We start from the raw sequence: 56,433 nt of genomic DNA, 5'->3' as shown, positions 1-56,433 counted from the left end.
ATTCATGTCCATTGAATCAGTGATGCCATCCAACCATTGCTTTTTCTGTCACCCCCTTCTCTTCCTCCCCTCAATCTTTCCCAGCATCAGGGTCTTTTCCAGTGAGTCGGCTCTTTGCATCAGGCGGTCAAAGTATTGGAGTTTCGGTTTCAGCATCAGTCCTTCTAGTGAATATTCAGGGTTGATTTCCTTTGGGATGGACTGGTTGGATCTCCTTGCAGTCCAAGGGACTCTCAAGAGTCTTCTCCAACACCACAGTTCAAAAGCATCAATTCCTTGGTGCTCAGCCTTCTTTACGGTCCAAATCTCCTATCTGTATGTGACTACTGGAAAAACCATGGCTTGACTGTATGTATCTTTGTTGGCAGAGTGGTGTCTCTGCTTTTGAATACACTGCCCAGGTTTGTCACAGTTTTCTTTCCAAGGAGCAAGCGTCTTTTAATTTCGTGATCCCATGGCACTGGGGTCAGACAAGGTGTGGTTCCCACTCGTGGTGAGATGAAGCGGTGGGCTCCTGACCCTTGAGCAATGCCCTTGCTGTGGAATTTGCCTCCATCTTGTGCTCCTGGGACGCAGCCCCTCCTATGACAACGCTCTGTGATAGAGCTTCCTATACGTGGGACCTGATGCTCCATCTCTGAAAACCAATTTGTGACTATTGTTCTGCACCTTCTCACGCAACACCTACACTTGCTCTTGGTTTCCTGTTTCCATCTCTCTTCCATCAGTTCCTCTGACCCTGCTGTCTTTGCTCCAGTCTCTTCCTTTCTTTCTTTTTGGCCTTGCGGCATGTGGAATTTTAGTTCCCTGACCAGGGATTGAACTTGCACCCCTTGTATTGAAAATATGGAATCTTAACCACTGGACCTCCAGGGAAGTCCCCTTTGCTCCCGTTTCTGGTTCCATAAATTCAGATTTGTTCTGATGCTCATATCCTCCAAAACAGGGACTGGCCTGTGAGTCAATCTCAGTTAATGGTTTAAAAATTTTTTAGTAGTTATATGTTTAAATGGTTATATAAGTAACATGTAACACCTATGTAACATCTTCAAGTTTGCCTCTTAGCCTATCAAAGTCTAAAATATTTCCTATTTGGCCTTCTGGGGAAGCATTTGTCAACCCATGCTCATGGTATTGCTTGCACAATTTCCCACCCAGCCATTCCATGTATCTGAGCTGTTCACCATCGCCACCACCCACCTCCTGCCATACACACAACCAGTTTCCCTGGCAGGCTGGCCTTGACTCCCTTGAAGGCGATCAGGGAAAAAGCACATTGGACGGGGCGTCAGGAGAAATTGCTTCCAGCCCCCAGCAATGGCCACTAACTCGCTTTGCGACTCTTGGTTAACTCAAGTAGCTCTTCTGCTCCTCCATTCCCTCGCTGTTGAGTGGGGAGTTCGGGAGTGAATGACTCTGGAGACTGCCCACAGCAGCGCTGGCTCTTTTCAAACCATCGACCACATCCTCCCAAGGAACACATGGAGAGAACAATGCACCAGGCAGGGCTGAGGAACCGCAGGATGGAGCCCATGATTCATCCTTTACGCTGGGACCGGGGACGAGGAGCCATGGAGGCTTGGGTGCACGCCCACACAGACACACACGCCACACACACATGATACCTGCACACACTTGCACATATGCTCAACATACACCTGCAGGCAGCATGCACATGTCACACACACACCAAACACACACGTGCACACATACAGACACACTCACACCACACCCAGACATCACAGACAGACACACAGACACACAGAGGCAGACACATCACACTCAGAGGCACACCCCGCACCACGAATGCACAGACCCACAGAGACACATGTGACTTTTCATGGGTCGTTAAACAGGGAGCTCCCCCCGCCCCCGCTGTTCTGGGGCATATCCCTGGGGAGCCCTCCTTGACTCCTGGCTTGATTAAGTCAGGTCTTCAAGAAACCAGAAAATTAAATTTGGGGCCATTTCTCTGTTCCGGATATTGTGCATAATTTGAGGATTACTCTGGGCAAGGAAAAGAGAATGAACTTTCTCTTTTTAAAAACTGGGCTTGAAAAGGAAAACCCTGTTGTGAGGGTTAACGAGTGTGCTGGCGGGTGAGGTCAGGAGGGGTGAGGCCAGAGAGCCATAGCCAAGCACCAACCAGATCTCCTGTTGGGGTCAGGTCAGTAATGCAGGGGCTATAAAGAGAGATTGCATTTAATTAAAGAAACATCTTCTTACAATCTTGGTTTTGCTGAAACGCATGTCCAACCGAGACCAAACACCCAGGGGGCCAAACACAAATTGTGTAGTTGGGGTTGCTAGAAAACCTCCCATGAGTTACCTTTTAACACGTGCCAGAACCTGAATTTATCCAGAAGTTGGGGGAAAGGAGGGAGGGAGCCCTTCATTTGATGGGTCCTGCATACCATAGGTGGAGAAGGCAATAATACCCCACTCCAGTACTCTTGCCTGGAAAATCCCATGGACGGAGGAGCCTGGAAGGCTGCAGTCCATGGGGTCCCTGAGGGTTGGACACGACTGAGCGACTTCACATTCACTCTTCACTTTCATGCATTGGAGAAGGAAATGGCAACCCACTCCAGTGTTCTTGTCTGGAGAATCCCAGGGACGGGGGAGCCTGGTGGGCAGCCGTCTATGGGGTCGTTCAGAGTCGGACACGACTGAAGTGACTTAGCAGCAGCAGCAGCAGCCAGGCTCCCCTGTCCCTGGCTTAAGAAGATGAGAATGAAATACTCGCAGCTTGTTGGGGACTTTTATGCACATTGCTTGGTTCTTCCAATAGACATCAAAGTTATGACTGTGTCTAACCCCCAGGCCATTGACCGGGTGTAGAAGTAAAAACAAGGCCTAAAGGATAATAGAGCAGAATTGGAGAATCTTGAGCAAGATCTCTCAGCCCAGAGGTGCTTGAATGACTGCCCAGAGCACTGTGATAAGAAGCACTCTGAGGGTGTAATTGAGCAAAGAGCTCAGAGTGCTCTTGGTGTGGTCTCTCACGGTGGCAGTGAGGGGTTGGGGAGTTGGGAGGTGTGGGGGGCCGTGGAGGGGGCAGCCATGCTGCATTCTTTCATTTAGCCTTAGTTTCTTTATCTGTAAAAGTGAAGAGCTTGCCTTCCATCTGAGCTCATAAACTCACACACCGATAGAACACACAGCGGAAGCCCAAGTGAGAGGCTAAAAAAGCATAAAAAATATCATGAAGGAAGCTTCTGGGGACCCTGTCCCGGTGTCATGTGGGTACCCAAGCTTTGGGTTCCTGAGTCTGACAGTTTCGAGATCGTTGGAGATTTCAGATTTTAACTTAAGAAATGGGTTAAACTAGACCATTGCCTTATATTATAGTATGAGTTGATGGTCTTTGATGGCCATCAATTTCTGCAGTTTCTTTGAACTACAGAAATAAGCATCTAGTGTGGATCATCTTGTCTTGACTTTGAAATATTGCAGAGACACAGCATTGTATCTCTCTCTCAGCCCTTACTTGAGCAAACACAAGTAAATACCAGGGAAGCCCCAAATACAGCTCCATAATCTTTCTAAAAATAAAGCAATTTATCAGGAGTCTGACTACTTTCCCAACCTTTTATTATTAACCTGTTTATGGACCTTATATTTTTCAGAGTTAAGATGTATTTTTGGTATGTGGCCACTGGTAAGAAGCTTAGTCATAAAAAGTGAAAAAAAAAGATTCCAGATCTTAAAGTTAAAAAAACAAACAAACTATTTTTAAGTGGCAATTAATTTGAATACTTAAAAAATACCTGTGCAAGCTCTGTGTGTGTGTGTGTGTATTTTGGCTGGATATGGCCCCAGGCCTTTGCTTTACCACCTTTGGTCTTAATGGCCCCAAAGATTCCTTTCAGCTCAAAACTTTTAGAAGTCTGTATGGGTTGCAGAGCCACAGACCGCGTGCATGTGATATGCTTCTTAGTGGACCCGCTGTTCTAAACCTTTCCCTCATCCCCTTGGCCTGATTCAATCTAAGCACCTACTCTGGGCCCACCAGCAGGCTTTTCCATATTTTATTGCACTCGAGCTTCACGATGACTCTCCCTTTTTTGTGGCAGAAGACAGGCTCAGAGAGGGTACAGACTCGCCCAAGGTTGCACTGCATGTAACAAAATTAAAATTCAGTCCTTGGTGATTTTTCAAGCTCTTGGCATTTTTAGGGTGGAAATTCCCTGACATAGCACTAGCAGAAAAACACTCTCTAACACGGATAACTACACAAAGCCACTGAGGGCACGGACCCAATGTCTCCTGTAGATCCACTGTGCGTTTCCAGTGCGCAGAGGATTGTAACTTGATCCTCTTCAGTGAGGATAACCCTGCAGGCGTTATCAGGGCTGAGCGGGTATCAGAGGCCCCTGGGTGAGCAGTCCCTTGGCTGACTTCCAGCCCATAAATTGTCCTAAATGGCCTCCTGGTTTTGGCTGTTGGTGGAGGGTGGGAGATGGAGAGGCCCTGAGAGGCAGTATCTTTCCCATCTGTTCCACATTATGACGCTGTTAAATATTTCATGCTCTCCATTGTCCCAACAAACACAAACAGAACTAATCTCTGTGCTTAAGCTTCCTTGACTGACATTGCCGGTGATTAAACAACGTACTTACTTTCCCATAACTGGGGAGGACTGGTTCTTCAGGAGGTTTGGAAGGGAAATAGGTTCTCACTCACACAGCGGAGTGAGAATCCTCCTCATGCTGACAGGGTAGAAAAAAGTGACATCTCTAAAGATGAGGGTGGGGATGAGAGAGGCTTTGCAACTGTTTCTGCCTTGGAGATGAGACCTAGAGGAGACAAAAGGTTTTCTGGATGTCCATTTATCCACCCATCCATCTATCCATCTGTTTATCCATTCATCCATCCATCCATCCATCTATTTATCCAGCCAGCCAGCCAGCCATGCATCATTTTATCCTTGTTGCTGCAAGGGAGCCACAAGCCAAGGGATGTACGTGGCCTCTAGAATCTAGAAAAGGCAAGGAATTGATTCTCCCCTAGAATCTCCAGAAGGAACACAGCCCTGCTGACACCTAGGTTTTAGCTCCATTTTCGGACTTTGTATTAGTTTTTGCAAGATTATTAAGATAACTTTTAAGATAATGAATCCATCTTATTTTAAGCCACTAAGTATGCAGTGGGGCTTCCCTGGTGGCTCAGGTGGTAAAGAATCTGCCTGCCATGTGGGAAACCTGGGTTTGTTCCCTGGGTTGGGAAGATCCCAGGGAGGAGGGAATGGCAGCCCACTCTAGTATTCTTGCCTGGAGAATCCCTATGGACAGAGGAACCTGGCGGGCTACAGTCCATGGGGTCTTGAAGAGTCAGACTGAGCAACTAAGCCCAGCACAAGTACGTGGTAGTTCGTTACGCAGCCACAGGAAAGTAAATCACAGCCTCACAGGAACATTAAGTGAGCTAATACATAAAAAGCACAGCGCTGTCACAGAGCAAGTACTCATAAAATAGTTTCTCTTGTTATTATTGTTACCACTGTTAGGACATACTGTCCTCTGAGGAGCCCTCAGCCTAGTGGAAGACAGGACCACGTGCCTAACTTGATAAACCCTGGATAAAGGGAAGATAAAGAGAAGCCCCAAAGGGTGAGTGAGGCTGCAGAATTGCTGTCTGAGACTGCCCATGGACGCTCCAGAGCTACAGAAGGACAAGGGGGTGCCTTACCCTTTCATCCTAATGTCATGGGCGGCATCTGAGCATCTTAGTCTGATCCAGAGCAGATCACAGGCCTGATGGAGATAAGAGCTCTGCGTGCTCTCCAGGGGTAGGGGCCACGGGCTTCATTCTGAGCAAATCATCTTTCCATACTCCCTGCAGTTTCCAATCTGCTCCCTCAGGCTCTGACATATTTAAATCACCTTTAATCCTCAAAATAATCCTCTTTTGTTTCCTCAGCACCATTTTTGTTTCCAAGTGGAAATAACAGTTGTTTTGTGTTTTTTTTTTTTTTCTGATTGAAAAATGTGATGTATGATCGTTGAAACAAATCTGATAGACAAAGGAGGTACAATTCTGTTATTTTCTAAAATGCTATTAATACTTGCTATAGATAGGTGGAGCATCCCGAATCGTCACTCTGCCTTTGTCCCCTCCCTCTGGTGTGTCATTTATCAGGACCCTCCCAATCCCACTCTGGGTGGGTTGCTGTCCTTGCCTTGCTGGATGATGTGTTTGACCACTGAGATGATAGCGGATGTGACAGAAAGCGGAAGCTTGGAAGTACTTGAACTCTTCCATGTCCGTGGGAACATGTCTAGGCTAGCCGGCTGGAGGATGGGAGTCTTGTGGCCAGGGTCCTGCATGGTTCCAGTTGACAGTCAGCTGACGTTGGACCTGTGAGTAAGCCCAGCCAGAACCAGAGCTGCCCAGCTGAGCCCAATCTAAGTCGCTGACCCCACATATTCACTGACTATATAAATACTTATTGTTTTGAGCAGTTGGATTTGGGGGGCGGTTTGTCATGTTCCTTTATTGTTGTAGTAGATAACCGAATCAGAATAACAGGGCTTCCCTGGTGGCTCAGATGGTAAGCAATCTGCCTGCAATGCAGGAGACCTGGGTCTGATCCCTGGGTCGGGATGATCCCCTGGAGAAGGGAATGGCTACCTGCCCAGTGTTCTTGCCTGGAGAATTCCACCGCAGAGTAGCCTAGTCCATGCGGTCACAAGGAGTCGGACATGACTGAGTGACTAACACTTTTACTTTCACAGAATAATAATTACAACAACTTCCAGTGACACGTACCAAGGATTTATTACATGCTGGGCTCAGCACTAAATCCTTTTTAAACATCAGTGTTTCTTACTGACACACCTGGGTGAGAATCCTCTCGCAGCTTTTAGAATGTCCCAGAGTCCCAACTTAGCTTTACTTAATAAGAGGGGGAAAAAAAAATACTGAAGGGGCCTGGGAACCTATATTTTAGCCATTTCTCCCTGATTCCTGTGCATCCTAACCTCTAGGAACCATTACCACTCATTGTCTCATTTCAGTTTCACAGACTCCCTCCACGCAGAGATCTTCTTGCCTACTTTACAGAGGGGGAAGTGAGGCTCAGAGAAATGAAGTTGCAAGTCTGAGGTGGAGCCAGAACTTGAACCCATGTGTTATGACAGTCAAAGACAGGCTTTCCATTAGCCAGCGCACACCACTCTGTGGTTAAAGCCTGAATCCCACCCTCTGCCTGACATTTGGGGCCCACATGGTGGCTCAGACGGTAAAGAAGCCACGTGCAAAGCAGGAGACCCAGGTTTGATCCCTGAGTCGTAAAGATCCCCTAGAGGAGGAAATGACAACCCACTCCAGTATTCTTGCGTGGAGAATCCCATGGAGAGGAGCCTGGCAGGCTACAGTCCATGGGGTTGCAAAGAGTCAGACACAACCTAGCGACTAACCCTTTCTTTTCTGGGGACCAGGGATAACTGTTGTTCTGGGTCCCCTTGAACCTGGACCAGCTCCAGACAGAAGTGAGAAGTGTCAAGGGATTGATGAAGTCAACTTTCTTTACTGAAATGGAAGTTGTTGCTAAATAAAAGCATAAATATTTAATTACGTATCATGACTCCTCCCTGCATAACAATTTGGAGTCTAGATTCAATACAAACCAGGCTTAACATAAGCTCAGCCCCTGGGTTCAGTCCGTGCCTCCCTGACTGAAGGCGGCTGTGCCCTTCCTTCAAGCCTGGCTTCCCACGTCTGCCCTGAAGAGAAGAAACCTTTTACTGCTTCATCCCTCAGCCACGGTGCTTCTAGGTAATGAGCAGCACCAGGCACCTGTCCGCGCCCTTCCGACACCACTAATGGATCTGATGCTAAAACTCTCACCTCTTTGCTATGAAAGACCCTTCGAGAAAACACCTCCCACTATCTGAGGTGAGAGGTGCTGGCGGCATGGTTTCCTCCTGCCATTGGCTGCTCCTCATGGCTCCCCAAACAGCAAGTTTTAGGGAATACTTTGAACCGTCCTCTCATCATGTAGAGCTCTCTGCCTAGATTTTCCCTCTTCTAAGTTCAGGGCAGAAAAGAGGCAGCCACGATCCCCATCTCTGCCCGGTGTGCAGTGGGTGGGGTTGGGGCGGGGAGGGCTACCTCTGGCCGGCCCAGGATGCTTTTCTGACCCGAGGATTCTTCTCTCTGAGGTGTTTTCTTGCCCATGAAATGGTTGTTGGTAGCAGATCAGTTCTCAGGAAAGTTCTCTGGCACTCCCTCCCTCCTTATTTTGAGCTTCCTGTCTCCTCCTTCTTAACACTTGAAAGACAGCAGAAGAACCGTGAAACAAATTCCATGGAAGTTTCTCCAGCTGGGTGGGACAGTGAAATGTTCTCAAATGTTGGTCTTTGAGAGGCTGGAGGTTGCCTTTGGGTGGCTGGCGTGTTGGGGGCGAGAGGGAGACAAGACGTAGAGATGGAAGGACAACGGCCAGGTCGTTAGGGAAGGCCAGGCCAGTAGGAAAGTGACAAACAGTGAAACAAACGAACAGAAAACAACAACAGTGACGGAACAGCTAATTCTTTGTGCTCACCATGCCAGGTATGTGTATTAACTCAGCCAATCCCCAAACACCTCTATGAAGCAGGCACTGTTACTATTCCCATTATACAGATCACAAAACTGAGGCTGTCTTGGTTCCTGCCCAAGTCTAAGCTCCGTCTTCTAGCCTTTTCTTATTTTTAAGGACTGTTCCTCTACCTCTGCTCTATCTCTCCTACACGTGGCCTCTGGGGGACGTTAGCCAGAACTGACTCCCGTCTGTGCCACCAAAGGTCCTAACCAGTGTGGGGCCACCTGAAGAGCTGCCACTTGTTCCCATGGTTGGATCTGTGTTTACTCTGTAGTGTCTGGGTCTGCCCCCGCCAGATTCCAAACCTGTTCAGTCTTCCGGTTCAACCAAGGACAGTACTCACTCCACCCCTATCCCCCACCCTGGGAACATTTGCAATACCTGTCTGGAGACACTTTTAGTTTTCATAACTGGGGACATTGTATCATGGAGTATTATGGGCATCTAGTGTGTGTAGGTCAGGGATGCTGCCAAACACCCTTCCGTGCCCAGGATGGCATCCTATGACAAAGCCTTGAGTGTTAACAGCGCCAGGGGTGAGGAGCTTTGCTCCTGCCTGCCTTATATCTGATCCCTAGTCTGAGGGTCTGACTTCTAAAGCCCCTCTTCTTTTTAGATCCCACTTGTGGCCACCTGCTCCCTGTCACCCTCGCCACATGCCGTGGACCATGTGGACATCCTCTCACCATCCCCAGTGGGTTCCCTCCGGGCCCACCTGCCCCCAGTTCCAAGCTTGCCACCTGGGTTTGATGGCTCCTAGGTCTTGGCCAAGACCAGCTGCAGTCACCAGAATCTGTTTGTTCAGTCACTTGGTCGTGTCCAATTCTTTGAGACCCCATGAACTGCAGCACACCAGGTTCACTGTCCTTTACCATTTGCCGGAGCGTGCTCAAGCTCATGTCCATGGAGTTGGTGATGCCATCCAACCATCTCCATTTGCCCAGACACAGAACAGACCCCCCCTGCCCCCGACCAAGACGGAGGCCTTCTCCCTCCAGGACGCGGTGTCCAGCTCAGATGGAACACCACCCACCCCTCCTGCTGCAGCCACTCGCTTCCCAGGCATCCAGAAGCCCAGTTCCCTGGAGCTCTGGTGTGGGGGCGAATCTGGCGGTAGAATGAAAAGGCTCGCTGACCCATGCCTAAAAATAAAAATATTATCCAATTGTCATGTCTTACAGACCGAGCGCCTGACGTAGAAGGCAAACCCATGGCAACCAGATAAACACGCTGAAAACCTTTTGTCTTGGGTGGATCAGCATGCATCTCAGCTGGGCCTTCTGGAGCTGAAGCCAGGATGGGCGTCTCTGCAGCTCTCTGGTTTCTGGGTTTGGGCGGTACTGCTATGTGTGCGTGGGAAGGAGAGGGCATTGGGTCCCCTCAGCTGATCCTATTTGTTGCCAATTCCACTGCTTGGAAGTGGATTTCCATTAGAACAGGGAGGACCTGGATTGCAAACATGGACACTCCATTTGCATTTCCAGTTAAAGAGACCCTCTTCATTTTTTATGAGCTTCAAAGGTGGAGCTAGTGGTAAAGAACCCGCCTGCCAATGCAGGAGACATAAAGAGAGGTGGGTTCAATCCCTGGGTCAGAAAGATCCACTGGAGAAGGGTACGGCAACCCCTTCCTGTATTCTTGTCTGGAGAATCCCTTGGACAGAGGAGCCTGGAGGGCTACAGTCCATAAGATCACAAAGAGTCAGATGCGACTGAAGTGACTTACCACGCACACACACTTCCCTTTTATACTCGTGGGATTATTTGGGCTCTGGACTAGCCAGACAGAACTCCCTCTTTGTTCCTCCAAACACTTCCCTGCCTTAAAGTCTTTCTTCTGTTCATTGCCTTGTCCAACACATTCTTCCCTGCTGTCTCTACACGGCTGACCCAAACTCCCCACCCAGTTAAAATGTCACTTCTTCCAGGAAGGATTTCAAGATTTTTTTCCCCCCTGTGCCAGCTCCACCCCAAACATTTGCAGGCAGCCAATCCTTTATCCTCCCAGGCTTCCCAGGGTGCTTTATCAGTCTTTATCCTGTGTTCCTTATCTCAGCAGGATGGAGCCAGGCCAACCAACTCAAATCCCAACTCTGCTCCTAAGTGGTGGTACGACCCAGAACACTGAACCTCTCCATGTCTTAACTTTGTTCCCTATAACATGGACCTGACCTACCTGGCAGGGCTGTTGTGGTTTTAAAACTGCAAAAGGTAAGGAATTGCCTGCACACAGCAGCACCCCAAAAATGCCAGTTGTCAGTAGCAGCACCTTCAGGCAGAAAGAGTATGTGTTCTGCAGTCAAACTTGGGTTTGGGGCTGGCTTCATTGCTCAGCGGCTTTTAGCAATTAAATTGTCCACCCCCTAAAATTATCTTGAGGTCCTAACCCCCAGTACCTCTGAATGTGACCTTTTTTTGGGAAATACGGTCATTGTAAATGCAATTAACTAAGATGTGATCACGAAAAGGGTAGGATAGGTGTTTTGTTTTGTTTTGTTTTGTTTTACTGCACCAGGCTGCATGTGGAATCTTGTTTCTTGACCACAAATCGAACCTGGGCCCCCTGCATTGGGAGTGCAGAATCTTAACCACTGGACTGCCAGGGAATTCTCAAGGGAGAGTTCTTAATCCATATGCCTGATGTCTATAAGAAGACGATGTGAGGACACATGAGAAGATGGCCCTGTGACGATGGAAGCAGAAGTTGGAGTCAGGCATTTACATGCTAAGGGATGCCAAGGGTGGCTGGAAACTCCCCAATGCTTGGAAGGAGGCAGGGAACGGATTCCCCCTCACAGCCCTGCCAACACCCCAGTTTTAGACCTCTGGGCTCCTCAACTCTAAGAGAATGTATTTCTGTTGTTTTAATCCACCACTGTGTGTTGTCCTTTGTGACAGCAGCTCCCGGACACTAAGATGATGATATTCACCTCTCAGCTTTGGTCCCTCCGCTGTAACCCAGCACTTAGATGTGAAAGCTCCGGGCATCTAGGAGATCCTGACTTAATATTCATGGAATCTGGACTCAACCACCTTCAGAAAAAGGGAAAACAGAGGTGAGGAGACATGTGTATTCCCAGCCCAGACTAAAGAGAGGTCGAGTGAGAAATCTAGTCAGAAGTGTCAGCTGTTGCGTTTCTGCATTTACACCCGGGAGACTTCCAGTAGTCATGAATGGATGTGAGAAGTGGGCCATAATGAAGGCTGAGCGCCTGAAACCATCACAACAGTGTTAATTGGCTATGCTGCTGCTAAGTCGCTTCAGTTGTGTCCAACTCTGTGCGACCCCATAGACGGCAGCCCACCAGGCTCCCCCGTCCCTGGGATTCTCCAGGCAAGAATACTGGAGTGGGTTGCCATTTCCTTCTCCAATGCAGGAAAGTGAAAAGTGAAAGTGAAGTCGCTCAAGTCGTGCCCAACTCTTAGCGACCCCATGGACTGCAGCCTACCAGGCTCCTCCGTCTATGGGGTTTTCCCAAATACAAAATAAAAAGTTCAAAAGAAAAAGAAAAGGAAATTGCGTGCCAAAGAATTGATATTTTCAAATTGTGGTTCTGGAGAAGACTCCTTTGGACTGCAGGGAGATCAAACCAGTCAAATCCTAAAGGAAATCAACCCTGAATATTGGACGGATTGTTACTGAAGCTGTAGCTCTAATACTTTGGCCACCTGATGTGAAGACTCATTGGGAAAGACCCTGAAGCTGGGAAAGATGGAAAGCAAAAAAGACTGAAGGGGGCAGAGGATAAGATGGTTCGATAGCATCACTGACTCAGTGGACATGAGTTTGAGCAAACTCTGGGACGTAGTGAAGGACAGGGAAACCTGGCCTGCTGCAGTCCGTGGGGTCACAAAGAGTCCAACACAGTTTAGGGACTGAATAACAACTTTTTGGAGGCGAGCGATGTGCCAGCACACTCACTGGACAAGAAGATAGAAAAAGAACCTGCCAGATAAAGTACAGATAGACCGGAAAGGTGAAGAAGGGGAATAAATACCACTGAAAACCCAGGAGTCCTGCCAACCTCCACCCCCAGACGAAGTGGCAAAGAGGTCATCTCCTGTTTCTATTCACCCAGCATCTCTTCCCACGATCCTATTCTTAAAATAATCGTCCTTCCATGAACAGCTCTGTCCTCCAGGCGCGTGAATCTAGCAGAGCTGTCAATCACCCCGCTGTGGGCACGTGACCCAGGCCTGCGCAATCAGCGCCTCCCACCTCTCTAGCCACAGTCAGGTCATGCTACGAGAAAGGCAGGTGACCCAGTTTGCCCAGCCCCCAGCTGGGATTCTCCATAGGGAGGCTGGAGGGAGAAGGCCTCCTTAACCTCGAGATAGCTGAGCCGAAATGACCCTCACCTGGAGCTTTCTGCAGTCACGATCCGTTCCCTCCACTGTGTGTGTGTACGTGCATGCACTTCCCTATGCCAGCCCCATTCACAGACTCTGTTACACAGGCCAGTACGTCTATCTCCATTACTTTTCTGTTTCTGGCTGCGCTGGGTCTTGGTTGCTCAGCGGGCTTTTCTCTAGATCTGGCAAGAGGGGGCTCCGCTCTAGTTGTTGCAATGGCTTCTCGAGTTGCGGAGCACAGACTTAGGGGTCAGTAGCTGGGGCCCCCGGGCTCTAGAGTGCAGGCTCAATAGTTGTGGCGCATGGCCTTAGTTGTTCCGCGGCACGTGGAACCTTCCCGGACCAGGAATTGAACCTGTGGCTCCTGCACAGGCAGGCAGACTCTTTACCACTGAGCCACCAGGGAGACAGTCTTCACGGTGACTTTAGCCAGTTTGAGCTGAGATTCTGCCACCCACCGTGAGAAAGTCCTGCTCCACCCAGGAGGGCTGGTGGACAGGCAGAGGATCCATCAGGGAGGTCTCCAGGCCCGCCCCGGGGAGATCTAAGGAAGAAAGGTTGCATCCCCCAGGGGAACTGTAGGGCATGGGTTTGTCTGGGGGTGTTTGGGGTAAATCTCAGGAGAGGGGCTTTTCTGAACTGCCCCTGGTCATCCAGGAGGCCTCCAGCCTATGCTCTGGAAGTCCCTCCCAGAATTGCTGCCTCCTGCTCTCATGCTGGGCTTTTGCCCACACTGCCAGCTTAGGCACCATGAAGAGGAAATGCTGGCTGATTGGCTATCTAAAGCCAGATCCAGAGTACAGAGGGAGGCATTTGGCCCCAGACTAGAGGAGGGACAAACCTAGATAGTGTATTAAAAAGCGAAGACATCACTTTGCCGACAAAGGTCCGTAAAGTCAAAGCTATACGTACGGATATGAGAGTTGGACCATAAAGAAGGCTGAGTGCCAAAGAATTGATGCTTTTAAACTGTAGAGCTGGAGAAGACTCCTGAGAATCCCTTGGACAGCAAGGAGATCAAACTAGTCCATCCTAAAGGAAATCAACCCTGAACACTCATTGAAGGGACTGATGCTGAAGCTCTACTACTTTGGCCACCTGATATGAAGCACTGACTCATTGGAAAAGACCCTGATGCTGGGAAAGAGTGAGGGCAGGAGGAGACGGGGACAACAGAGGATGAGATGGTTGGATGGCATCACTGATACAATGGACATGAACTTGGGCAAACTCCGGGAGATAGTAAGAGGCAGGGAGGCCTGGCGTGCTACAGTCCATAGGGTCGCAAAGAGTTGAACACGGCTTAGCAACTGAACAATAACAGAGGAGGGCAGCCTCTTCTGCCAAGAACAGGTGAATGGGGGGCGCAATTGGCCGCTGCTAGGTTAAATACAGGCTGAGGGGGTGCAGAGGCCCTGGGGCTGGATGGAGGGGGAGGGAATGGCAGCTTAGCAGATGTGAGGAGGGGCAGAAAGGCCGTGGTTTGGGCTCTGGGTCCGCAGCCCCCTAGACTCACACCCTCTCCTTGGCCAGCCTCTGCCCAACTGTCCCCTTGTCCCAGCAGACCCCCGAACTGCTGGATTTTTCTTGTTTGCTCTTGTCACCCCTGGCCTTCAGGTTCATCTGTGGCTACTGTATCTTCCCTCTAGACTGTAAGCCCTGGGAGGACGCGGACTTGGTTCTGCTCAGAACCTCGCCTAGCATCTGTCACGTGACAGGCCTCCGGTCATGGACTCAGACTGACCTGGTTTAGTCCTATCTTGATTGTGTTTGACCTTGAACAACCCCTTGGGGTCCCCATTCCTTCACCTGTGATCCCCCTGGGGTTGCTGTAAAGACAAACTGAAGCCCTGTGCCAGGTCCAGAGAAAGAAGTTATCATGTTAGTTTCCTCTTCCTGCCTTGGCCTGCTTTTTAAAAGCTGGGACTGTCTTGGTTCAGGACAATGCAGCCTGGTTCCTGGCCTTGGGAGGGAGCTGAATGATGTTGGCAAATTGAATTGACTAGGGACAGAAACCGCCCAGAGAACACAATTTGATAAATTAATCCTATTTTGAAGACTTCTGCTTGCCTAATTGTAAGGAAACCAAGATTCTGAACTTCGATGACAGTCTCGTCTTCCACAAGAGCTGTAAATCTTGCCAAGAACTTCTCAGGTAATAAATAAATAAAATAAATAAAACTTTCCTTGTGAAGTTTTAGCATTCCCTTGAACAATAAAGGTGACCTTTCGCGCTCACTTATCGCATTTCTCGATAGAGTCAGGCCTCACTGATGGGCCGGTTTGGAATCATAGAAACGTCTGTTCAAAAGCAGAAGATAATATCCACTCACAACAAGGGCTTCAAACGGGAGAGTTCCATGCAACATAAAATCCCGGTTTCACTTGCAGTGTTGATAAAACTTCCTTAGAAACTCAAATCTGATTTGGACCCCAAAGGAGAAAATTAAAACCAGAACTGAGACACGTATACCATATTTTGTTTGGTTTGGTTTGATTTTTGCATGTGCAACTTAAAAGAGAGAAATACAAGTATCCTCCTATTAGGATTCTACTTTCAATAAGGTTAAATTCATGAGTCATTATTCCCAATAGCAAAAATGTGAGTTAAGAGACTTGGAAGTATTTTATGCAGGTGCACAAAGTTTCAATTTTATGAACAGGATAAGAGGAACGAATTCCCCTGAGCAGCCCCTATCCTTGTTGTCTGTCTCTGTGTCCCCAGCACCTAACACAAGGCCTATCCACAGCAGAAGCCCACCCAGTATTTGCTTAATAAATGAAGTAAGCCACAGTCATAAATATCATAATCAGTTTGGCCACCATTTTAGAGCCACAGTGCGCTTTGCTCCCTATGTCAGTGGAAAGCCCTTAATAATTCAAGTCCAGTACATCCGGGCTTCAGAACAGACATTTGCCCAAAGGAACATACTTGGCGTTTACCATTTCCTATTAGAGCCCATCCAGTTCTGGCTCATCCAGTATCTAGGCTACACTTGACTTCCTATTGTGGGTTAGTTGTCTTCTCATTTCTCTCTCGAGGAACGTCACTCACACAGGGAAGCCTTCAGGTCTTTCTTCGTCAGTTACATGTAGGTATTTCACTTTCAGAAACAGTCTGTGAAATTCCTAGGGAAAGTCCAAAGTCAAGGGTCTATCCATTTCTAGCTGTGTATTAGAAAAAGTATAAAATTGGGATCCACACTGAGGAGAACCTTCTAAAAGGGGAATCAAAACAGAGTAATAGTGGAACAATCTGAGTGATGGAAAGAAAACGACATAAACGCTGGGGGAGGAACAGTCAGATTGAGACAGCTGGGCACCGCACTTTTACACAGTTCATGAAGACAACAGAAGAAAGAGCTCTGTAAAGTAAGAAGAGTTATCTGAACCAAAGGTCCTTGAAAAGGTTCATGGAAACCAAATTAACGTTAAAATGAGCAGCCAAAAATTATCTGGGAAAATTCTATACCAAGTCGGTTTAAAAAGAAAGAGAATAAGAACAAGATACCTGCAGGCTGTGAAGCAGGCAAGAAAGACACGCTCACAAAACAGGTCAAGACGGAAGCCTGCTATTATTTTTTTAAAGCTAAAAGTCTTTAATAATATGATACGAGACATAAAGATGTGTAAATTATATTTCAAAAACTAAAAAAATGAGATAGAACTCCAAAATTGGAAATGGAAGGAAAAACAATTTTAGAAATAAAAACAGAAATCAAAGAAACCTTAGCAAACAACATAGCAGAACATGCCTTAAGATAAAAAGCAGATAAATTTTTTAAAACAAGAAAGAGACCAAAAAGATTTGATAAGTAATGACAAATGCTGAAAATAGGCAAAGAAAATATGATATAAAGTAATGGGAGACCCTACCAAAGAAAACCAGAGCAAGAAAATAGAAGAAATAATAAAAACCATCATTCCAGTGCACTTTCCTGAAAGAAAAGATCGAAAGCTTCATACTGAAAGATCACGCTGTATCCGAAGAACATTGACCAAGACAGTTTATCAAAACCACAGATTTAATGAAAAAGTCTTTTGGGAGCTGAGATACAAAGAGCATGTGACTTATAAGGTAAAGAAAATTGGATTACGGTCAGTTTTTAAAATATCAGCAATGTATGCCAGAAAATGTAATAACTCAGTTAAGGTACTCAAGAGGAGAAAATGGGAGTCAACGACTTTAGAAGAAAACCGATTTTTAAATACAGAGGGTATAAAAATGACACAAACTGTCATCAACATGCAGGAATCAGAAAATAGATTTTCCCCATAATTCCTTCCTAAGAAATCTACTAAAGAATGAGCTCAGATGACCATAATGATAGAGAGACATCACAGATGGACTGTGGTGAGCATCACACGCATACTTATCTGGAGATGTATTGGTCATATGTTCGCCATGTGTATGGGGGAGATACAGCAAAAAAAAAAAAAAAAAGGAAAGAGGAAAGGGAGGCAGATGTAGAAACATCTTCAACTGTTTTCAATATTCATAGTTGGTGGTGGTTGTATGAATATTATTATCATGACAGTTGAGTGTATGACCTAATGCGAGTAATTATGGGATCTTTTTATTCTCACATCCCCTGTGTCCTTGATTAGTAGAGTGTTCAGTGTGGAAGAAAGAAGAGACGGATGCAATAGAAAAGTGAAGTCACATTAAAACAAAACAAACCCCTGTCGTCCTGATTTGACTTGGAAACATCATGGTGAACTGATGAGGAATTTTTTGCAATCCCAGCTCTATCTACTGAGAAGGTAGACAAGTAACACCCATCACCATAGTGAGTGAGGAAAGTCGCTCAGTTATGTCCGACTCTGCAACCCCACGGACTATAGCCCACCAGGCTCCTCTGTCCATGCAATTCTTCAGGCAAGAATACTGGAGTGGGTTGTCGCCTCCTTCTCCAGGGGATTTTCCCAACCTAGGGATGGAACCTAGGTTTCCTGCCTTGTAGGCAGATTCTTTACTGCCTGAGGCACCAGGGAAGCCTATTACCATATGCAAACATTAACTCAGATGTATCACCCCTAAGTGTAAGAGCTAAAACTATGAAACTCCTAAAACAAAAGAAGAAAAGCTTTCTGACTTTAGGGCAGGAAGATTTTTTAGAATATGATAATAGAAGTGCTAACCATCAAAGAAAAAAATGGATCAATCGGATTTACTAAGTTAAAATCTGCTTTTAAGAAGATACTCCTGGGGCAGAGGACATAAGGGAAATTTCTGTACCACACACTCAGTTTGGCTGTGAACCTAAAATTTCTCTAAAATATAAAGTCTATTTAAAAATCTTTTTCAGCCAAAGAGAAGGCCAAAGTCTTGCATAATTTTGCATAAAACTTTATTGTTACAATTTTCTATTAAAACAGTAGGGACGTTTTCAGGGCTGACACACAGTGCAGACCCAGTTGATGGGACTCATCAATTAATGAGATGCTTGTGGTCCCTCTACCGAGGTGCCACATCTTGCAATGCTTGTTTTCATTCAATGACTGTTTATTTACATTCAACCAAGGTAGGTTTTTTACAATATTCTGACTCACAAAAAGGATATAGTGTCTTTCCTAAAGTTGTCACCCTGCTTATTTAACTTATATGCAGACTACATCATGCAACATGCCGGGCTGGATGAATCACAAGCTGGAATCAAGATTGCTGGGAGAAATATCAACAACCTCAGATATGCAGATGACACCACCCATATGGCAGAAAACAAAGAAGGACTAAAGAGCCTCATGACGACGTTTCACTGTCGGGAGAGTTGGGGAGAGTTAAAGAGCTGGCTTAAAACTCAACATTCAAAAAACGAAGATCAGGGCATCCAGTCCCATCACTTCATGCCAAATAGATGGGGAAACAGTGGAAGCCGAGGCAGATTTTATTTTCCTGGGCTCCACAGTCACTGCAAATGGTGACTGCAACCATGATATTAAAAGGTGCTTGCTCCTTGGAAGAAAAGCTGTGACAAACCTAGACAGTGTATTAAAAAGCAGACACATCACTTTGCTGACAAGGGTCTGTATAGTCAAAGCTATGGCTTTTTCCAGTAGTCATGTATGGACTGAACAACAACAAAGTCGTCTAGCTAACATACTCTCTCCTACCACTCACATTGTCAGCTACTCCCCAATTTATTTTACTGTTTAAAAGTTCATAATAATATTTGTGCTTAAAATGAACAATTTCTACACTCAGTTATTATTGCACATTTATATAATAATACATGCACTTTGATACTTCAATTGTTTGATGGAATTTCAATATATATAGTATGTATTTCAAGATGGGTGTTTAGCCGGAATAAATCTGAATGCCTTGCCTTATTCATATTGCTGCTGTTATTAAAATGATTAGAGATGAGGCAATCATGTGACTGTTGGCCACACACAAGTTCAGGGATGCCAGAAATGATACTGAAGTTGGCATCAAGTAATTGGCCTTCCAAAGGCCAAGCCAAAGCTGAAGACAAATATCATATTTTGGCCACTACCAAAAGGCTGAAGTTGAACTTTGGTGTATCTTTAACGTCTTCTTGTCTACATTGTTTAAGAAGTGAATATTTCTTTTGTGATTATGAGCAAATATTTCTATTAAAATCACACATTAAAAAAAAACAAACTTGTTATCTTCTGCTAAGTAGCTTCAGTCGTGTCCGACTCTGTGCAACCCCATAGACGGCAGCCCACCAGGCTCCCCCGTCCCTAGGATTCTCCAGGCAAGAACACTGGAGTGGGTTGCCATTTCCTTCTCCTAATTATCTTCTAGTCCATGGGAAAAACTATGGATAAGAGCATTGGATTGAAACTCTAAATAGTTTTCATCCTTTTTTTGAATAGAGAAAGGAAAAACACACACATCACAAAACCAAGTGAATTTTCCTTTTTTAAAAAAAATTTATATATTTTTTACTGAAGGATAATTGCTTCACAGCCAAGAGAATTTTATGGTGTGTACATTATACCTCAATGAAACTGTTAAAGATTTAAAAACATACTCAGTATTCTATAATAATCTATATAGGTAAAGAATCTGAAAACGAATGAACGTATGTATATGTATAACTGAGTCACTTTGCTGTCTAGCAGAAACTTATACATTATAAATCAACTATACTCCAGTAAAATTTAATTTAAAAAATTCAAAACAAAAAGAAACAAAGAAAGTTAGAAGAAAATACAGCTTTTTTTCTTAATTGTAAAAGCAAGAAGAAAGACTCCATATGCGCTGTGTGCTTATTTGCTCAGTTGTGTCCGACTCCATGGACTGTAGCCCACCAGGCTCCTCTGTCCACGGGATTCTCCAGGCAAGAATACTAGAGTGGGTTTCCATGCCCTCCTCCAGGGGATCTTCCCAACCCAGGGATAAAACCCAGGTCTCCCACATTGCAGGCGGATTCTTTATTGGCTGAGCCACAAGGGAAGCCCAGAGACTCCATGAAGGAATTGAAAAGGGAAAGCACAGACTGGGAGATCATATTGGCAATCCATCTACTTGGTAATGGACATGTACCCCAAAAACACAGAGAACACTTACAACGTAAAGAAACAACCTAATTTTAAAAATGGGCAAAAGTCTGGAACAGCCTTTTACAAAAGAAGATATGAATGTACAACAGAGATGAGATACCACTAGATGTCCACCAGAGCAGTTAGAACTTTTAAACCTGAAAGTGCCAAGGGCTGGAGGTGGCAGGGAGCGATTGGAACACTCGTGGGTAGTTTAGAGTGTGCAATGGGGGCGATCCTTTGGGAAAACAGTTTGGGAATCACCTGTAAAGTTAAACGTAAACCCACCGCATTTCCCAGCAATTTTACTCCTAGGTATTTACCCAAGAGAAATAAGTATATAGGACTGCACAAAGTCTTCTACAATAGAGGATGAACTTGGTGATGAAAAGGAAAGGACACTTGTGAAAGAAGAGGGCGTTCTATATGCTTCCACAAATGTGAACCCGCAGTTCAGGCAAAACTACTCTAGAGAGATTGAAATCGGCTACAAGTTGCCTGACTGGGATGAGTGTGGATGTTTGACTGAGATAGTGCCTCAGGGGACTTCTAGAATGATGGCAATATTCTCTATCCTGATAGGGGTGTAATCTCTCAGGTACACAATCTGCTCAAATTCATCAAACAGTATACTGTATTGCCTGTAAGGGATATATCAGTAAAGTTGATTCAAAATAACAAAAGGGAGGGTAGGGTTGGGAGTTTGGGATTAGCAGATGCAAACTATTATACATACGATGGGCAAACAACAAACCCCGACCATATAGCACAGGGAACGATATTCAATATCTTGTGATAAACCGTAATGGAAAAGGATATGGAAAAGAATATATATATATATGTATGTCTAACTGAATCACTTTGCTATACAGCAGAAATTAACAGAACATTGTAAGTCAACTACACATCAATAAAAAAATTTTTTAATGAAGTAAAAAGATAATCTTCTTTATGATAATAATAATGGAGTTTGGGGAAATGCTAGTTAACCATGCGTCTTTGCTCTTTATGCTCAGAAATAATTGAGAAGCAGATTCAGGAGCCAGACGGAGTTTTTTAAATTTTTTTTTAAAAAATGGCCAGATTTAAAAAGGCAGCAAAGTTATGTGACCACAGCTGGGGTCCCTAATCCCCTGCCTAAGCTGGCAAAGCAGAAATGCTCAGAATCATGCCATCCATACATTAGACCCCAGCACTGGGCACAGAGAGGTGGAGTCTTCATGTGGATTCTCTGACGGCAAAGCCTGACACATGGACTTGGGTGAAGGCTGTTTACTTGGGAGGTGATACAGGGAAGTAGGAGTGAAAGGAGTGGTTTTGGAGGGGCTGGGGGAGGAGCCAAAGCAAGGGGGCCTGGTCCAGGTCGCTGCTATAGGCGTGCGGGGCTCAATCCCAGGGGACCCTCTGAGAGGCATCTGTACACAACACTTCACAGAACTCTGCCTGAAGGAAGCAAAGCTGGGACATTTAGCCACCATATCCCTTCCCACACCTGTGACTCTTGTGGCCATTGAATTGACATGCAGCTCTAGGCTTTTAGAAGGTGGAGTAGTTTGGGCTGGGCTGACCGATATGTGCAGAGCTAGGGGCAGGGGTGCAAAGCTGCTCTCATCATCTGACTGGGAACCCCTCCGAGTGCAGCGACCCTGAGTTACTCTCTTGGTGTCCCCTGGGATCTTGCTGGCCACAGGCAGGTACTCAGTGTCTCCTGCATAGTAAGCACTCAACAAATACTGGAAGGAGGGCGGGAGGGAGGGGATAGCTGTATCCCCAGGAGGGGCTGGTTCTGCGGCAACTTCACAGCCTCAGGGCAACACCAGGTGTCACGAAGGGCAGCCGAGTGATGGTGTTACCCACCAGGGCTCTCAGCCTCCTTCATCAACAGAAATTGACTAGAGGTCAGACAAGAAATTCAGGCAAGGCTTTACAGGGGCTCCTGCTGCAGCAGAGGGGAGCGTGAACAAGTAACAGGTTTCCTTGCTTGCTGGATCTCCAAAGGGGGTTGAGCCTATCCCTTGTATGGTGGGAGGGTAGATGCCAGGGGTCAGGCCAGAGTGACTTAGGCCATTTGCCTACCCGTTAGGTGGTGTTGGGTTTCCCTGGTGGCTCAACCAGCAAAAATCTGCCTGCAATGTAGGAAATCTGGGTTTGATCCCTGGGTTGGGAAGATCCCCTGGAGAAGGGAATACCAACCCACTCCAGTATTCTTGCCTGGAGAATCCCATGGTGGACAGAGGAGCCCAGTGGGCCACAGTCCATGGGGTCACAGTTGGACGAACACTTTCGCTCTTCTCTTGCGCTTCAGGTGGTGTTGAGTGCAGGCGATGTGCAGTACCCTGCTCTGTGCTCCCCATACCTGCTTTCGCTTCAAGATCTTCAAAAGTGCAGTTAGGTTTTTTGCTCTCTTTGTATCTTTTGTCCAGAATTTGGCCAACTGTGCTGGCCTGCAGTTATTTTTAGTCCTGTACCGTTTCTTTGTATTTTGTTGCTCAAGGAGAGGTGTGTCCAGGGACAAGCACTGCAGCAAAGGGTCCCAGGTCCCAACCTGTCTCAATGGGGTGGGGGGTTCCGGAAGTGGGGGAGTCCTCAGCATAAGAGGGGCTCCTGTCCAAGGGAGAGACCACAGGGCTGGGGGGCATCCTGGAGACACAAAGTGTTGACAGATCCCAGGGCCTAGTGTGGTTCCAGGGTGAAAAGTTTGGCTGAGGGAGCAGAAACAGGTAATAGTGAGGAGAAAGGGGCCTAGAGGGTGTGGACTTTGTTCTGAGCAGCATTTACAGAGGCCCTGGGGTCAGTGAGATCACGGGAGACGGAGGGAGGGGAGTGAATGAGCAGAAGCCATTGGTGCCCCATTCCTGCCCCGAGAAGACATTTCCTGCTCCCTGTGGGCTTCTGCGTCTCTGGCCTGGCCACCTTCTCCAGCAGCTGGAGTAAACATACAGGGGTCACCCTCCACAGACAAGGGATGGGAAGGCTGGAAAAACACCCCAGCTGCCTGGCCCTTGCAGGGATGGCTCCGAGGGGAGCTCCAAATAGCATTTCAGAAGGTCTCCAGCGGTACTGACCTCTTACTGCCGACAACAAAAATCGTATCAGTAACTCACCTTTTTTTCACTTTCCTCCCTTCCCTATCCCCTCACCTGCTACCTAGAACCACATCCCAATAAGCCACTTACACCCAAGTCTCAGAGACCACCTCCTCAGTTTAGTTCAGTTCAGTTCAGTCGCTCAGTCATGTCTGACTCTTTGCGACCCCATGAATTGCAGCACGCCAGGCCTCCCTGTCCATCACCATCTCCCAGAGTTCACTCAGACTCACATCCATCGACTCCATGAGGCCATCCAGCCATCTCATCCTCTGTTATCCCCTTCTCCTCCTGCCCCCCATCCCTCCCAGCATCAGAGTGTTTTCCAATGAGTCAACTCTTCTCATGAGGTGGCCAAAGTACTGGAGCTTCAGCTTTAGCATCATTCCTTCCAAAGAAATCCCAGGGTTGATCTCCTTCAGAATGGACTGGTTGGATCTCCTTGCAGCCCAAGGGACTCTCAAGAGTCTTCTCCAACACCACAGTTCAAAAGCATCAATTCTTCGGCACTCAGCCTTCTTCACAGTCCAACTCACATCCATACATGACCACAGGAAAAACCATAGCCTTGACTAGACGGACCTTAGTCGGCAAAGTAATGTCTCTGCTTTTGAATATACTATCTAGATTGGTCATAACTTTTCTTCCAAGGAGTAAGCATTTTTTAATTTCATGGCTGCAGTCACCATCTGCAGTGATTTTGGAGCCCCCCAAAATAAAGTCTGACACTGTTTCTACTGTTTCCCCATCTATTTGCCATGAAGTGATGGGACCAGATGCACCTCCTTAGGGAACCCACACACAAGTGAGTGAGTGATTAAATCAAAGGACAGCCAAGATGAGCTGCAAGTCCAGGGTGGACAGGTACAATTCACCACCCCGGGCACCGGGTGGGTCAGCGTACCCAACTTCACACTCAGCTAAGAGGCTGCCCCCTCACTTTGGTCAAGTATGAAAAATAGAATTTGACCTGGTGACTTCCTTCTTGGTGTTAACTGTATTAGTCTGCTGGGGCAGTTTAAACAACAGAAATTTGTCTTCCTCACAGTTCTGGAGGCTGGAGTTCCAAGACTAAGGTGTCGGCAGGGTTGGTTTCCCCTGAGGCCTCTCTCCTGGCCTTGCAGACGGCCGCCTTCTCCATGTTCACGTGGTCTCCTGTGTGCATCTGTGCCCTAATCTCCTCTCCTTATAAGGAAACCCGTCAGATTAATTAGGGCACATCCTCGAGACCTCATTTCTGTTCCATCACCTCTTTAAAGGCCCCATCTCCAAACACAGTGACATTGTGAGGTCCTAGGGGAGGGGACTTCAACATATGAATTAAGGGGACCGCAACCCAGTACCTAATATTAACCTGGAATCTTTTATGAAAAGTAGACTGGTTGCTCATTTGGTTGGGGGTTTGCCAGATGGAGAAAGGACCACACAGGCCCTCTCTCCCACAGCATTTCCTTCATTCCACCGCTCTAAGCTGAGAGTGGCCTGAACTCCCAGTGGAGTTTTAAAATGTAAATCCCCTTGCAGAATATTAATCTTGCCCACCTCTTTTTCCTGTTCTGGATCCCAGAGGGGTTGGCATTCGTTAAGACCTGGCCATTCAATCTCCTCCCAGGCGAGCTTGGGTTCCCAAAGTGCAGACAGTTTGGAGGGAATTTTATTTGTGTTTTAATGTCTTCAAACTCCAGAGCACCAGAGGGGCCTGAGTTCTTTCTGTTCTACCTGCACTTGTCCCCAGGCTATGGAGGGGCGGTCACCCTGCACCATCTCATCCCGCCACAGCCACAAAGGACCAACACAAGGTGGGGGTCAAAATGGGCAGGCCTGGCACTGCTAAGCCAAACACAGAGGAAGTGGGATGTGAGCCCAGCTAGGAAACCAGATTCCCCTGGAAACTGCTGCTTCCCAGCATGTCTGGAAGGCTAGCTCCCATAAAGCGGCTCCGGAAGCCCTGCAGGACCCTCACAGCCCTTGTCTTGATGGAGATGCCAATAAAAATCTCAGCACATCCAGCCTACAGGCCCCGAGGCTCTGCCCTGGGGCTGTAAACTTCCTGATATGAGCAGCTGGGGAGCCCAAGGGAAGAGTCCTGTGCTGAGAAGGCCACCAGCCAGAAGCCTGCAGTTGGGAAAGTTGGAAAGTCGAGGAGACACAGTTAGGTAAAGAGGCCAAGTTTGGAGAGCAGGAAGGGAAGCTGCCCACCCTGCCCAGGCCCTGTGCCAAGACCAGGCCAGAGCTGTGACATCCAGGAGGACTTCAGGGAGGAGTAAGGACTGCCCAGAAACTGCAGGTTCTTGGAGAAACTGGGGAGGAACCAGCCTCAGGAAGCAAATGTAAACAGATGCCATGGTTGTCAACTCAACTTTGAGGACATCCTGGGGACTCAGTTGCACTCACTGACAAAGGGGAATGAAGTGAGTGTGTGTGTGTGTGTGCGTGCACACGCAAAGGTGCACTCATACACACGTCTGAATCCACAGGTGCTGGACATACCAGTCCTCTGTGTTATTGTTGTTTAGTTGCTAAGTCATGTCCGACTCTTTGCAACCCCATGGACTATAGCCTGCCAGGCTCCTCTGTCTATGGAAATTTTCCAAGCAAGAATACTGGAGTGGTTTGCCATTTCCTGTCCAGGGGATCTTCCTGACCCTGGGATCGAACCTGCATCTCCTGCATTGGCAGGCAGGTTCTTTACCACTGAGCCACCAGGGAAGCTGGTCCTCTGTATACATGGGCACATATCTGTATATGTGGAGTAGGTATTTGTGCATGCAGAGTCACATGTCCAAATGTATCTATTTGTGTGTACATAGGGTTGCCAGATTTAGCAAATAAATATCCAGAATGCTCACTTACATCTGAAATTTAGATAAGAAGTGAGTACTTTTTTGTTGGTACACGTATTCCCAAGTGTTGCATGAGACATGCTCAGACTGAAATTATTCAGTGTTTATCTGAAATTCAAATGTAAGTAGGTGTCCTGTATTTCATCTGGTAACCTGATGTGTCTGTGAGTGTTCAAATTTAGAGCTGTACAAAGCATTTTAGACTACAGAAGGGGATTCTAGTAAGGAGGCCCCAATACTTACATTTCTATATTATTAGCATGATCGTCCTCAAAATCTCTCCTACCAGGTGAGCTACTCTCTTCTGAGAGGAAGGTTGTTTGCCTTATATGTGTGGTGCACCTATAACCGTGTTGTTGCTGGTGTTCAGTCACTCAGTCGTGTCTGACTCTGTGACCCCATGGACTGCAGCACACCAGGCTTCTCTGTCCTTCACCGCCTCCCAGAGTTTGCTCAAACTCCTGGCTGTTGAGTTGATGATGCCATCCAACCATCTTATCCTGTGTCACCCTCTTCTCCTGCCTTCAGTCTTTCCCAGCATCAGGGTCTTTTCCAGTGAGTCAACTCTTTGCATCAGGTGGCCAAAGTATTGGAGCTTCAGCTTCAGCATCAGTCCTTCCAATAAATATTCAGGGTTAATTTCTTTTAGGACTGACTAGTTTGATCTCCTTGCTGTCCAAGGGACTCTCAAGAGTCTTCTCCAGCACCACAGTTCAAAAGCATCCATTTTTAAGTGTTCAACCTTCTTTGTGATCCAACTCTCACATCCATACATGACTCCTGGAGAAACTATAGCTTTGACTATATGGACCTTTGTTGACTAAGTTATGTCTCTGTTTTTTGATACACTGTCTAGCTTTGTCGTAGCCATTCTTCCAAGAGCAGGCATCTTTTAATTTCGTGGCTGCAGTCACCAACTGCATTGATTTTGGAACTATAACCTAAATACATTTAACTTGCAAATGTATCTACAGAGCCTTGCGGAGAAAGAAGCAACACGTGTAAATGGTGCATTTGTGTTTCCCGCAGTTCCAACGAGTGAGCGTGCATGAGTGCCAGTTGAGAGACGCTTATCTGTGCTCCCTCCTCCATCTCAGCCCCGACACCCCTCCTGACAGGAGCACTGATCATCCTGGGGTCCTCTATGGCTTAAATATACCCATTTTGGGGCCTTCCCGTGTGGTTCAGCAGATGAGAATCCGCCTACCAGTGCAGGGCACATGAGGTCAATTCCTGGTCTTGGAAGAGTCCACCTACCTCGGAGCAACTAAGCCCGTACACCACAACCACTGAAGCCTGAGCGCCCTAGAGCCCGCACTCCATAAGGAGGGAAACTGCTGCCGTGAGAAGCCCGCGGACCGCAGCTAAAGAGTAGCCCCTGCTCTCCACCGCTAGAGAAAGCCCGTGCAGCAATGAAGACCCAGCGCAGCCCAAACAAAATTCATTAAAACAAACAAACACACCCGTCGCCCTGCCCTTTGATGCTGAAATACAAGCCAGCTCCTTCATTCTCAGCTTGCCATAGGTACAGACACTTCTTTGGAGCGAAACGGGAAAAACTGAGCTGCATCCCTATTCAGTCCCACAGAAACTTGTGGAAACCAGCCAGAATTATGCCCATTTTACTACATAAAGAAACTGAGGCTCCAAGGAGGAGGAAAGTGCCTCGGAGGAGCAAACACAGACAGCCTCATTCTTCGGCGATCTTGTCAGCAGAAAAGAAGAGGGGAAAGAGTGATTAGCATTATCTTGTAGAAGAAACCAGCAAATTCCTTCCATGCTGGCTGAAACAGGAGATAAAGCGGACTACTGATTTGTAGCTGTTAGAAATCCAAATACATCACTTGGAATAGAATTCTAGCAATTAATAGGGTCAAACAAGCAAAATAACCGAAGACACACACATGTAGTTTCTTAGGTGATGGTATCGATAAAACAGATACTAATCCAAATCACATCTGTTATTTTAGTTTTTAATTATCCTGATGAATAGTTCTGGGCGATAACTTCCCACACTGTTGATTAAGCTGACATGGCTCCAGTTTCAATGTGAATTGTGTTAGCTACAATTGTTTAGTTGCTAAGTCGTGTCAGACTCTTCTGCAGCCCCATGGACCATAGCCTGCTAAGCTCCTCTGTCCATGGAAATTTCTCAGAATACTGGAGTGGGTTTCCATTCCCTTCTCCAGAGGATCTTCCCAACCTAGGGATCCAACCCATGTCTCCTGCACTGGCAGGCAAATTATTTACCACTTAGCCACCAGGGAAGCCCTAGCTACAGTCTTTTGCATTTTATTTTTAATTACACTTAATTAGAGCTTCCCTGGTGGCTCAGACGGTCAAGTCGACTTGCAACGTGGGAGACCCAGGTTTAATCCATGGATTGGGAAGATCTCAAGAAGGAAATGGCAATCCACTTCAGTAGTCTTGCCTGGAAAATCCCATGGATGGCAGAGACTGGAGGGCTACAGTCCATGGGGTTGCAAAGAGTCGGACACGCCTGAGCACACACATGACTAACGTACACAATCGCACTTGCATTTTATTCTGTTATTAATAAAATGGTATTATTTATTGAGGATCACCTACTGTATATCAGCTGTATAGTCTTTGGTAAATCTTGCATCACCTGTATGAGATAGTTACTGTCATTATGCCCATTTTAGAGATGAGGAGACGGGAGTCAAAGGCATCCTTCAGCCAGAAACCAGAAAGTTGGGATCTGAGCCCAGCATTGCAAAGCCAGGGTTTCTTCCAGAACACAAGTGCCCAGAGCAGCACATGTGCTGAACTTAGCAGGAAATGTTAAAGGGGGTGTAGGAAAGAGTCTTCACCGCCTCCTCTATCCCAAGGGTGTGTACAGAGGTCAAGGGCAAGTCCAGGCACAGAAGGAGATCCCAGTGACGTGCTAAGTCCTGACCTGTGGTCTGGCTGGTGACTCTGACTCTGACCCTGACCCTCGGCTCACTGTCTGATCATTGTGATCACAGTGGTCAGGGTCGGGGGCAGGCCACCGGCCCCTCAGGGGGCTCTGATGAGAAAAACACAGGCAAACAGAGCTCCATCTGAAGCCTGACTTTACTACTCACCAGCTGTGTAGCCTTCAAGCTGGGACCACCTCTCCCTAAACCACAGAAGCCTCGTTATAAAGTGTGGGTCAGTAAGACCTTCCTGGCAGATAACACTGTGAGATGAAATACTAGTTCCCTTCCACGCCCCAGCCCTGAGGAGCAGGTAAGCACAAAGCTGCAGCCCTTCTCCCCGAGACAGGGGACTGACTGCATAGAGGTGGTCACAGGTGTGTAGTGACAAGGGATCAGGGCAGGCTCCTGCCCCGCGCTGCTGGATTACTGGCCATCTTCATCGCAGGAGCGAAGAGATTGCTCTTCCTCCCTTCTCAGGAGGAAGCTGAGCTGCCACTGAGGGACTGAGCACAGCACCTCCTCCTCTGACAGCTCCAAACCCCAGGCCTTCCTGGACACTTGGCATGAACTCGCCACTTCTGTGTGCCCCCCAGGCTGCTATTTACTAAATACTTTCCTTTAGGTCGATTTGGTATCTTTACTGAAACTCTCATTCAGAAGAACTTGTATTGCTGTGAATAGACTATAGCGCCAACAAAGCATTGGATTGATACCAACCAGGGTTCTCAGCCTTCCCCAATCAATAGGAATTGATGAGAAGCCAGACGAGAAATTCAGGTAGGGCTTTGCTGGGGCTCCTGTGGCTGCAGGAGGAAGAGAAAGCAGGTAAAGGGTTCCCTTACTCCTCCCCATGGGGGGTGAGCTAGTTCCTTACACGGGGTGAGGGTAGGGGTGTGTGTAGGGGTCAGGCCGGAGGGCTGGCTTAGGTGGTCTTGTGTGCAGGGGGCGTGTGCAGAACCCTGCTTTTATTCCCAACCTACTGTTTGTGCTCCAGCTCTTCAGAAGTGGCAGTTGGTCTTTCTGGTCTTTTTGAATCTTTTGTCCAGAATTTGCCCCAACTTCACATGCATGCAGTGGTTCCTTATAGTTTCTTAGTATTTTGCTGCAATCCAGGAGCAGTTTGTCCAGGTTCAAGCACTGCAGCAAAGGGTCCCAGGTCCCAGCCTGTCTCAGGATGACAGGAAGTCCAGGTTAATAAATTCCAGCCAGACAAGCCACCGCCTGCCCATGGCTCTGAACTTGGGCCTCCCCACTCCAGGTTTGAACCCAGAGGGAGATGAGTGAAGGTCAAAGGAGCGTTCAGGACAGAGCAGCACCAACAGACTTTCTCCTCGACTCAACCAGAGGTTTGGAAGCAAACGCAAAAGGGAACAATTACATCCTGGTGTGGTCCCATGTTATTTAAAGCGACGGTCCCAGAGTCACCAAAATCATGATTGGGCTTCCAGAACCAGCCCACTCTTTAGGAGCCACTGATGGACAGGACCCTCCTTAGGATCGGGATGTTGAGTGGCCTGCCCAGTGGCACACAGTAGGAAAACAGAGAACCAGCTTCTGCTGCTGGCCTCCGGTGCTAAGTCCAGCTAAGCCCTGCTGCCCACAGGGTCCGGAAACACTCAGTGAAGGACTCAGAAGGCTTCGCTTGGCCAGGAATTCTGTTTCTGGATGTGGCAAATACAAATTTTCTTCCACGGATCATCCCCAAAGTGGGGCAATCTGGAGCCCTGGTGGGTTAGAAGCAGCTGTCTCCTACACAGAGATGCTTCATCCCTCATGTCTGCTAATTTAAACCAGCATTTCTCAACCTCAGCATTTGAGGCCAGATAGTTCTTTGTTGTTGAGAGGCCTTCCTGTGCACAGGGGGATGTTAAACAGCAACCCTGTGGCCTCCATCCACTTGATGCCCATAGCACCCCTCCAACTGGGACAGTAATAAATGCCTCCTGGGGGGCACACACTCCCCACCCCATTTGAGAATACTGCTGTCTATCGAATGAATATGGTCTTTAGCTCCAGGGGGGAAATTCTCATATTAGTGAGGTTTTAAAAAACCTTTTAAGAAAAAGGATGAGAAATGTGTAAGTAATATTTATTATTCTTGCTACCTGAAAGTCATCTGCGTAAAGATTGATAAGCATGCAGGGTGCAGTCATGTATTACTTATGTCACTTGAGGCAAACTAAAAGCTAAAGAGAATGGACCAGAGGGTGGGGGAGGAAGGAAGGAAGGAAGGAAAGGAACAGACATTTAGGAGCATCCACTATGTGCCAGCTGCTTGACACACCTGCTCTCCTTTAACTCTTGTGAAAATCTTCAGGGAAAGGATGAGGAAGGGAGATTGGAAAGGTGGAATCTTCTGCTGCTGGGAAGCCCATGCTCCCTGCCCCAAAGGACAGAGAGGAAGATAGTGTTGGTCCCCATACTTGGAAGGACTTGGAACCTGGCTGGTCCAAGCTCCCCAAGCTCAGAACAGTGATGGGATGTCCCGGAGGCCATCAGCTGATGTGACTAGAACCCAGTCTGTCATCAAGAGAGCAGAGAGGTTCATTCGTGAACGTTCTCCACTCCCCTAAAGCCTCACACAACCCCATGAAGCAGACACTCTCCTTACTCAATTAAGGGAAGAGGAAGTCTTTGTCCACACAGCTCGTCACAGCGCTGGAGGAGGCAGAACATTACTACCTAGACGGTCCATCTCGTTGTCCTCTGCGCCAGACTCGGCTCAACCAGATAGCCCTTCCTACAATTATGCACAGATGGGGATGCACCTGGACGGAAGGCATGTGAAATCACTCGATCCCTCATCTTCTCTCTCCGTCTCCTTTCAACTTAGCAACTCACTGCTTGATGGCAGAAACTGATGTCTGATGGAGAAAACCTTTGCATCTGGAAAGCCAAAGCCCACACATGGGTCACTCCTTGGGTTAGGAGAGCCCTCCGCATTTTTAGCCAGGTTAGGAGATAAAGTCCGGCTGCCAGAGTGAGGACCGCATTTGCTCGTTAAACAGCAGGAGAGGAGTCAAAGCTACTTCCCACCTGGCCATCCTGACATCAGAGTGAGTGTGCTGGAAACCTCATCACTGCCCTCAGCTTCTATGGAAACACTCAGCGGACTAAAAGGGGCCATCATTTCTAGTGAAGTTCTACCCAGGGGACACTCGCCCTCCTCCAGGATTCTCTGAGTGCTAGGTGCCCAGCTTCACATTTGCTCCATGGCAAGCTATTAAATATTAGCTGAAAAGGACTTGGAGAAAGATGAACGCTATCTCCTTCCTGTGCTGGGAGACCTTCTCAGCAGAGGAACTTGCTCCGGGGCCCAGAGCCCTGCCCAATGCTCGTGGAGGCCACGAGCATGCTCTGCCTGCTACATGGAGCCCCACTCATTTGTGAAGATTTCTGCCTACTTTTGTTCTCGAGAGGAGAGATGCTGGCGTTAACTTAGAGAAATGGGAGAATGAACCGGGGTGAATCAAGGAAGGCAGTCCTTGGCAGGATGCGGCTCCTCCGGCCAACACAAAAGGATTCACCTGGGAAAGGGGCCAGCTCAGGAAGGGCTTTGTGAGCGGCTCCTTGGCCGGAAGCTTCTGCCAAGCCGGCCAGTGGAGTGCCAGCCAGGCCATAGGTCACTCTTGCAGGGGCATTGGCCGAGCAAGGTGGCCGGTCCCTTCTCCAACTCGGCCAGCTGTCCAGTAGGAGGTGCTGTGGCCTCCACACTGGCAGAGCTCAAACATCTGCCTCTGATGGACCCTGCACTCCCCAGGACTAGGGCCCAGTTGCCAGCCCTGCAGCTGGCAAAAGGAGCTGGTGCTTACAGGCTGCCCAGGCCAGGCCTCCCTGGCAGTCCTGCGTCCTTAGGGATGATACATTACATGATACATAGTCATCATTCTAGCGGCTGTTTACTGAGCACCTAATGTGTGCCAGGTGCTTTAACTCTGTTACTTCGCCAAAATTTCACATGAAGCTCCTGGATTAAGTATAATTATGCCCACTTTACAGATATGAAAGGCAAGGCTCAGAAGCCACATGATCAGTGAGCAACAGAGCTGGGTCTTTACAGACAGGTCCAGGCTCCTTCCACTACCCACAGAACCTCACATCTTGTCATTCCAGCTAGGTTGCCTCTCCTCTGGGATCCAGGATTTCCTCTACTGGCTAGCGCAGCCTTCAAGGGTACCACAAAAGGGATTCAAATAGATTCTGGGCCCCAGAGGGGAGAGATCAGGTTCTAAGTGGCCGCATGAGATTGGGCAAGTCATGTCCCATTTCTGATGGAACTTCAGATCTCTCATCTGTAAACATCATCTCCAAGGGCTATTGCAAGGCCAAGGGAGATGATGTCTGGAAGGGCTTTAACTTAGCCTGGAGAATCTTGAGGGGTTCTTGGAGGTGGTGATGCCTCATCTTGAACCTTAGGTCCCACTAGGGTCTGGCCTGGAGAAGCCACCTGGTGAATCCCTGCAGAACTTGTTTCTTGTGTGAATGCTTATTGAGTGTTGCAAGCTCTGGGAGTTGGTATGGACAGGGAAGCCTGGTGTGCTGCAGTCCATGGGGTCACAAAGAGTCAGACACGACTGAGCAACTGAACTGAACGGAACAGAACCTGAAGATGAGGTCCCTGTGGTCATGCTGCCTGCAGTCCCCAGCAGAGCCTTGGGCACAGGTAGGTGTTGCCTGCTCCTCATCTGCTCTATAGGCAGAAATGGAACATCACCTTACTCCAGGGAACACTTGGCAAGGTCTGGGCATATTTTTCTCATCGCAAACAGCAGAGGTAGAGGGTGCTACTGGCACCGAGTGGGCAGAGACCAAGGGATGCTGTTCAGTAACCTCTGATGCACAAGACAGTCCCCACCGCAAAGACTGACCCAACTTTGAACTTGAACTAAAGTGTCCATCTTGTTGATGGTGAGAAGCCCATTTGAGTCCAGGTTTACTGCCTTCTAGTATTTTACCGAGGGGGCAACTGAAGTCCAGAGGGGGCATCGGCTGACTGGGCTATGTTGAGGCCCACGTGTCACAGTTCTGAAGGTCCCTTTGTGAATCCTCATGACCAGATGCCCATGAGCTTGGCTCTGTGTACAGGTTGGGCATGTGTTATCTCACTGAATCCTCACAAGCAGCTTGTGAGGCTGGTACTATTATAAACCAAGCACAGAGAGGTTAGACAACCTTCCCAGAGTCACACAGCTGTAGCAAACAAAGCAGGGATTTGAACCTAGGAGTACTGGGATCCAAAGCCCATATTTTTTGCTTCACCTGGCCCACCTGTGGCAGAGTCCCCATCAGAAACACAGCAGCCTTGTTTTCCAAAATAAACAGAAGAATCCTAGAAAGGTTCTTAGGATCTTCATCCCCATTGCTCTCAGGGTCATTAATCACTGGACTCCTGCTGTTTGGGGACTTTCTGGTCCTTTTCAGGATCAGCCACCCTCATGTGGCCTTGGCCAAATGCTCTGGCCTCTCTGAGCCTCAATTTCCCCACCTGAAAACAGACTCCAGGGCCAGTGCCTACTGGGTGCTCTCTGGAATGAGATCACACATGCCTGGTCCAGCCCCCTGCAGAGGACAAGCCAGCTCTGTCCCTCTTCAAAGCCCCTCTCCTTCCTGGTAGCAGCAGTTCTGGTTCCGGCTTTGGAGTGACCTGGTGGGCTTTTCCATGGCCAGGATTAAGGAGTCTTTACATATTTGTGTGGGCGGCTGGGTAGCTGCCCTGCTTTGCTCCTGAACAAAGACGCCTCATAGCACTTTCTTCTGCTCCCGCCTCCAGGGTGCTGGGAGCTGGCTCAATGGAGTGCTTGTGCCCTTGTGAGCAGCATTGTGCATTGTCAGAGGCCAGACCCAGCTGCCTGGGGGTCCGCGATCAAGGTCACATGGGGCGGGGCGTGCTGTGCACAAATCACGTGGGCTGCCTCCCAGGCAGCCTCCCAGGGCTGTGGATTGGTCCCAGCCTCTGGGCCGCAGGGACTTCCACCAAGCACGCCTTCCCCAGCCCCTCTCTGAACCTAATTAAGGCACCCTTTGCTGGCTGACTGCAACCCTGCCCAGCTCAGGCGAAACCCCGCATTCCTTAACGTAGCCATGGACTGAAATGACCCAGGAAGCCAAGGGGGAATGAACCCCTAGCTGAAGCCAAATGTTTGTTTTTCACTGAACTGGAACAGCACTTGTGCGCTTTCTAAAGTCATTCACTCGGAACGGTCGTGCATTTGTTTATTCATGGAACACACACTTAACTGGCCACTGTCCTGTGGATCAGACCCGGTTGAAAAGCACAGGGGATATGCAAGCGGGGAGGAAGGCATGGCGTCTGCCTCAAGTTGTGGAAACAGATGAGGGGAAACATTTCGAGACATGGCAGGCGCGTCCACCCTTAATGCAAGGGTAGCAGCTGCTTCTTGGAGCTCAGTAGGGAAAGGCAGGTAGAGGAAGCTGGGAGAAAAGTGGGGAGCAGGTGCCCCTATAGAGTGTGACCAAGGGCTAGAGGAGCAGAAAGGGGAGGCGATCTCAACCTGAAGCAAACAGGAATTTCACCTCCCTGAAGGGCAGGAGGAGCTTCCCTGATGGCTCAGCGGGTAAAGAATCTGCCTGCATTGCAGGAGACACGAGAAATGTGGGATGTGACCCCATGGGCTGTATAGTCCATGGAATTCTCCAGGCCAGAATACTGGAGTGGGGAGCCTTTCCCTTCTCCAGGGGATCTTCCCAACCCTGGAGCCAAACCCAGATCTCCCACATTGAAGGAGGATTCTTTCCCAGCTGAGCCACCAGGGAAGCCCAAGAATACCAGAGTGGGAAGCCTATTCCTTCTCCAGCGGATCTTCCGAATTGGGGTCTCGTGCATTGCAGGCAGATTCTTTACCAACTGAGCTATCAGGGAAGCCCTGTGGATCCCTGCGTAGGAAAATCACCCAGAGGAGGAAATAGCAACCCACTCCAGTATTCTTGCCTGAAAAATCCCAGGGACAGAGGAGCTATAGCGCAAAGGGTTGCAAAGAGCGGACCAGGACTGAGCAACAGAGCACACACGCGGGAACTGCAGGAAACTGTGCAACACGAGCAGGATAAGGGATGCAGGTGAAACTTTAAAGGTCTGGAAGGTATCCTGAGCAGAATGCTGGGCTACTCACTCATTCATCCCCCATTCTTTCATTCAAGCAGCATTTATGGAGCACCCACCCTAAGCCAAAACCTGCCCAGTCTTAACCCCATGCCCTTCCAGTTTCCATAGCAATGCAAAAGCATCTTCTAGGCAAGCCATTCAGTCAGTGGGGCTCGCAGACCTGGGTTCAAATCTCACAACAAATTACTGGAATAAAAATTTTATTTTATTTATTTTTTATTTTTACTTTATTTTACTTTACAATACTGTATTGGTTTTGCCTTACATAAAAATTTTAATTTGAGGTTTTGTCCTCATTTGTAATTCAACCTGCCTGACGGCAATGTTGGGAGAGTAAAGTGTGAAAAAGAGCATAGATCTAGAATCTTGAAGTTTGACCTGATGCTGTTACCAAGCTTCATGATGATGCTGGGAGGCTCTGAGGATTGATACTAAAGTGATGAGTCACACCTGACATCTGAGAGAGACTTGGGACCAAATATCACGCATCCCACTCATTAACGGCATGTTAGTGGCTAAGGAATGTTCTAGGAGGACTGCCTGGTGAGACAGATTTTATTTTCCAAGGGTGATCACAGCAGTATCTCCTTGTCTGCATTCTCTGCTGTAATGTGACTTTTCCAATCTCCCATCATGACATGGAATCTAATTCCTCTCTCAGAATCTGGCCTGGCCTTACCGACGTGCTTGACTGTAGAAAGTGGCTAGGCTGTAGGGCTAGGTCATAAGAAACTCTGCAGCACCCAATGGGGTTTCCTGAATTGATCTGGGAGTGATCTCAGGACCCAGTCTCCATGCAGGAAGAAGTCCTCTCATGGACAGCCCATACTGGGATGTGCTTGCTGCTGTCCCACTTGACAACCAGCCTGCCATCATGCTGTATAAGCTCTCTCAGATATCTGCAAGGTAAAGTCTGCAGATAATTTCAGCCCCAGCCAAATTCTGATATGCAAACAGCATGAGAGCCTGTAAGCAAGAACCACCCAGTTGAGCTCAGTCAAATCACTGAATCACGAGAGATGCTTCATTATTTTAAACTAAAAAGTTGTGGGTTTTTTTTTTTTTTTTAACATACATGGTGATGGCTAACTGGAACACTTAGGGGTAACTTTCAGGACATTTTGATTAAAGAGAATTAAGGACAAGATGTTAATCAGGGCTTCTCCTCTAGGCTCCCAGAGATCACAATCAGAGTACCCCGAACCCAAATCATTTGTTTACTTGTCTTTCTCACTAGACTGTGGGATCCTGGAGGGCAGGGAAGATGTTAGGATTCTGGGGTTGCTAACAACAGAAATTTTTGGCTCCAAAAATTTGGGGCTCCAAAATCACTATAGATGGTGACTGCAGCCATGAAATTAAAAGATGCTTGCTCCTTGGAAGAAAAGTTATGACCAACCTAGATAGCTTATTAAAAATCAGAGACATTACTTTGCCAACAAAGGTTCATCTAGTCAAAGTTATGGTTTTTCCTGTAGTCATGTATGGATGTGAAAGTCGGACTATAAAGAGAGCTGAGTGCCAAAGAATTGATGCTTTTGAACTGTGATGTTGAAGACTCTTGAGTCCCTTGGACAGCAAGGAGATCCAACCAGTCCATCCTAAAGGAAATCAGTCCTGAATATTCTTTGGAAGGACTGATGCTGAAGCTGAAACTCCAATGCTTTGGCCGCCTGGTGCAAAAGACTGACTCATTTGAAAAGACTCTGATGCTGGGAAAGATTGAAGGCGGGAGGAGAAGGGGACAACAGAGGATGAGATGATTGGATGGCATCACCGACTCAATGGACATGAGTTTGAGTAAACTCCGGGAGTTGCTGATGGACAGGGCGGGCCTGGTGTGCTGCAGTCCATGGGGTCGCAAAGAGGTGGACACGACTGAGCAACTGAACTGAACGACAGAAACAAACAGTGGTTTATACATGTGAAAACAGAACTGATCAGGAGAATCTGGGAGAACTGGAAGAGTCTCAGTAAAAATCTAAAACTGGGTTCAGAAAGGAGTGGGGGAGCTCTAGGCAACAGAGGTATCAAGAGAGACCTTCAGGTGCCAGCACCATAAATGAATAGCCCTTTGTCATCCTCGTGTCGCTCTGTGTGCGTGTGTGCTAAGTCGCTTCAGTCATGTCTGACTCTTTGTGACCCTATGGGCTGTAGCCCTCCAGGCTCCTCTGTCCATGGGATTCTCCAGGCAAGAATACTGGAGTGGGTTGCTGTCCTGGAGGATCCTCCAGGGGATCTTCCCAACCCAGGAATCGAACCCGCGTCTCTTATGTTTCCTGCATTGGCAGGCAGCTTCTTTATCACTAGAGCCACCTGGGAAGCCCTCCTGTCTCTCTGCTCAATATGCAGATTCCAGGGGAAGACTCTTGGGTCACAGAAAAACAGGCCCAGCTGGACGACAGTCCCACCGAGGCTGTATCTGTTAGATGGAGCTGCTTCCTAGACAAAAGGCTGGGGAGTGGGTACTGAGCAGGCAAAGCTGAGTCCCCCATCATTTACCTTAGAGACCCTATTACTTGGCTTGATGTCTGGCACATAGTAGGTGCTCAAGAAATATTTGTTTAATGAGTGAACAATTGAATGAATAAATCTGCATGAATGAATGAATGGAAAAATAACTGAGTGAATGCGGGCGGGCAGTGTGCTGGCCTGTGAAGATACTGGCCAGATATTACAGCAGGCCTTGCTCCTCCACCCAGCCAGACTTTTCTCCTCTCAGGAGAGTTCCCAAGCCTGGCTTCTAGAACAAATAGAATTTTAATCCCCTTATCCTCTCTTAAGAACATTACACACTTGGAACAGTGTGATAATTCCCGATAACACTCCAGGAGCAGCAACTTCCTAGCCCTGCTTGATTTTAAGTTAAGTTTTCAGGGGAAGGGCAGTGATGGAGACAGATGTGAGGAAGAGTCGACTCTGAGGCTGGAAACTGGAATGTCTGATGTTTCTTTTGTGGAACCAAGCAGCTGTTAAGCAGACGGCAGGTGTATGATGCCTGGTCTGCTGGAGGCTACACTTCACCCAAGACAGGTGGGTCATCCACACATCTGCCCAAGATCTGCCCATAAAGGACGTCAGATGGTGCCTCAGCCTTTACACAGTCTCCTGAGAATAAATGGATGGATTTCATTAGCCCCTAAACAAGATCCTGCAACTTCTGTTTATTTTGTATGCTCTCAGACTCCTCCTAAGTGTATAACACAAAGTGGACACACAAGAAGTGTTTGCAATATGAAATGAGTCTTTGATGCCTTCACAATTCCTTACAGCATACACAATGGAAGAAAAATTAAAGAGCAATTTGGCTCAAATGCTGGGGGAAAAAAATTTGAAAGCAAAAGGAGAAGGGGGTGGAAGAGGATGAGCTAGTTTGATAGCATCACCGACTCAATGGACATCTGAGCAAACTCCAGGAGATAGTAAAGGACAGGGGAGCCTGGTGTGCTGTAGTCCATGGGGTTGCAAAGAATCCGGCAGGACTTTGTGACTGAATAACAGCAACAATGTATCAATATTTAGAAACATCCTAAATTAATATACCTAGAGGTAAGTTGATGGGCTTCCCAGGGGGCGCTAGTGCTAAACATGCCTGCCAATGCAGGATGGGTTGGATCCCTGGGTTGGGAATATGCCCTGGAGGAGGGCTTGGCCACCCACTGCAGTATCCTTGCCTGGAGAATCCCCATGGCCAAAAGACCCTGGATGGCTATAGTCCATAGGGTCGCAAAGAATCGGATATGACTGAAGCAACTTAGCACACACACACATGCACTGTAAGTTGACAGCTGTTCTCCAGACAGGAGGAAAAGAATAAAAGGAGGGAAAGTCAATCATGGCGGCACCTACCATGCCAGCAGCTGTGCAGGGCACTTTCACTGTCTTATGTCCTTTTATCCCTACAGTAATCTGGAGATTCCTGTTAACCCCATTCCATGAGTGGGGAAACTGTCCAGAGAGGTTAGGTACATTACTCAAGGTCATGAAGCTGCTAAGGGGCAGAGCCAGGATTTCGACTTGGATCCAGTCAGATTCTGTGGCCTGCTCCATTTCATTACATCACACTGCCTCCAAGAAGTAAACAAATGAGGCTTTTGAGCTGAAACTCTGGGACCTTATTCATGAGTGAGTCTGCCAGAGCCGTTTAGCCTTGCTTTTACACAACTCTCACGAGTGTGATCATCTGATCCCTTAGTTCACAGACTTTCTGAGACAGAAAATAAGAAACAGGAGAGAAGGCTACAGAAGAAGACACTCTGGTAAAGACAAATAGTGAAGCAGGGCTTACTTTACAGCAAATGAATTGGTTGAATGAGAGTAACTCTCCCGATTGTAACAACTAAAACCTCTGGACAGCGTATTTTAAAAAAATAAATAAATAAAAAACATTTGAAGGCACAAAAGAAAAAAATAGAATACAACTCTTGGAAAAAAAAGAAAACGCACAATTTTATTAATCTCAAAGATAAAGCTTTTGGTTTCATTCTTTGCTTTTCAATGTCATTGATTCCTAATTTTACTTTATTACTTCCTTTCTTCTTCTTTCTTTGACTTTAATTTGCTCTCCCTTTTCTTGTTTTCAATGTGAAAGTGTGGGTCATTGCTTTGAGAACTTTTCTCTTTCCTCCTGGCAATTAGTGCTATAAATTTTCCTCTAAGCCCCTCTTTAGCTGCGTCTTATGAATGTTTTCATTTTCATTCAGTTCAAATTACTTTCTAGTCTCCCATTTGATTTTTTCTTTGGCCTATGTGTTAGAAATGTTATTTAGTTTCCAATACTATGGGACTTTCCAGATATCTTTAGAGTATTGATTTCTAATTTAATTCCTTTACCACAGAACATACTTTGTGTAATTGGAATCCTTAGACATGTATTGAGACCTGGTCTGTAGTCCAGGCCTTGGTCTACTTAGGTATATGTTTATTGTGCTTGAAAGGAGCCTGTATTGTACGGTCCTTGGGGGAAGTGGTCTATAAATGTTGGCTAAGCCATGTTGGTTGATAGCATCCCATTTGGCTTTTTGTTCCCTTTTTTCTCTTTTTCTGCCTTCTTTGGATTATATATTTTTTAACTCATGAAGTATTTATTTCTAGGTTTATTCAGTGCTATTAAAGTTCAATCAAAATGTAAAGCTTAAGGACTTCCCTGGGGATCCAATGACTAAGATGCCACACTCCCAACACAGGGGGCCTGGGTTCAATCCCTGGTCAAGGAACTAGATCCCACAGCCACAACTAAGAATTAAGACGCCACAACTAAAAAAAGTTCCACACGCTGCAACTAACCTGGCACAGCCAAATAAATATATATTTATTTTAAAAAATGTAAAACCTAGCAGACAGCCCCCAGTAGTTAGGATTATCTCGAGGGACATCGAGTTGGATATTGCAAGTCAACATAACCTGAAACGAGCTGGACTTAAGCTGTTGGGTCAGTCTCTCCAACCAAGAGTCCCTGCTTTGTTCCACCTGGAGTGTTCCCAGGCCAGCCCCTCAGTGAGAGCTCTGGGCAGCCGCAGTGGGGTGGGGTGGGGTGGGGGTAGAGGGTTGGAAGCTATTGGTATTGACATTTGCTTCCAGATGGATTGTACTTTTTATGATTCCATTTTATCTTTTTTGTTAGTTTCTTAACAACAAAGTTAGTTTCTTTCTCTTTGATTTAGTGCTTGCTTTAGGGTTGAGGTACACGTTTTTAACTTATCACAGTCTTACCTTCAAATGATATTCTATCACTTCAGGTACTGTATAAAACCTTAAAACAGAGTATCCCATTTCCTCCTTCCTGGCCTTTGTGCTAATGTGCCATACAATTTTACTTCTATATATTATAAACCTTAGAATAAATTGTTAGTATTTTCACTTTAGTCAGTTATCTTTTAAGCAGATTCTTTAAAAAAGAAAATACATATTTTACATTTACCTACATATACATCATTTCCAGTATTCTTCACTCTTCCAAAAAGAACTAACTAAATCAAGTATTGTCAGCAATGTGAAGTGACTAGAACTTCCATGCACTGTTGATGGGGAAATCATATTGTGTAACCATTTTGGAAAATGATTTGGTGGTTTCATGCTAAACACACACCTACATATCTAGATATTCTCATAAGAATTTATACAAAAGAAATATAAGCATATTTCCACACAAAGACAAGTAGATGAATATTCACAGCTGTTTTTTCTATAACTGCCCCCAGCTGGAAGCAACCCAAGTGTTCATCAACAGGTGAATGAATAAACAGATTGTGGACATCCATACAACAGAATACTACCCAGCAATAATAATAAATGCATGAGGTCACCTATGGCAGTATAGATGAAGTGCAAAATAATTATGATCTAAGAAAAAAAAATCCAGAAAGGAAAAAAAATGCATGTCATACAATTCCAATTATATATAATTCTAGAAAATGCAAACTAATTGGTAGTAGCAGAAAGCAAATCAGTAGCTGCTTGGGAAGGAGAGTGAGAATGGGGGATAGATTTCAAAGAAGCACAAAGAAAGTTTTAGGGGTGATGGGTAAATCCATTATCTTAATTGTGGTGATATTTTATGGTTGTTCCATATCTCAAATTTCATCAAAGTTTACACTTTAAATATGTGTAATTTACTGTATGTCGATTATACATCAACAGAGCTGTAAAAATTTATTGGATGGCTTTAAAGCCAATTGGACACAGCAGAAGAAATGATCAGTTAACTTAAGGAAAACATATTGCTTCCACTGAAGAAAAATGAGAGACTAATATTGAAAAACAAAGAAGAGATCCTAAATGATGAGTGGGACAGATCCAGCAGATTAACAGATGTTCAGCTAAAGTCTTGTAAGAGGAGAAAGATAAGGAGAGGGAAAAAACCAGAGCAAAACAGGAAGAGATAAGGGCCACATTTCTCCTTTTCAAACTTGCAGTACATTAGAGGTCCAAAAAAGATCAACAAACCTCAAGCAGGAAAAAGATAAAGAAATCCACATCGTGGTCAAATGTCTGAAAACTAAAGATAAAGAGAAAACCTTTAAAACATGTAGCATAAAAAAGGATCCATTCAGTACAGGAAAAGACCAACAGGAGTGACAGGTACATTCTGTTCTCTATAGAAACACGGGAGAGACAGAAGACAATGGAATTACAGCTTTAAAAGTGTTGAAAGGAAACAACTGCCAACCTAGAATTCTATATCCAACAAGAACTTTCTTCAAAAATACAGGGAAATAAAGACATTTCCCTGATAAACAAACACTGAGAGAATTTACTGCCAGCAGATTCACACTGCAAGAGATGTTATATAAAATGCCTCTGGTTAAAGGGGAACTAACACATATGGAAAAACAGATCTAAAGGGAAAAAAGAAGTGTCCTGAAAATGTTGACGATGTGGGTGAACATAAATGACTAGTTTAAAAAAGATCTCTTTAAAATATGATTAAGCATTTCAAGCAAAAAATATTTAAATGTGTAAAAGTTTATAACGTAGAAATAAAGTGGATGACAAGAAAAGCACAGAAGAATAAGAAAATAAATGAATTTATGCCATTGTAGTTCTTACATTTTACATGAAGTGGTAAAATATTAATTTAAGGTCAACTGCAAAAGTTCAGAGTACATACTGTAATAACTGAAGTAACCACTAAAAAATAATACAGATGCCAAAGTGTCAATGAGAAGGGAGAAAACTGGAACACTGAAAAATACTCAAGAAATTACCCCCAAAGAAAACCTGAAAGGAGTAAGAAAGAAAGAGGAAAAGAGACAAAAAGAAAACCAGTAGAAAATGAAGGCTTACACCCAACCATATCAGTAATTATTTTACATGCATAATAAACACTCCAATTAAAAGATAGCAGCTATCGGACTGGATTAAAGAGTAAAGAATAAAAAATTAATGCAAGACACAACTCTATGCTGTTGACAAGACAGAACTTTTGATATAATGAAGAAAACAGACCTGAAGTTCCAGTGACAGAAAAAGTATGTAACATGAAACCATTAAGCACAGAAAAGCTAGTGTGGATACAATAGCAAAGTCAAGCTTATGACACGATGTGTTGCCAGAGAAAAAGAGGAACATCTCATGTTAAAATCTTTGATTAATAAAAACATCATAGCAACCTTCAGTATATATGTATGGATAATAGAGTTTCAAAACAGGTGAAGCAAACATTCAGAGAATGAAGGGGGACAGTAGGCAGCTGCAGTCACAGTTGGAGGTTTTAACAATTACTTTACCAATAACTCATTGAAACAGGGCCAGGACCAGGGAAAGACAAATGAAGCATTCACCTTGGGTACAAAATTTAAGGGGCATCAAGAAACCTTGTAATCAAAGAAAATGATATTTTAAGATAGTATTTAAGAAAATCAAAATTAGTTCAAGAACTTCATAAGGAACAAAACGTCAAAATTTTAAATAATGCCAGCGTCAGTGTTCGTGCATTTTTTGAGCAAAGAGTCAGACATGACTGAGTGTACACACACCAGTGTTCCAGATGTTTCCCTTTTGCTCCAGGCTACAGTACAGATCAGAAGAGCGTCATCACTGGCTCTCCTTTAATAGTTTTATTTTTCCTCTCTCCATGATTCAGAAGAAATTACAAAGAGAATTAGAAAGTATTTCAAACTGGTTGATGATGACATATATCATAGCGAGATATGAGGGATGCTGCTAAACCACTTCTTATGGGAAAACATACATCTTTAAATGGCGATATTTGTGTGACTCAGGGAACTCAAACAAGGGCTCTGTAACAACCTAGAGGGGTGGGAAGGGGTGGGAGGGGGGAGGAGGGTTCAAGAAGGGGGGAACAAATGTATGCAAGTATGCTCAGTGGCTTCAGTAGTGTCTGACTGTAGCCTGCAAGGATCCCCTGTCCATGGGGATTCTCCAGGCAAGAATCCTGGAGCGGATTGCCATGCCCTTCTCCAGGGGATTTTCCCAACCCAGGGATCCAACTGGCGTCTCTTATGTCTCCTGCACTGGCAGGCAGGTTCTTTACCACTAGAGTCAACTGGACCTACGGCTCTTTCATGTTGATGTATGGCAGAAACCAACACAATATGGTAAAGCAATTATCCTTCAACTAAATAAATTTTTAAAAAAAGAATAAAGTTGTAAAGTCCATGACCTATGCTTTCAAGTTAACAATACAGGGAGAAAAAGAACAGATTAAACTTTAGCTAGCAGAAATTTATTCTAAAAATGAGTCAAAAGCAATGAAATAGACAGCAAGCAAAAAATAGCAAAAATCAACAAGGTCGAAAGTTGTTTCCATGAAAAATTAATAAAGTATATAAATCCCAAGCTGGTTGACAAAAGAGTGGGAGAAAACACATTTATCAATATCAAGAATAAAAAGGGAAATATTGCTACAGATACTATAAACATTAAATGGATAATAATGAATAACTTTAGGCCAATGAATTGGACAATGTAGATGAAATGGATAATTACTCAAAAAGTGAAACCTATTAAAACTGATCAAGAAAAAAATAGAAAATCTGAAATTACTTGCTTCTGCTCTTGCACACAACTCCCTTTCCCTCCGGCTCCAGGATTCAGATAAACTTTTCTAGACCCTGGGAATTTTATATCTCAGGGTTCCCTGGCCCTCAGCCCCTCCTCTGGGAGATATAGTAAATAAATGTTTTTATTGATTGCGTTTTATAGCTCTATGTCATCTATATTATTCCGTCATTAATTCAGCAAAAAGTTTACTGAGCATCTTCTGTCAGACACTATGCTAGGTATTGGAATTACAGTAGCTAATTGCATTAATTAGTGTGAATTGAATGTGATCATTTGTTCATCTTATTAAAAAGTGGGCCTTGGCTCCTTGGTGAGGGATGTAGCCCATCATTATGACATTGTTTCCATAGAGAAATCAGACTGTTATTTCCATAGAAAAATCAGACTCAGTGGATGTTATTTCAAGGCAGTATCTTTGTATTGGAAATGAAGCTTATTCTAAACTTGAGGGTTGACTGCATTCTATTGAGGCAGTAGATACATGCATGATACTATTTAGAAAGCTTTTTAACCAAAAACACTTGCAAGGTGGTCAAGGCTTTAAAGGAACTGTCAGTTACCTGAAAAATAAATATCTCTGATTCTCCAACAAGATGCTTCTAGATTGCCAGCATCGTGTGATCCACCTGCTGTGGTGGCATCTCAGGTTCCACAGGTGTGTGGGTGCTGGTGAGGCTGGGAAAGGGGGTGGGTGAGGAAGGAACCTGGGCTGAAGGGGAGCAGGACTGAAATCCCAGCTCTGCTACTCAGCAGCTGCCTGTGTCTGAACAAGGCATTTCCCGTGTAATAGCCGGCTCAGGGTGGATTGGAGGAGTATGGGCAGGTCTCCGTGCAGGCTCAGAGGTGCCTCAGCAGATCTGCCCTGCATGTGACCCAGCCACCTTTTATCACCTGTCCCCTGGGAACCAGAACAGCTAGCCAGGAGGGTCCCAAGAACTCCTCCTTTTTGCGTTGTATCCCCACACCCGCACCTGTGCCGGACCCAGTCACACGCAAACCCCAGGACCTCCATCAACCATTAAGAGGGAGGTACTTGTAAGTTTAGAACAATATCCACGTCTTTACCTGGTCATGCCCTCCACCGCATGTAAAGCCCTAGCTCTTCTCTCATTTAACTTTCAAAACCACCTCCTAAGACTCCAGGATGAGAATCACTTGCTCATTTCACAAAAGGAAAAATTGCTTGTCAGAAGGAAGTCGCGTCTTCCCCAAGGACCCACAGTCATGGATACAGCTGGGACTCCGCGCCTTCCCCAATCTTTGTCCCCCGTGACCTTGGGCTGCAGGAGATTCCACTGTCCCCCTCTGATGTGCAATATTATTATAGATGCTGGAGGCTTAATTGGGTTTTTTTTAAGCCATATAATGAACACTTGTAAATATCTCTGGAGCCAGGTGGAGCCATTAAAATGTTAAACAAATAAGGGCTATCTTTTAGAATCCATAGGTTATTTCCTGGAGTCCGGGCCAAGCAGACACGATGGCGGTAAGTTTACCCCTTCTGCTGTGAAGGAGCTCAAAGCAGCTCTTGGGGGTGGTGAGCTTCTATGATGGGCCTGTGGTTTCCCTCTCCAAACCTGTGTAAACCTCTGAAGGGTGTTCTAAGGCCAGAGTGGTGTTTCTTAGAGTGATGCTGCTATACAAAGAGGGAGCTGTGAGGCAACTAGTTCCATGAAGAGGGGGTGCTATGAGAAAGGGGGTGCTGATGAGAAGGGGTGCTATTGAGAAGGGGTGCTGAGCAGCTACTCCAGGCTGACATTTGCCCACTATGTGCCATCTCCCCAGCTCCCGCCTCTCTCCCCAGGACCATGCAGATGACAAAGGCACCCAGTCTCCATTTCCCAGGGGCTTCTGTTTCTAGATACTTTGTTAGTTTCCCCTCTATTTCTCTAAGGCTGCTGAACACGTGGTTGTTTGACTTTTCTCTGTGCCTACATCAAACTTGCTTCTTTTCCGAAGCAGCGATCTCTGGATCTTCCTATAACCTCTCTTCTCTCCAACCCTACTCCAGGGTAAATTTCTAGCCTTTTGCTTCTGTTTAGGGTCTGGGTCTTCAGACCCACCCAGGATGGCTGCACTGCCCTGGATCTCACCCGGTGGGAGTCCCAATGCCAACATTGTGGGGGGACTTCACCGTCTCCACTCCTAATCTCCACCAGCCTCCTCGCTCCACAGAGCCACGCTTCAGAGGTTTACACAGGTTTGAAGAGGAAACCACAGGCCCATCGTAGAAGCTCACCACCCTCAAGAGCTGCTTTGAGATCCTTCACCAAGTCACGCCACAGAGACATCCATCCAGGAGGAGAAGAGCCTGCTTGTCATGAGAACAGCTTCAGTATGAGTACAGTAAGCCCTCTACATACGAACGTTCAAGCTGTGAACTTTCAAAGATGCAAATGTGCGTGCCAGCCCCTGTATGCTATAATGCTGTACTTTTTAGTACAAGGTAATGGACTATCAGATTAAAGATGCTTTCTTTGTTTCTTGTGTTTGTTTGTTTTTTAGTGGCGTAATAGTGAAAGTTGCTTAGTCATGTCTGACTCTTTGTAATCCCTATGGATTTGTAGCCTGCCAGGCTCCTCTGTCCTCGGGCTTTTCCAGGCAAGAATACTGGAGTGGTTTGTCATGCCCTCCTCCAGGTGATCCTCCCAATCCAGGGATCAAGCCCATGCCTCTTACATCTCCTGTACTGGCAGGCAGGTTCTTTACCACTAGCACCACCGAGGAAGCCTCTCTTGGATAATACCAATACTGATAGCAATCCTAGGGTCACAGGGGTCTCCTGGCCTCATTTTTGTAAAAGACTATGTTCAGTCAATGTAATAACCAATGCTTTTATCTTCATTCAAAGTTAAAGCTCCTCCCTCCCTAGGCTAGCACCTGACGCAGGGAACAAAGGCCCGGGAGCACTGTGGTCCCTGTGGAACACTTATGCAACCCTTGTCCCATTATCAACACAAGTACAGTTGTACTGTCCCCTCCTCTGCTGACAAAGCCACTTCAAGTAGCCTCTTAAAGCCCTTGAGATTTCACAAGGGCGGGTCACATGCCAGTCCACGGTGTCTCTGAAGCTGTGAATGACACGTGTCGTTCGCTCTGAGATCTTCTCAAAGCCCCTCCCAGCTAGCCTCAGACAAGAGGAAAGCACCCCCTACTCCTCCTAATTGGAGAAGGGATTAGGGGTGTGGAGGTGGGAAGGGGCTCCACACATATGGACCACCCCAATGCGGTTCATTGAACAACTCCTCCAATCTCCCGGCTTTTCCTTTATGTTCTGGGGCAGATGGTTGCTCAGTCGTGTTCAGCTCTTTGAGACTCCATGGGCTGTACAGTCCATGAATTTCTCCAGGCCAGAATACTGAAGTGGGTAACCATTCCCTTCTCCAAAGGATCTTCCCAACCCAGGGATCGAACCCAGGTCTCCCACATTGCAGGTGGATTCTTTACCAACTGAGCTACCAGGAAATCCCAGGTGAGCCTACAGAGGTCACAAAATCAGTTTCTACCAGCTCCTTGGCAAGTTTGACCTAGGTGGTTTGGAATCCATTCTAGAACATGGGAGTCTATTCCTTGAAGCCATCATTTCAGGGCCTTGATAAAAATGAAGAATGAAGTAGTTCTGCCTAAACACTCCAGGATATAATGTTCTCTTCATTTAAAAAGGCCTAGCACACAGCAACCGTGCAATAAGTGTTGCTGTTCGACTAAGTGAATAAATGTTAAGCAGAGCTGTTATTACCACTAATGATTACTATTAGGACCTGGCCGGGCTTAGCACTTGCAAAGCTTCTTTCCATTTATGGTCTAAACTTTCCAGATGCCTTGCAGTTTCTTGCCTTTGCCCATGCTGTTTCACCTCCCCTGGATGCTTTCTCATCCCACTCACAGCCTGGAGAATTAACCTCTTCCTTCTAGCCCTTGTCACCTCATAGCCACACTGGCGGACGATTCAACTTCCCCAGACAAACCTGACCCTTCTCTTATTCTGATGCTCACAGCAACTAATCTGCCTTCATCCTGGCACTGATCCCACCCACTGCATGACCTTCGGCTGATATCTCACTCCCCACATCTACACACTCACATACACACACACACACACACACACACACACACAGAGGATTTTGAACCATGGCTTATGTATGTACATAGCTCTAGTGGACCTGTACTTAGCAAGGATTCTTGAATGATTGTGTGATGAGTGAATGCAGAATGGATATGTCAAGGAATCAAAAAAAAAAAAATCCATCCATCCATCCATCAGTGAACTAGGAGAAGTGAAATTTTCCTCAATGAATTTTGCCCAAAGTTACCACCCCTACTGAGTATTTGTTTTTGTTTTTTCAATGTTTGTTTATTTATTTGGCTGCACTGGGTCTTCGTGGCAGCACACAAGATCTTTGCTGAAGATGAAGGACCTTTAGTTGTGGCAGATGGGATCTAGTTCCCTGACCAGGGATGGAACCAAGGCCCCCCTTGTGTTTGAAGAGTGGAGTCTTAGCCATTGGACCACCAGGGAATTTCTCCTGCCAAGCATTTGTGGTGATTTTGTGGCTTAAGTAAAGCTTGGGGATTTTCTCTGCATAAAATTGTATCTAGATTTCACTATGCCGTTCACCTGGAAGTGTAGACTGGTGGGAGCAAGGGTGTGGTTCATCTCAGGTCCTCAAAGCAAGGCAGCCAATTGCCTCGACTCTGGCAAATCCCCAGGTCCTGAGACTAGTATAGTCGGTGCTTTGAGTGGTGATGGTCATTCCTTCGCTTTTCACTGAGACTGCCATTCTCATGATTCAAGAGATGGGAGGGACCTATTCTCTGTGGAGTAACAGTGATTGTGATCTGTGAGTTCTGCATCGGACACTGATCCTTGACAGTTTGACAAGGAAATTCACTTACCCAGTCTCACTTTTAGTCAAGTCTTTACACTTCCAATTTGCCAAATCCAGTGATCAATATTCACTCCCATCTTCCTGGCAGCATTTAATAATAACACTGTTGATCACTGTTTCCTCTGCCTTGAGTCACTTTCTTGGACACCGCGTTTTCCTGGGTTTTCCTCCTACTTAGCTGGCTTCTAATTCCAGATTCTGTCCTCCTCTGGACTTTTCCCTTTCTTCCCTCTACTCTTTTCCCCTCTCTTCTCTCTTTTCCTCTCCCCTTCCTACAACCACACCTTTAGTGACCTTGTCCATTCTCAAGGCATTAAATATCTTTTTATACTGATGACTCTAAAATATTTATCTTCAGCCAGGCCAGCTCTTTTGAGCTTCACAAAGCCAACTGCCTATTTGATATTGCCTCGCCTTGGATGGGCTTCCCTGGTAGCTCAGCTGGTAAAGAATCTGCCTGCAATGAGGGAGACCTGGATTTGACCTCTGGGTTGGGAAGATCCCCTGGAGGAGGGCATGGCAACCCACTCTAGTATGCTTGCCTAGAGAATCCCACGGACCGAGGAGCCTGGAGAGCTCCTCTGTTGTTGCAAAGAGTCAGACATTACTGAAGTGACTCAACACACACACACCTTGGATAGCTCAGACTTTGGATTCTTGATTCCCACTCCTCATCTAACCACATTAAGTTCTCCTGGCCTTGTTCATCTCAGTAAACAACAGCATCATTCATCCAGACCAACAACCTCACATGGTCGTTCTTACCTTTTTTCTTCCCCCTTATACTCATATTCTCATAAGAGATGGTTAGATGCCATCTCTGACTTTGTGTACATGAATTTGAGCAAGCACCAGGGATTGGTGATGGACAGGGAAGCCTGGCATGCTGCAGTCCATGGGGTTGCAAAGAGTTGGACACAACTGAGCGACTGAACTGAACTGAACTGATACTCATATTGGCAAATTCTATTGGCAATTAGCTGCTTTATTCTATTAGCTGCTTTAATGGCAGTTGACTGCTTGTCTCCTTTTTGTTCCTGCCCTGGTCCATGTCACTGTGATTTCTCACCTGGTTTATTGCAAAACTCTAACTTGTCCCCTTACTGCCACACCCTGTCCCATTTGTTCTCCATAGAGCACCCAGAAATATCTTTTAGAACAAGTCATAACATGCCTTTCCTTTGCTTGCAACTCTCAGGTTATGTCCTAGCTGATGCAATAAATCAAGAAAAATAATAAGATTGTAAAAAAAAAAAAAGAAGAAGAAGCAAAAATGGCACGATAGAGTCTGGTCATAAGAAGCCTCAAGGTGCATTTGGTTGTCATTTCTTTTCAGGCTCCTCTGGTGTGAAATGGGCTCTCGTTCTTTCCCTGCCTGTCACATCCACAACAGTTATGTGGGATGATCCTCAGCCTGCGCCTGCATGATGAATTTATCACTAACATATACAGTATGTTCAGTTTTAGTAGAAACAGTCAAAAAGTTTTCCAAAGTGGCTGCACTTACCTTGCATTCCCACCAATAGTTTGCTGCATATCTTCACAAACACTTAGTATTTTCTGTTTTGCTTAATTTCAGTCATCCTGGTGGATGTGTAATAAAATCTCAGATAATTTGAACTGGCATTCCCCTCATGACTAATGAGGTTGAACATCTTTTCACGTGCCTGCTGGCCATTTGGAGGTCCTCTTTTGTGAAGATCCTATTCAATAATTTTATTCACTTAAGAAGTAGATTTGTCTGTACTTTTTTTTAAAAAAAAGCTTTTTATTTTGTATTGAAGTATGGCTGCAGGTGAACACCTGAATAGTGTCAGGTGAACAGCAAAGGGACTCAGCCATATGTCCCATATAAATGCAACCGTTCTCCCCCAAACTCCCCTCCCATCCAGGCTGCCACATAACATTGAGCAGAGTTCCATGTGCTATACAGTAAGTCTTTGTTAGTTATCCACTTCAAATATGACAGTGTATACATGTCCATCCCCAAATCCTAACTGTCCCTGCGTCTCATCCTTCCCCTCATCCTTCCCCCCAGCAACCATAAGTTTGTTCTCTAAGTCTGTGAGTCTATTTCTGTTTTGTAAGTAAGGTTATTTGTAAATCATTTCTTTTTAGATTCCAGATAAAAGGGATGCTGTATGATACTTCTCCTCCTCTGTCTGACTTGCTTCACTCAGTGTGACAATCCCTAGGTCCATCTGTGTTGCTGCAAATGGCATTACTCTGTCCTTTTTGATGGCTGAGTAATATCCCATTGTATATACGTACCACATCTTCTTTATCCATTCCTCTATCAATGGACATTTAAATTTCTTCCCTGTCTTGGCTATTGTAAAGAGTGCTGCAATCATCACTGGGGTGCGTGTATCCTTTCAGACCTTTTTCTTATTGATTTGCATGAGTTCATTATATATTTTCAATATGCCTTGAAATGTTGAAAATAATACAATAACGTTTCTAGAAGAAGCAATATGTTTATGTAGGCAAAATTTTATTCAAATTGTTTAGGCAAAGATTTCTTTAAATCAATATTGAAAGCTCTAACCATAAAGGAAAAGATTGATAAATTGAATTACACTAAAATCAAGAACTTTTGTTCACTGAAAGATATTACTGAGAGTCTAAAGGCAAGCCATAAAATGGGAGAAGATACTTATAATACATACATCCAATAATGACACTTGGGGGCCATATTTACTAAAATTGATCATTTCTATATACTACGAACTTGTACTAAACATTCCTGAGTACATATGGAACAGAAATGCTTACATATGTGTAACAAAAGCAGGAATAAAAATGTTATTAGCAGGATTATTCTTTTTTATTTTTTAATTTTTAAAAAACTCTTTATATTATACTGAAGAATAGCCAATTAACAAGTGGACAGCAAAGGGATTCAGCCACATATATGCATGTATCAGCAGTATTACTCTTAATAGCTGCAAAGTAGAAACCACCCAAATGACTAGCAATGATAGAATGGATAAATAAATCAAGGTATGATTATATAAGGGAAAAAATATATAGTTATGGGGGAAGAAAGATCTAATTGCTGCATGTACAGATAAGGATGAAATCTCATAGACAAGGTTGGTCAAAGAAAGACAGGCACAAAGAAATATGTACAAAGTATTTGCATTTATATGAAGTTTAAAAATAGGCAAAACTGCTTTTTACTTTGTAGAAACTTATCACTGATGTGTTGTATATGAATTGTGTAATTCATAGTACATGAAGTATTTTGATTAAAATTAAAAGAATGACAGTGCTCTAGCGGCTTCCTATCACACTCAGAAGAAGTCCACATTCTTAGCAAGACTGTATATTATTGGATGCCCTGGTCACTCACCTCTTTGCACCTCATTCACTCCACTCTAGCCATACTGACCTTGTGGCTGACACTTAGACACATAAAGCTCGCTTCCGCTTGTGATAAATAGCACCACTGTTCCCAAGTCTGCACCTTCTCTGTATCTGTACACTTTGCCATGTGACTTTGCAATTGCTTCCACTATAAATAAAGTATATCTAGTATATTTCTCTGCCCCACGGATGTTAGCCTCAACATGGGATGTACTCTGCTCAATGAAATATGTTTAGAAGCCACAGTGTGCCAGTACTAAGCCTAGACTGTAAGAGAACTCATCTCTTTCTGCTCACCCCCTTGCTCTTCTACCGCCATCTTGAGAATATATCCTCCTTAGCCTACTGATCCAAAAAGGATGAGAAACACAGATATGTACCCTGGAGCCAAGCCCAGCTGAGGCCGCCCTAGATCAGCTACCTACTAGTGGATCTGCCGAGGCATCATCAAGAATAAATAGTTGTTGTCTTAAGCCACCTCATTTGGGGATGTTTGTAGCAACAGTTGACGAATACATCACTTCAGGGTCATTACCTTCTGCCAGAAAAGCTTGTTCTCCAAATACTCACATGGTTCACATCCTTATTCTAGTCTTTGTTCAAATGCCACTTCTGCAAAGGTACCTTCCCTAACTATTCTATCGTAAATATCCCCATTCCATCCCTTCATTCCTCTCCAGCTCCCTACCCTGCTTTGTATTGCTACCTAACATTTTATTGCACAGAAAATGCAAAGTGATCAGATGTTAGGTTAGTAGAAGAAAAAAATAGTAGAAGAAAAAAAAATACTAAAGCAAAAAAAATCTGCAAAATCCACAAACTGTCATACCAGCCCCTGGGAAAACAGTTCCATCATAATGATTGGATATGAGCTACTGGGTGCCCAGGGAGTCCAGTCCCTCAGTCCATTCTTCCCAGAGCCCTTTCTGGGCTTCGCTGCAAGAGAACATGCCCCAGGCAGGAAACAGCTACCCATCAGTGTGGCGTTGTGCATTTGCCAAACACCACCCACATGCCCAATCTTTCCAGAGTCCAACCGCTGGCCATAAAGAGGAGTGAGTGCCAACTATGTGTCTAGCCCTATGCCAGGTTCTTTGTGGGCTTTATGACACAATATTCCCAAGATCTCACCAGGTAAACAGCATCAGCGTTACTATTTACCAAGGAAACCACAGCCAGGGTGGTTAAAGAGCTCGTCAAAACTGGCAGAGCCAGGATTTGAACCTCAACCTGGACAGGGCTGAAGCCCAGGTGACCACCACATTGTCAAGCCCCTCTGCACAGAGAGAGACAAAGGTGGCTGCGCCAGAGCTGGTTGAGTCTCAGGGCCGGGATTTGAGCCCCTACAGTTTCAGAATCAGGACTTTGATTTTTACATGTTCCTGGTTCTGGAATTCAGTGTTGTGACAGCATCATCTTGAACCTGACCTGCTCATTGTGAAATATTTTCGAGGTCTTAGGCGGATAAACAGACAGTTCTCAGTTGTAGCTTCAGATCCCAGCCTCCTCTTGAAACGCTTAAATAAAGGCAAGGGAATAGCACGTTCATAGCACCTATAAAGGTTGGTGCAGGCATAGTTAGAAAGATGTACAATGGTTGAAAAGAAAGGAGGAAGTGGCCGTGGACATATTGAGGGGGAATTGACATAGAAGGAAGGGAGAGAATAAAAATTGCCTTGGCTTCTACAAGGAAATAGCACAGCAGTGTGCAGAGTTATGTATGCCGAAGCCTGTGGCAAGAGGAAAAGGAAAAATGCAAAAAGTTTCTCATCAAATAACTTTCCCAAGTATGGTACAAAGGTCTCTGGGTGTGTGCCCAGCATACCTCAGCCCAGAGGGCAGCAGTGGGAGCTGGAGGGGGAGCAGGACAAACTCGCTAGAACAGGCAGTTCCGGTCAGTGCTCACCAGCCTGGGAGGCAAGAGACAGTGGGTCCTGAATCAGCCCTGGAAGAAGGAAATCCCATATGACTTCTTTGTGGCTCCATAAACCTCCCATGTTGGTGGCCCCGTTTAGTGGCTGAGAGCTGGTGCAGATATTTATTACTGCATGTAAATTGTCGTAATCTTTGTGGTACTCCCAAAGAACCTTCCTATTTGCAAATTGTTCATATCGTTCGCTATTTGTCTGTAGGAGACCCAGGTTCAATCCCTGGGTAAGGAAGATCTCCTGGAGCAGGGAATGGGTAACCCATTCTGGTATTCTTGCCTGGGAAATCCCA

The 56,433-nt window shown here is 45.9% G+C and overlaps 1 long non-coding RNA gene across 1 annotated transcript; it reads left to right on the top strand.

Annotated features, from left to right (window-relative positions):
* The first annotated feature begins 47,409 nt into the window (after positions 1-47,409).
* On the top strand, positions 47,410-48,437 carry LOC121817047 (uncharacterized). The gene is made up of 2 exons (XR_006056774.1): positions 47,410-47,441; positions 47,998-48,437. It is a non-coding gene; the product is annotated as an uncharacterized LOC121817047 (long non-coding RNA).
* The last annotated feature ends 7,996 nt before the right edge of the window (positions 48,438-56,433 follow it).

This window comes from Ovis aries, chromosome 18 (assembly GCF_016772045.2).
Source record: "Ovis aries strain OAR_USU_Benz2616 breed Rambouillet chromosome 18, ARS-UI_Ramb_v3.0, whole genome shotgun sequence".
NCBI classification, from domain to species: Eukaryota; Metazoa; Chordata; class Mammalia; order Artiodactyla; family Bovidae; genus Ovis; species Ovis aries.
This window is presented reverse-complemented; position numbering and strand designations above follow the sequence as displayed.